The 60,211-nt window shown below is 38.8% G+C and overlaps 1 protein-coding gene across 5 annotated transcripts; it reads right to left on the bottom strand.

Moving 5' to 3' along the window:
• Positions 1 to 1,397: 1,397 nt before the first annotated feature.
• Positions 1,398 to 58,744, bottom strand: Atad1 (ATPase family AAA domain containing 1). Of its 5 annotated transcripts, none has more exons than XM_051200101.1 (11): positions 38,483 to 38,564; positions 36,115 to 36,208; positions 33,245 to 33,419; positions 26,026 to 26,124; positions 24,387 to 24,507; positions 20,089 to 20,289; positions 15,365 to 15,471; positions 12,980 to 13,069; positions 9,691 to 9,741; positions 5,221 to 5,354; positions 1,398 to 3,012 (listed from the first exon to the last, which is right to left on the bottom strand). In XM_051200101.1, exons 3-11 carry the CDS (start codon positions 33,404 to 33,406, stop codon positions 2,892 to 2,894), a joined length of 1,086 nt encoding a protein of 361 aa, XP_051056058.1. In that variant the 5' UTR covers positions 33,407 to 33,419; positions 36,115 to 36,208; positions 38,483 to 38,564; the 3' UTR covers positions 1,398 to 2,891. The 5 variants fall into 5 exon arrangements, with proteins under 5 accessions (XP_051056058.1, XP_051056060.1, XP_051056062.1 ...); XM_051200103.1 differs by lacking the exon at positions 38,483 to 38,564 and adding an exon at positions 38,204 to 38,451; XM_051200105.1 differs by lacking the exons at positions 36,115 to 36,208; positions 38,483 to 38,564 and adding an exon at positions 58,660 to 58,744.
• Positions 58,745 to 60,211: the final 1,467 nt, after the last annotated feature.

Raw genomic sequence — 60,211 nt, 5'->3', positions numbered from 1 at the left:
TTTTTGTTTGTTTGTTTTTGTTGGTTTTTTCACTCCTTTTTAATACTCCAACTTTAAGAAAGACTTAAAAAAAAACTGTAACTATACATCACCCAATTTATTTCATCCTGAAGAAAGCCATAAAAACTGTCCACAAATAACCCAATCACAGTAGGAAAAAGGCTCCTACCAATGTTTTTTGCACAAGCAACTGAGCCTCAAGTGCCTCAAGACACTCATCTTGCATGAAACCCACAAATTACAGGTGCTAAATAACACTAGTTTATTATGGTCCATGCAGAGTATTTAGATTACTCCAACCTAGCTCTTAATGAGCTAGGGTAGGAGTGGGATTCAACAGGAAAGAAATAGTAAACACTAAACTGACTCAAGCACTGAGTTTAAAATCCTAATTTTAAAAGGCATGAAAACAGCAGCAGACACCAAGACGTACTGCAAATCATCAAGCAGTGAAATTTCACAGAAACATCACATAGACAAGTCTTTTCATTTTAGTCCCTAGAGTGTAGGCCCAGAGATGACAGAAATGGCTTAGAGACTGAGACACACTTGTGTCAACAATATACCCACATTAGTGTGTAAATAATAACAACACCCATACCATGAGAGCTAACATCTGAGCAGTAACTATGCATGCAGGTCCTCAACTGACTGTCTCTGCTTTCATACTGTCTGACTCCCTCAAATAGGAGCCAGAGTTGCCTCATAGATAAGAAACAGAAATAAAGCACCCAGTCTTGGAGAGTACAGTTCATTAGTAGATCAAATACGTACAACCCCAAGCAAAGGGTTTTGTTTTGTTTTCTGAAACAGGGTTTCTCTAAGTAGACCTCGATTTATAGACCAGGCTGGCCTTGAAATCAAAGAAATCTGCCTGCCTCTGCCTCCCAGGTGCTGAGTTTAAAGGTGTGCACTGCCACCATGTCCAGTTCCAAAGCAAGTGTTTTAAAACCTAATACCCAACTACATATGTGAAATGTCTAAAGCAGAACGGAAATTACAAACTGTAAAAAGTTACTTAAATCATATGAAAATAGTTCCACTTACTTTGTGGCTCAGTATCATTTCCTGAGTCATGGCTGTTGGGATGACTGTATTTCTCTTCATCTGGGACTAAAACCACAACAAATTCACTACTACAATTGGATAATCTGAATTTAATAGATGAAAAGACAAGAAGTATGTACATCACTCATGTCTGAACATGCCATTACATTAAATTTAAATTACTGAAACTCATATTAAAACAGAATAATTTAATATTAAAATGTCTCCTGTAAAAGTGTGAAATCTCAACTGCAAAATAAAAACTGCCCAAGCACAAATTTTATAAACAATAACAAAAAGCCACAACTTAAAGTAACTGAAAAAGATCAAGGACTAAGTGGAAAACAGAATCAAAAGGAAGGACCTTTTATTGTAAATTATAAAAGAGCACATGTTTCTTGGTGTTTTGTATTAGCATTCATCTCACATTTCACAGTCTTGCGTGGCTTGCTTTTTATCAGCCTAAGCATTCTCCTGCAATCTACAACCACCAAAGCACAAAAGGAGGAAACAAGTCCAATAGGTCTTCTGAGACACATTACCAGAGAAAGTAACCCAATAACCCAAGAAGGTTTAGTTCTCAAAGAAATAAAACAAGTAATAAAAACAAGAGCATTTTTGCCATAATTTAATCTTTCCGATGATTCAGAGGCACCTAAAGATTGTGCTGTGGCCATTATCTTTTGCTCTGTTGTACGCTGAGGTGCCTGCAACAGAATTCTGGTTACTGAGGTCTGAAAACAGAAGAGTTTTATATGTGGTTCATATAGTATCAAGTGACTACAGATACAACACAGGAATTCTGACATGTATATTTGTACAATTTATACTATGCTGAAAAAAATTTAAATTTAAGTTACAAAATGAGTAGTTATTTTAACACATTTAGTAATGACTATTTATATAAACTATCATTTTGCCTGGGTGACCAAATGAAATTTGAACATAATTAAAGAACATGTAACTTTTAAACAACATTCAAGGAACACAGTTATAGAACTGTTACACTGAAAGTCATGTACACATATAAAGAGCACTGAGGTTTCTCAAGCCCACTGTTTTGAAAGGATTCAATCCATCTTAATGTAAATCAATGTAAAACTTAAAAGTGCCTACTTGGTGTCAGAGCATAATGAGGTGAAATCCATGCTGCCTACCAATCAACTACTCAGTGCTGATCACTGAGAAAACCAGGTTACTGGATTCTCCTGACAACCACTCTAATTGAGACACATGTATAATATTTCCATGTGGTTGATTCAATCAACTTCAGAGGAAATTTTCAACTTACATACAAGTGGCCAAAATAAGTGACAACTAGGAATGGCTGAATCCCTGTACCAGTCAGATCTTGCCTTAAATCTAATGTTGCTACAGATTATCTGGTGCTTTTGGACTCCATAGGTGGGATTTAAAAAACAAAAGCTCTATATTCAAACCTATCTACAGAATATCAAAGAAAAATGTAGATATGTACATTGATATACACTCATACATACACTCATACATACACTCACATTCACACGCACATGTCTAGAAACCAGCACCTAACCATATCCCACTTCTCACTAATTAACTCAACAAATCATTTATTACTTTTAAGACCAGCTTAGACTCTATAAGGCTATAACAGCATATGGCTAAAAATGTCAAACAAGCACCCCCACACAGGCTGGACTGAACTTCCTCCTCATGATTTCTGACAAGCAGTAATACCATTTACATGACAGACCGTAATAACTTAGGATCTGAGTATAAAACCACAAGCAGGATCTCTCTCACTGCTATAAGGATGAGAGTCCATCCCATATGAGATCACTGAACCATAAAAATGATCTTTACTTCTAATCTAAACAAACATGAGTCAAAACATTCTGAAATGCTGCGTCCTTTGATTTCTTCATCTTTTCAATTGCCCGATGCAGGTCCTGCTGCTGCACAGGCCGGATTTCATCTTCATCATGACTAAAATGACAAAACATTTCAAATTGCCAAATCATTTTAGAGTACACCTACCTAAAATATTTTACCAAATTAAAAAGATGCATGACTACAATTGTATTTGCTTTTGATTATATAAGAGTATACCAAGAATTTCTTTCCCATTCAAGATCTCAAAGAGAATGAGAACACATTAGACCCATTCTTCTAGAATACAAGAGTAAATGTATAGGACAGTAACAAGACATCGTTTTAATATTCTTATTTTATGTGTATAAGTGTTTGGCTGCACATGCATTTGTACAACAAATGCCTGGAGCCCTTGGAGGTTAGAAGAGGGCACTAGATTCCCTGGAACTAGAGTTAGACAGTAGCGAGCCACCATGCCAGGGCTAGGAATCCTTTTCCAAGAGCAGCCAGTGCCCTTACCCACTGAGCCATCTCTCCAGATTCCTTAAATGATATTGAAAAGTACTGAGGAGTAACAGGTAGCAAAGCAAGATGGCTGTGTAAAATCAATCACTTCCCACCAAGAATGTAAGAGCAACACATTTTCATTAAAGATTGGCAGCTATTCAAAGAAGCATAATTCCAACCAGAAATCAAGTTACTTTTGTGAATAAAACCAAAACCTAGCATTCCTAGGCATATATTCATGTACAAGTATAGCCTTTTACAAGATAGAAATAAAATTCAACATCTTTATTAAAGAACAACTAATTCAAGTCCCTTTTACTTTAATCCTGTTCAAAGAAACAGAAAACAAACAAACAAAAGACCCAACCAAACAATAGAAAACACAGTATATTCTGCTACTTGGGGAAAAACATTTCCAGAAAACAGGAAGGGTCGAGCCTAATAGCCAGATTTCACACTGACATTTTGTGGGCTTTCAAGAGTTTTGTCTTTTATCATTAGTGTAATTAACTTAAGCAAAGTTTATTATTCCTTTTCATTTTTTTCTGTTAGAAAAAAAGACCTTTGGAAGGTAGTGTTTTTCGTTTTTTTGGATGATGTTAAAACATTCCCAACTTGGTGAAAATACTGTAATTATATGGCAGCACATAAAGGGAATGCATCTCTAACACGGGGCAAGAGGGAGCAATATGGTAGGTAAGAGCCATGCTACTATCTGGCTGGGACTTCATACAGAAGTAAACATGAGCTGTTAGGGAAGCTTACTATGGCACCACATTGTAATTAGATGCCGAACACCACAGGCAAATGAGGGTCATTTGGTATGAAAACATCAGAGTAAGAGTCACACTCCTTTACCTCAAAGGTACACTGCTTTACTAAGAAGTTCTTTATCAGAGAGTTCACACTTTGAAAACAATCAGAGTAGTACTGTGTCAGGGGTAAGGCCTTTGGAACTCCTCACAGGAGTTAACTGAGGGTTAAATTATTTTTGCTGAAGTAAAGATGACAAAAATAATTTCTCAAACTCACCACACTTTAAACAGCTTTCAAGTAAAATTTACTGACCTGAGAAACAGTATGTTGGTAACTGCATTGTTGTCAAGCGAAGCCCAGCCCACAGCAGCTCCACACTCAGTATGTGTGAAGCTCTGGGATGAAAACACTCGTTTCCACACATAATTGAATTTTCAGATACGGAAACCATCTGTAAATTCTAGAGAACTCTGTTTTCCTGACAAGGAGGGCAAGCCTCAGTTTTTCTGACTCATTCTATTGTTCATCAAATGAAATTCAGCATCTTGCCGTTTAATTCTAGAATATCCCCCACAGCAATATCTCCATTTACAGAACTCCCCTTTAAAAAGGGGGCAGTCGTGGTTAAAAGATGGCTCAGAAGTAAAGTGCTTGCCGTGAAAGATGGAGCATGCATAGAATCCCAGAACTGGGAAAGTGGTAACAGAAGGATCCCGCAGTTTGCTGACCAGCCAGTCTAGCAGATTAAAGATGTCCTGGTTCAGTAAGACCCCTGTCACCTCAAAAACTAAGGTAGACAGCAATTCTAGAATACCTAGTATCATGGGAGAATGAGAGGGAGAGGGAACTGGGATCAATATGTAAAAATAAGAAAAAAAAAAAAAGATACCTAGTATCAACCTGTATACACACGTTCATATACATACGCAAACATATGTCCCACCCCCCAAAAAAGCAAACAAGAAGGGAATGAGTTGCTAATTCAATTATCTTTTTCTATAAGTAAGCTGGTACAAATATTTGTTTGACAAATACAAGAAATCAAGTCTAAATAGTTACCTTTCTTCTGATGTAGAGTTGACATATTCCCTTACACAGAGGAGGGCAGCATCTCGACACATTTCTTTTAGATCACTTCCTGAAAACCCATCAGTTTCTTGGGCAACTTCGAGAAGATCTACATGTCTATCCACCTTAAATAAACATGAAACATGCTTATAATAAATATATAGAATTAAGCAAAATACTTCAAATATTAACATACTTGATGTTATTATGTTATAATATTATTATTATTATAATAGCCAAGAGAAATAGAAAAGTAATATTAGTTTCACAAAAACTTAAAAATTCTAATTTTCAAAACAGAAACTAAATTTTTATTATTTGTCATTACTATTGGAACATGCACATGTGTCTTTACTGGAAATGTCTTTACACTAAGATTCCTCTGAAGTGCAACGCTTTAACATTCTGCTACCTCAGTACTACTTTATTTAGTGATTGGGTCTGTCCTTTCACCTAAGCTTACAATAACCTAATTAGCAGGTTTGTGGAATTTAAAGCACACTAACATGCAGACAAAGACGAGAAAATGAACAAGGAAATAATTTACTTGTGATTATCATCTACAATCTGAGGCCTCATTTCCATAAGCTCCTTATGGGTATCATTTTCATTTAATCCTGCAAGTAAGTTGAGTAACTTTCATACTCTATTAATAGTCTGGAGGCTGGGGAAGGGTAGACAGGCAGGGACCAACCCTATTTTCCTTCCTGCATACACAAGTGCCATCATGATTTTCTTCACGCCTGTAAAATGCCACCTTTATTAGTTAGTCAATTTCTAATTATGGAAGGTTATGTTTTAAGAATAGTAATTCTAAACAAGGACAAAAGACAAAGGAAGCTGGGTGCAGAGACACATGCCCTTTACTCATCACCTCAGCAAGCAGGAGGGGAACTGTAGGCTAACCTGGGTTACCTATGAAATGCCAGGTTAGCCAGCAGCCAGGGCTACAGAGAGTGTGTACCTTTCCCAAACAAACAAACAAATTTCAACAGGAGACATTAGGATACTAGTCATTAGAAGAGCTTGGATGTGCTTTTCCTTTTTATTTTTAATTTTATATAATAATTTGACAAATACTGGTGTAAGCTGTTCTTTGAAGGTCTGAAAGAATTCTGTGGTGAATCTATCTGGCCCTGGGCTTTTTGAGTTGGCAGATTTAAATTTTTTCTTTTACTTATTTAATTTTACAGGTATCCATATTTTGCCTGTATGTGCACCAGGTGTGTGCCTGGTGATTATGGAGGTCAGGAGGAGGCATAGGACCCCTGGGAACTGGAGTTAGGATGGTTGTGAGCTGTCATGTGGATGCTGGGAATGGAACCTCGGTCCTGTGCAACAGCAACAAGTGCTCTAACCACTGAGGCATCTCTCCAGCTGGGTCCTGTGCAAGAATGACAAGTGCTCTAAACACTGAGCCATCTCTCCAGCCGGGTCCTGTGCAAGAATGACAAGTGCTCTAACCACTGAGGCATCTCTCCAGCTGGGTCCTGTGCAAGAATGACAAGTGCTCTAAACACTGAGCAATCTCTCCAGCCGGGTCCTGTGCAAGAATGACAAGTGCTCTAACCACTGAGCCATCTCTCCAGCCGGGTCCTGTGCAAGAGTGACAACTGCTCTAAACACTGAGCCATCTCTCTGGCCCCTACTCAGGAAGATTTTTAATTACTTCTTCTTGCTCACTGCTTGTTATAGAGCTGTTTAAATATTCACTGCATCTTTATTTAAATTTAGTAATTCATATAAAATCCACCTATTTCTAGTAAATAGTTTTAAGACTATGCCTTCATGGTTTTCTCAATTTCTTCAGTATCTGTTGTATTGTCTTCTGTCTCACCTCTAACTTTAATAATTCAGGCCTTCTCTTCCCTCAACTATGTAAAACATTCCATGAATATATGTAGATTTCTCAGGAAAGGCTATCTAGCTTTTATCCCTAAATAGTTAATAATCATGGAGCTAAATTGATATGTTCTTTAAACTTTTATATAATATATATATATATATATATGTACGTATAAATGCTATAGAGTGGATAAGTGACAAATTCAAGTGATGCCGGGAGATGGGACCTAATGGGAGATATTTGGTTCAAAATAGAACTGCCATAAATGTATTAATATTACCTGTGAATAAGTTAGTACCAAATTTGCAAGTTTTGGATTTTTCTTTATTTTTTTATTTTTGCTTTCTTTTTGCTAACCTGCCCCTATGCTTTTCATGAAGTATCAACGTGACTAGAGACTGTCATCATATATTTGGACTTTACAAAATCCAGAATTGTGAACTAAATAACTCTATTATACTCTGTTATAGCAGCAGAATAGCCTAACATGAAATAAATTAGGATGCTGGAGAGATGGCTCAGTGGTTAAGCACTGATTTCTCAAGGGGGTCCAGGGTCCCATTTCCAGCAGACATGATAGCACCCCAACTGTCACTCATTCTGGGGAACCAAATTGTCTCTCCTGTCTTCCACAGGCACTGCATACATATGTTGCACTAAAATCATGCAGGCAGACCGGTCACACACATAAAATAAATACATCTTTAAAAAGAAAAAAAACAGAGGCCGGGTGTTGGTAGTGTATGCCTTTAGTCCCAACATTCAGGAGGCAGAGGCAGGCAGATCTCTGTGAGTTTGAGGCCATCCTGGTCTACAGAGCGAGTGCCGGGATGGCCCCAAAGCAATATAGAGAAACCCTGCCTCGAAAAAACAAACATAAAAAAGGAAGGAAGGAAAGAAGGAGGGAGGGAGGGAACAAAGAAAGAAGGACCTAATTAAAGCACTGCATGTAAGAAAAACAAGAAATTTATCAGATGAAGGATGTAAAACCAGAAAGAGCTTCACTGCTATTCATGAATGATTATTCATCAAAAATATTTTTTTTGTTCTTTAGTAAGGCAAACTGATTCCAAAATCCCCATAGGAAAAAAATAAAAACTTCTGTTGAAGGACAGAGAAGGTCTAACGATAAAAGATACTACAGCTGTCTTCAAGTGAAAACAACATGGAGCTGGCACAAAAGACCAAACAGTGTCCCTCACCCATTTCCACCAGGACAGATGAGCTGACCCTGGGGTCACAAGAGTGGGAGAACTAGCCCTGACCCTCACTGGCTGCAGCACATGAGAAAGCAGTGTCTGCTTGTCTGGCAGCACACTGGAGCTGACCCTGTTGTCCAGTTGCAGGTGAGCCAACCCTGAGGGCCCCCACCTCATAAGCCCCCGTAGCAAAAGGAGAGGGCCCTGCACATGACCTGCCTGGGCAAAACAGTAGATTGGCTGGCCCTGGTGATGTGCGTGTAGAGACCCAGAACTAAGGGCTCAAGAGCAGGAGAGCTGGCGCCTCTCTATGCTGTAGGCTGCTTTGGATGAGCTAGCCTGGGCAGTGCTGGAGAGCTCAACTGGGTAGTGACAATGAGCGAAAGCTATTGAGATAATCAACCAGCTACCACCCAAGCCCAGAACCAGGGCTATGAGTTGACCCTCCTCCTCAACACCCCCCCCCCAATTTATGAATTGTTGGAGCACATGAAGGATCTCTATGACCCAAGACAACAAAGGGATATTCAAGAGGAGCCCCGGTAGAGCCCATTATGGTGTGGCAGAAATCAGAGGTGTCAAGCCAGAACAATGACTCTTAGTAATAAACACTTGAAAGTAAAGATGAACAGACTAATGGATAAACTATGTTGCCTCAACAGGCCACACTACAGATTCCACTCAGAAGACATTAACACAGGGAAAATTCCTCAACAAGACTTAAACTGGAAAAAGTTTGCAACTCACATACACAAAAGACAAATCAACAGACAACCCTATCAGTCTTTATGAAAAATACTACAATTAAAAAAATGAGCAACATATATATATATGAAAAGAAAATCAAACTCTTAAAAATATACAGCAGTACACTTTATATCTTACTATGTAACCCTGGCTAGTCTTGAATGCACAGTTCTCCTGCTTCAGCCTCCTGAATGCTAAGACTGTAAGTGTGCACACCATACGTAGTGTTATTTCTTTTCATATCTAACTTCAATCTAAAAATATAGCAATAAGCCAGGCGGTGGTGGTGCATGCCTTTAACCCCAATACTTGGGAGGCAGAAGCTGGCAGATCTTACTGAGGTACAAGCCAGCCTGATCTACAAAGTGAGTTCCAGGACAACCAGGGCTGTTACAGGGAAACTGTCTCAAAAAATGAAAAGAAAAAAAAAAAAAAAAAAAAAAAAATAGAAATAAAAATACAACAAAAAAGAAAAAATAGAAAAGCCTCTTTAAAGCATATCTTACATAAGCATAAAATGGTGTGAAAAATCATAGTATTTTAATCTGTAAACATTGCTCTTTTAAAACTACTTCAAATATATCATATTTACCAAGTTACATTAACAGCACAGAATTTATAAGCAAAAGTGTATTTTAGGATGAGAATAAATAATACTTCTCTACTTACATTTTCATTTTTCAGGATGAGTTTCAAGATTGCTTCTCTTTGTTTTAGAGCCTAAAACCAAGAAATTTTCCAATTAGCATTAAAATAAAACTACCAGTCAACTAATTTTTGATTTTTCTTTGTAAATTATTGGATAATAACTGATAGGAAATGATAAGCTGATAAGAGGTTAAAGCAAGGTATTATACAGTAGCATCTATAGTTAGTCCAATGAATTCTGTTTCTTATTCATGTTGGGGAAATAATACACCTTAGTATTTATTAAGTTAAAAAAAAAAAAGGAATTTATTAGCTGGGCGGTGGTGCACACCTTTAATCCCAGCACTCAGGAGGCACAGGCAGGTGGATCTCTGTGAGTTCAAGGCCAGCCTGGTCTACAAGAGAGAGTTCCAGGACAGTTTCCAAAGCCACAGAGAAACCGTCTCTAAAAAGAAAAAAGGGGGGTGGTGGTGGGAGATTTATTAAAGCAACAATGTCTTTCCCATTTTTCTGACACAGGGTATGCGTGCCTGGAACTTACTATGTAGACCAGGCTGGACTCAAGCTTGCGGATCCCTCAAGTGCTGACATTACAGTCATGTAATCTATGTAATAGCTTTTCCTATACAGTCCTATAGGCTTCATTTTTCATTTCTTCATTAAATTCATGAAGGTTCACCATCATAAAACACCTTTTAGTCAATGTTTAATTAAAGCCTTTCTTTGTTTTAAAAATCAACGTTCAAAGTAACTGCCTCATGGCATTTCATACATGTGTCCTTTTCATTAATAACTGGAGGACATGATAATGTTGTCTTGGTTCCTCCACTTTAATAAAAACCCCTGTGCTCATTAATATTAGGAACTTTTTATGTAAAATGTTAATGATTTCCTTCAGGGATATATCATATTTTTACATCAGAGAACAGAAACTATATTAACTTATCTACAGAATTACATAAAGCTGGAACATGCCTCTAATACAAGCACTTATGAAGTCAAGGCCGGCCTGAGCTACATGGGAACCTATCTAAAAACAATAAATGAAATAAGGAATGCCTTATATAAATAATAATAAAGGAATACTTTAAATAAGAAAATAGATGGATCTTAAATTTGTCATGGCTAAATTCATTCCTATTAAAGATTTTGAACTCATTATAAAATCACTTGGTAAACAAAATTAAGCTCTGCTGTTACCATAATTTGTATGTTAAATGAAAGGTTAGTTTGGTGTGTTACGTGATCACCAACAACTGCTTTTTAGTTAATAAGTATTTTACGTGGAGAGGAATTTTAAGGTAAGCTTAATAATATTCTTTGACACTGAACTGAACACAAGAAAGAATTGCCTTCTTAGGTGTATTAACCAAAAAGGAGCAAAGACAAAATTCCAGTTTGTACATCAACAGTATACAAATCTCTAACAAACTTGATGAAACCGCTATAATTCATTTTGATAATGCATACCATGTTACATTAACAGTTTTAATAACTGTTACTTTCTGTGTTGTATCCTATTTTTATAAAATAGCCACATCAAAACCCTTAGCAAAAATTTCAATTTTTGTTTTTTTAAACTCTTTTTCTAAAACTCATTTATTTGGGGGAAAGTACAAGTGGAAGTCAGATGACAGCTTTTATAATTGTTTGCTCCTTCTCGCACATGGGCTCCCAAAACTGAGTCTGTAGGCATCCTGCAAGTCCTACAACTGAATTTCTGATACAGATTACTCAATCTGGCATTTCAGAGTCATATAAACAAATGTTCTTTAGTCTCATATCATGCTTGAAACTGTAGAATTCATAAGTAAATCACACAAAGTCCATTTAAACAGCCACAGTTTACCTTTCCCAACTTACACAAGTCACTTTCTTCAGTGTCTAAGTGAGCTGCAAGCCTGCTTCCACAATTTATCTTTGTTCACTGACAGGAAGGCTCTGCTTGTCTCCTTTACCTGTAACATTCCTACACCCTTAAGGCCCATCTGATCTGTGTAAATCCCATGAATCCACAGAATACTTACTTGGTTGTATCATTTCAGACTCTCACAGCTCTATATGCATATCTTAAAGTACATCTTACACTATTTACGTATGAGTCTGCTTCCCCTGCAACACACGCGTTCTCTGAGGACATGGCTACAGAGCCCACAACTTCAACTTCAGGAACCCATTTTCACTGCATCAATGGAATCTGATGATTTACAGAATATAAATGGGACAGATGATCTAGCCAAAGATTATAATGGAGTTTGATGAAAATTTCTAAGATTTTTGAATGGAGTTAGAATAGTTTCATAACCAAATCAGAAAGGAGTGACTACCTAAATTCTCCTAAGTGCCTATAAATATAATATGTTGCACATATGGAACACATCTTCTACCATGAGAACCTAGCATTTAAGATTAAAGCTGACTAAATTCACAATTATATGATTTTTCCACAGAAACTACAGGGTGTTAAGAGGTTATAACAACCTACTCTAAGGTACTAGAAAAAGGCAGTATGAAGAAAGGTGTAGGCCGGGCACTGGTAGTGCATGCCTTTAGTCCCAGCACTTGGGAGGCAGAGGCAGGTGGATCTCTGTGAGTTCAAGGCCAACCTGGTCTACAGAGCTAGTTCCAAGACAGTCTCCAAAACAACACAGAGAAACCCTGTCTCGAAAAACCACGGGGAGAGAGAGAGAGAGAGAGAGAGAGAGAGAGAGAGAGAGAGAGAGAGAGAGAGAGAGAGAGAGAGAGAGAGAGAGAGAAAGGCATAGTAGTTCACTCCTGTAAATCAGTACTTTGGGAAATGAGGCAAGAGGACTGCCATGTGCTTGAGGCCAGTGTGGGCTATGTGACCGGTTTCAAGTAGTGAAGATTGAATGCCATCTACACTTTACCTTAATTAGTTACAGCACAGCACAGTGGTTCTACAATCATTATCCATCAGAGGAAGCTCCAAGTGTTAATAATAAGTTCCAGTTGTTCTTTAAGATAGCTATTCAGAAAACAGTACTTTAACCTCTAGTTAACAAATTCTATTATGTTAATCCAAAACCTTAGTTTAGATTTTCTTCTGTATTTTCCTAAGGTAAACTGCTAAAGCATGCCAGCAACTTTGAGTTAATTATATTCTTGGGGAAAGAGCAAATGCACTGATCTTACTTTAAAAGGATCAGAAAGGGTACAGCCTACTAAAGTTTCTTATAACTCTTTTACATAAATAATACAAAGAAACAAAACAATCCTTAAAAATCACGGAAAAAAAGCCTGTTTAAAAAGCACCTATTTCCCTTTACAAAAGATAACTGAGACTACTTACAGGCTGGTTGATATGAAATCTTGTAGGCATTCTTCTCATTATAGCTGAGTCAAGGTCTTGAGGGCGATTGGTAGCTCCCATCACTATGACCTAAACATACAAAGACAAACAAGGCATTAAACTCTACCAAAAGTAATGTTCTCTGAGATCCTTATCATTAAGACTTGACAATAGCTTTTAAACTAATCTTTTTAAGAGAATTATCACTATAACCCAGCATTACTCAAATGTTTATAGGTAAAACTGAATTATAAATTTAAAAAAAAAAAAAAAATCAAACAACTGCATGTCTGGTGAATTTCTAGCATCTAAAACATGTACTCTTCAGTTAGAAGATCCATTACTGAAGAAGTGTGTTTTTAAAAAGCACTTGTATTTCATAAAATACATAAAATGGGTACCTACACCAAAGAATTACAAAAATGTTAAAATGATTTGTATATTACAAAATATGGTTGGCTATTAAATGGATACATCTTGGGAGTGAGTGGAAGAGGCACTCTAAGTCCTTTCATACTGTTATAAAAACCATTTCCCCATAAGTTTATGAGGATTCTGACAGCAGTTAATATATATCAATTGCTCTTTCTATGCTTCACAACAGTCTCACTGTACTACCAGCTCTGTGGGTGGTAAACTAATTTAAAAGCTTTATAGAATGTAACTTCAAACAAGAGCTGAGTGTAAAAGCAAACATCAAACTGCTGGGCAGGGACCTACAGGGACAACTCAGTAGTAGAATGCCTGCCTGTCTAATCGCATATGTGAGGCTCTGTGACCAATCCCCAGACCCTGATATAGACAAGGGAAGAAAACAAGGAGACTTAATATTAAAAACAAAAGGAAACATACACTGGTAGCCCTACTAACTTTTGAGGATACTTATAAAAGGATGTAGAAATGAAAAGACAATTTTAAAACCAACAGAAATAAAGACAAAGATTGTTTAAATCAAGAAAATTTCTCTTTTTCTTTTTTTCTTTTTGGAAACAGTGTATCATTATATAGCTCTGGCTATCCTGGAACTCACTGTGCAGACTGGCCTCAAACTCACAGAAATCTGCCTACATCCAATCTCCAGTGTTTGGATAAAAGGCACCACCACATCTGGTCACAGCACATCTGGTGAAAATTTCTTAACGGTATCAATAACCTAATGACAACATACACCTGCTACACAAAATTAATTATTATATAGGAATATATTTATTTATCTAGCAATATTTTATTTCTGCCTGACAGCTTTAGATTTCTCAAATAACTTAGAGTAAGTTAAAATATCCACCAATTTTATCTATTTATCTCCTTACATTTAATAATATTCAAAAAAAAAATCACAGAGCAAAATTGTTAATTAACCAAGTCTGCCACCTAGAGGGAGAAAAATGTAAGTACAAATAAATATTTAAGTTCCACACATGCAATTGTGTTCCAAACAAAACATGAATCCCCATATTCCTTTTTCTTGATTTCCTACAATTTATTTGATTAAAATAATTTTTAAAAAAGTTTAAGTTTACCAAATGTAAAAGAAGACTTAAAAGTGACTTAATGAGCTAATAAAGATTAAGAACCTTTAAACCTAAGCACTCAGGAGGCAGAGGCAGGCGGATCTCTGAGTTCGAGACCAGCCTAGTCTATAAGAGCTAGTTCCAGGACAGTCTCCAAAGCCTGGAGTATGTGTTTCTGAGTATAGTATAATACTGAGTGTATATAAGTACTTATAGCAGTGAATATGTCAAAAGTCAGTATATATATGGGGAAAATAAGGAGGCAAAATAAACTATTAGATTGGCTATAGTTATAAAATTTCCAGGTTTTGTGTGAAATGGGGTATCACGTAGCTCCAGTTGGACATAAACTTTCCCTCTTGGCTTAGCTAGGACTACATGTGTGGGCCACCATGCACTTGTCTCTGTCTTGATTAGTGGTGAGGAGTTCCTAGTCCTATAGCTACATTTGGGACTGAACACATGGTTTCACATGCACGTTTATCAGAAAAGACCCAAGTTAAGCTTGGCTTATGTAATAGAAACAAGGTTAAGACTACTCAAGAAGTATCATTTCTCTTCATTTTAATATACATACAGAGCATTATTTTTTGGTTATGACCACTGATGGAGCAGTGACAGAGGCAAACACCTATCATTGTGGACTATATGTACTCTGGGGTTCAGAGTCACACAGCAACAACAATACAGGGTGTGTGGGCTCCTCTAGTTATATAAACCTGATGGCAATCATTAATTAAGATGGGAAAATTTTATAAGAATCATGTTCTTTTGGATTGTCATCACTCAACACTAAATGTAAAAAGTGCAATACGCCCAGGAAATTCCCTACTGGTAACAAAATACCAGTTCAGGGAAGCCTGTGTTCAAATACCTGGCAGCTGTGGTCAGTGTCCAGCCCATCCCAGAGGCTCATGAACTGAGCTTTCATCATCGCTGTTGCTTCATGGTCAGAACTCGAACGGTTTCGTAGAAAGGAATCTAAAAAAAAAAAAAGGTCCTTAACCTTAGTAATGTTGTTTTTTTTTTAATCCATTGTATAATTTTAATTATTTAAAAAGCTGTCAACTTCATAAAACAAGAAAGAGGGCTGGGGATTATTTGTGGCATTTCAAGTATTATCCTGACAAAAACAATCCTGGTAAGTTATTGAGTAAATTAGAACACAATCAGTTCATAATCTTCCTATCCCAAAATTACATTCATATCAATATACAGAAGAGATTTTTTTTTTTTTAAGGTTCTAATATAAGAGGGTTGACAGGGGTTCTGGGAGAGTCTTGGGAGAGAGCCCAGGTGGATGGCCTACTTTTCTAGTTACCTGAACTCTGTATGTTCTTAATTATGGTATCATATACTCCCCCTACCCATACTCCCTCAGAAATAAACAAGAAAGAAATGCCTAAAATACTATTAAGGGAGAAAGTGTAAAATAAGATGTTTTAAATGTGCTAATATATGTGTGTGTGTGTGTGTGTGTGTGTGTATACATGACAAAAAGCCTTAAGTAAACAAAATGTATAACCTTTGCTTCTCAGGGATGCTTGGTTTTGAAACCAATTTAATACACCCTTTTAAATTATGATCTACCTTCAAATTATGAACATTTTATAAGAAGCTTTCTTTTTTCTTTTCTTGGATTTTTTAGAGACAGGGTTTTCTCTGTGTGGAACTCTTCTATAGAACAGGCTGGCTTCAAACTTAGAGATCTATCTGCCTGTCTCTACCTCCTGACTGCTGGGATCAAAGTCATGTGCCACCACGATTGGGTAAAATGAGTCCTTACAAGGAGGGAAAAAAAGAGGACAAGATGTTTCACACATGTAATCCTAGCACTCAAGAGGCCAAGACAAGAGAACTGACAGTTGGAGGCCAGTCTGTGCTGCACCGTGAGTTCTAGGTCAGCAAGGGATACAGAATAAAATCACCTCCAAGGGAGCTGGAGAAATGGCTCAGAGGTTAAAAGCACTGGCTCCTCTTCCAGAGATCCTGAGTTCAATGCCCAGCAACCACATGGTGGCTCACAACCATCTATGAGATCTGGTGCCCTCTTCTGGCATGCACTGTACGCATACATGCAGGCAGAACACTGTATAAATAATAAATAAATACATTTTAAAAAAAAATCACCTCCAAAAGCTAGAAGAAAGAAAAATAAATAAATGAAAATAAAATTTTAAAACACAGGAAGTTTCTTTCCAAACACAAAGAAAAAAAAATATTACATCCTAAAAAGGGGGGGAACCAATAGTAAAAGTATTATACTTTCTATTTCAAGTAAGTGCTCTGTTTAATAATATAATAAATCACTGGCATGACTAAATAACTATCAGGTCTTTGCCTTGAGCCAACAGTTCAAAATTTACCAAGTGCATATGAAAATGGCATAAGAAGTGTTACAATATATTAGGTCCAATATATTAAAGAAAAAGAAAAAATTTCCAAGAGAGCAAGGCATGGTAGTGTACACCTTTCAGCCCAGCACATGAGAGGCTAAGGCAACAGAATGATAACTTGCAAGGTCAGCCTGGGATCTCTACAGTGAGTTCCAGGACAGACTAAAATATAGAGATCCCATATCTTTGAGCCCATTTGAAAACTAAAACAACAACAAAAGTAATTCCAAAAACTACATATCACTGTTACATGATAGTCCTGCATACATATATTCTGGATGTTCTTAAAAAGTTCTAATTTTATATAAAGTTTCCTATTATAAGACTATGAATCAAACTAATGCTATACTGGATAAAGTCTAGTTAGTCACTTACTTTTTGAAGATAAACATTAAAAATGTACCTAATTTAACCTTTCTTAATTATCTTCACTAACAAGCATTGTTTACAAGGTAACTGTTTAAAATACTATAAAAATCCAACAATGTTCCATAAACACAGCTATACTGATAATTAGCAATCAATGTAAATAGACTACAAACTGTACGTTGCTTACAAAAGAAAAAAATTAAATAGCAATGATCTGGAATAGTAACAAGACAGAAAAAGACTGCAAATACTAACAAAAACACTGGCTAAACAAGGTATGATGGCTCACACCTGTAATCCTATCACTTCCTAAGCTAAAGCAGGAGGACTACTTGGTTGATTTCAGAGAGACCCTACATGAGAAGAGAACAAAAGGTAAGACATATATATGTTTCTAACACACACTCTTAAATAAACCCAGGTTAGCCTGAAACTTGCTATGTACCTGAAGATGAACTTGAACCTGATCGTCCTATCTCTACCTCTTTAGTACTAGGACCACAGGCATGTACCACCACAATCAACTTGGATAAAGTATTTTTTAAGGAAGTTAATGTGCATCTGACAAATCTTGCTTCAACAACAGGACAACCATATGTCAAATACACAAAGGCTGGGCTATAATCTTCTAGAAAAAGAGCATTTTCCTAGCATACTCAAGAACTGATGTCTTAGTCTTAAGCCCAAAACTAGTGATTAAACTTCTGACATTAATTTTATTAATTTTAGTGACATTAATGTACACACAACATCTCAAAGCATCATCTCTTTTAAAAAAAAAAAAATCTCGTTTATTGAATTTAGAAAGTTTTCTCTAGGGCTAGGGAAATGGCTCAGTGGTTAAGAGCACTGGCTGCTCTTGCAGAGTTCCAGAGTTCAATTCCCAGCACCCATATGGTGACTCACAACCATCCATAATTCGATATGGTGCCCTCTTCTGCCTGCAGGCAGAACACTGTATACATAATAAATAAATCTTGAAAACAATCTTTAAACAAAAAAAAAAAACAAACAAAAAAAAAGAAAGTTTGCCTCTACAAAAGCATACTGTTAAGAGAATGGAAAGAAAAGCAATAGAATGGGAAAAGTATCTGCAAAACATGCACCTGACAGACTTCTATTCAAATAAGCTAACAATTTCAATTTAAAAGGGGCAAGAGCTGAACACTTTGAACACTTGTCCCAAGAAGTTCTGTAGGTGGTTAACTCTGTGTGTCTGTGCATGTGTGTGAATAAGGCTGTTTTTTTTTTGTTTGTTTTGTTTTTTTGTTTTTTTGTTTTTAAAGCAGTCTCATTCTGTAGTCCAAGATGGCCTTGAATTCACACAAATCAAGTCTTGGCTTAAGTGTTAGATTTACTGATATCAGCCACTATGCCTTTTTTAAGATAAGCAAGTTCATAAATTGTTTCAGTAGAAGAAAAAAGGATAGCTTCAAATGTGTGGAAGGGAAAGGAAAATTCTAAGGGGGTAAGAGGTTATCTATCATACTAGTGAACAAAAAGGACAAAATAACATAGCAGAAATGAATGTTGACTACATCGGCTTTCATAATGAATGCAAACTAGAAATAAATGTTACTATATTAGTTTTCACAACAAGTGTAAATTAGACACTTTCCAGTTAAAGGAGAGTTGTGCCTTAAAGTTTAAAAATATCCAGCTATAAGCTCAGTTGAAACAGTAAACTGATGAGAACAAATACACAAAGCAAGTAAGTAATCAAAAATGTGTTAGAGACCTTCTCTCTTTATACATGTATATTTTTATTTAAAAAGATTTGTTCTTAAGAGTGACAAAGTGTGTGTGAATGAGAGACTACAGTGCCTGCAGATGCCAGTTCATCTGATCCCCAAGAATTAAAATTACATCCAAGGTGCCTGCTGGGAACCAAACCTGGGTCCTCTGAAAGAGGAGCAACCACAACCCCCCCCCCCACACACACACACACCCCAGTTTTATGAGACAGGTTTCTCTGTTAACAGCCCTGGCTGTCCTGGAAGTTGTTTTGTAGACCAAGCTGGCCTGGAACTTAATAGAGATCTAATTGTCTCTGGCTCCTGGGTACTGTTACTAGAGGTGGGTGACAGTACACCTGGCCTTCAACAACTCTTTAACAGCTAAGCCAACTCTCCAGTTTTTTTTTGTTTTTTTTTTTTTTTTTAACCAGTTTTAATTTGTTTTGTTTTCCAGTACTGGAAATTGAATACTTTGCATATGCTAGGTAAGCACTCTATCACTAAGTTAAATCCTTGAACCTTTCTGCTTTTATTTAGTCTACCATTTTACATAAAAGTGTATAATTTAGCAATAATAAGTTGCATGTAAAAACCCTAATAATTAAAAAATAAATGAGATTATTTTTAGGGGATAGTGGCAAAAGCCTTTAATCCCAGTACTTGGGAGGCAGAGGCAGGTGGATTACTGTGAGTTTGATGACATCGAGGACTATTACAGAGAAATCCTGTGGGACGAGAGGAGAGATTTTAATTTTTTTTAAAAAAAAAAACTTTAATCGATTTATGTGGGGTTTTTTGTTTGTTTTATGAGTATCTGTATGTGTATACGACACATTGTGGGGACCTAGGAAGGCCAGAAGAGGGTGTTGAATTCCCTGTATCTGGAGGTTAGACAGTTGTGAGCCACCTGACACAGGTGCTGGGAACCAAACTCAGGTGCTCTTAAAGGGCCATCTCTACAGCCCTCATAATAACATATTTTACCAAAAACAAAAATATTGATGAGCCACAAAATTTAGAGTTCACTAAAATTAAATCTGGTTCTCTACACAGCATCTTTAAAATTACTTAAGATGCTCACACAGGAAACAGCATACCTATTTCATCTATAAATATGATGGAAGGCTGCAGCTTTATAGCAAGGGAGAAAACAGCAGCAGCCAGTTTCTGAGATTCTCCATACCACTTATCAGTCAGTGTCGAAGGCTGAAGGTTAATAAATCGACAGCCTGCTTCTTTAGCTGTAGCTTTGGCAATTAATGTTTTCCCACAGCCTGGAGGTCCATACAGAAGAACACCTGGAAAATAACATTATTCCATTAATACCCTTACAAAATAAGATTTTTCTTTAGTTAACATGATAATAAATATAGCATTAATTTCATATACAATAAAATATTTTCAATAATCAATTCCTCTATTAATTCTTTCAATAGTAGAAAAGGTATTAAAAGGAAAGGATTGTGAGCCTGGAGAGGTGGTTCAGTGTTTAAGAGCAATGACCACTCTTCCAGAAGACCCAGGTTCAATCCCAGCACCCACATGGCAGCTCACAACTGTATAACTCTAGTTCCAGGGGATCTGACAGCTTCATACAGACATACATGCAGGCAAAACACCAATGCAAATAAAATAAAAATGAATTAAAAAAAAAAAAAGAATGGATTGTATGTAAGCTTAGTGTCAGCAAGGATAGGATTTGGAGATTACAGTATCATAGTACTCTTTCTCTCATGCAAAGGTCCAGGTAAAGATCCTAAAAACTATTAATTTGAAGTACAAACTCATAACCAATCTGTCATTGGCTGACCAATAAAACCATCCAAAATCATCCAATGTCTTCCACCTTTACAAGCTAAGAGAACACACAGCATCCTGACAATAACCTCCAGGTAACAGCAACCTCCAACAGACTGTGGCAAACCATTTCTGCCACTGATCACAGACTTAGGTCCTCATAAAAAGAACATGTCTTTTCCCAGGGAATCATCTTGTCTAAAAAGAAATTATCAGTTAGTTCCATTTTAATTTTCAAAGGATAAAAACAGTGCTATCCCCTATAATCACTTGAAAAACCAAAAAAGATTTGTTTTTTCAAGACAGATTTCTCTATGAAACTGTCCTGGAACTCACTCTGTAGACAAGGCTGGCCTTGAACTCACATAGATACAACTGCCTCTGCCTCCCTAGTGCTGGGACTAAAGGCATGCCTCTAAATACAACATAAGGTGGTTAATATTGTAACATATTAATAGATCCTAACAGGTTATGGTCTTAAACATTTTGGCAATCATTATTATTTCTCATTTAAAATGAAGTAGCACTTTCTGAATCATAACTAAAATTATGGTCCTAGCCATAAATTATCTATAGAGACTTGGAATTATAATCCAGTCTTAAAATTTTAATTTAAAGAAAATTTTAATTTAAAGATCAATTTTTCTCATACAATAATATTTTAGAAATGACAACATCTTTAGATGGTATATAATAGAATAAACTGAAAGTTTTTGGATATATCCGATATTGTCTCAAAACACAACAAAAGTAAAATTCAAAGCATGCAGGACAGTGGTGATGTATACCTTTTATCCCAGCACTTGAGGAGACAGAGGCAGGAGAATCACTGTGAGTTTAAGGCCAGCCTGGCCTACAAAGTTGAGTGCCAGGACAGCCAAGGTAGGAAAAAGAAGTTCAAAGCAAGAGAAAAACGTGGTAAATTTCACTTTCAAAAAATACTTTTAAATGAAAATTTTGGCTGGGCAATGGTTGTGTACACCGTTTTGTCAGCACTCAGTAGGCAGAAGCAGGTGTATCTCTGAGTTGAAGGCCAACTTACTTGGTCTACAGAATGAGTTCCAGAGCAGCCAGGGCTACACAAAAATCCTGTCTAACACACACACACACACATTTGAACTTGTTTCCACAAACTTAATAACCAAATTTTTTCCCTTCAAAATAATCCTGAAAGTTTTCCCTAAGTATAGATAGATTTTTTTCCCACTAGTTTTCATTTTTTAAGACTAAAGTTATAATATCCACCAACCCAAGTTTAATCATTTAAAACTAAACTTTCTAAAAAGCCTACTTTAAAATTTAAATCTCTAAGCTTTGTCATCAGTTACTGCTAATATTTTCAAGCAAACTTTTCTTTTTAAAGATCTTGCTACATGCATAGGTAGCTCAAGCTGGCCTCACACTCACCTTCCAGAGTGCTGAGGCTTCAGGCATGTACCATCATGTCTGGCTGTTCCTTGCAATTTTTAACTAAGTTATTTAGGTGCTTACAATGTCTATTGACACTGTTTGGATTTGTTTACATAAAACAATAAAGAATAGCAATGTAATATCATCTCATTTAAAGCTAAAAGACATTTAGGGTCACATTTTTAATGTGGAACAGATCTAACTAGCAAGCTTTTGTGTATATTAATTAAATCTCAGAGTTTTAGAACAAAGTGTTGATATAAACAAAAGCCCCCGTATTTTATACACTTTCAGCTACACCATCACTTCACAAATATACACAGTACTTAAGAATTTGACTTGCTTCATTTATCACTGAGTAGTTTATCTCTGTAGTGTAGCTGTATTAATTCTTAGCAGATGAAAGTTTTCCAATTATTTCTCATTACAGATTACAATTAGTATTCTTAACTATGCAACTACTAATGTCTAAGAATTAAATGTGTCATAAACCTGGTAGACAGCTATGACAAAGTGCATGTGAGAAGATGTGAACGTCTCGTTTCATGACCAGGGTCCTAAGTCTTACAGTAGCATTTGAGTACTATCATTGGAATTATCCATTACGTGTCTTATTCTCTGTTCCTGTATGGATGCCGTTTCACCAACACTCAAATGGTCTCCTCACATTAGCAATGAACCTCTCAATGCTATTCAATGTAGCACTTCTCTATTTGCTCAAGTGATCTCCACGATATTAGCATGTATGATGAGTAACAGTTCTGCAAGCTCCTATGAGACACTGCGCCAACTTTTCAGATTTCCTGAACTAATCTGATATTAGATGCAACTAATCAAAAAATGTTGTTTTATAAAAGCTTAAAAATTCGGGCCAGGAGGTGGTGGTACATGCCTTTAATCTCAGCACTAGGGAAACAGAGACAAGTGGATGTCTGTGAGTTCAAGACCAGCCTGGTCTACAGAGTGAGTGCCAGAATAGGCTCCAAAGCTACACAGAGAAACCCTGTCTCAAAAAACAAAAAGCAAAAAAAAAGTTTAAAAATCATATCCCCCTTTAAAGATTAATCTTTGTGCCTTTTCCCCCCAGATAGTCTCCTCTCTGATGTTGGGACTATAGGCACATGGTGACATCTAGCTATACTTACATAGGATCAACTAAGGCGGGCATTTTTTCATAAAGGCGCTGAATGGTTAAGTGTTCTAAGTAACTAAAAGGTATAGGTTAAAGAAACACAATTATAATCAAATCCACATTTGAGACACTCCCTTATTAGTGGCTAACTTAAATTTCTGCTTTCTTTGTGAGACTGTCTAGCTCTGTGGCCCAAGCTAGCCCTGAGGATAAATCCCTCCTGTCTCACCCCTCAAGTGCTGTGATAACGAGCATTAGTCATCATGCCCAACTCAACTTTTCTTTCTGAAAATTATCTTGTCACATTGTTTGAATTACCTTTAACAAGGCTTAAACATAACTAAGTTTTGCAAAAATAAGAAATAAGAGGGTTTGAAGATATAGTCAGAAGCATTCTCAACAGCATTAAGTGACACAATTCTCAAAGTAAAGCTACAAATGAAGAAGGTGCTTCAGAGCAGTACTTAATGTCAATATAAAGTCCAATATTTCCAGCTCATTCTTGAAAATATTTTAAGAAGCACTATCATCTAAAAAATAAAATCACTAGAACTGTGAACCAATAAAATGCTGGCTTTAATCTGGGCGTTGGTGGCGTATGCCAGCACTAGGGAGGGAGGCAGAGGCAGGCGGATCTTTGTGAGTTAAAGGCCAGCCTGGTCTACAGAGCAAGTTCCAGGACAGACTACAAAACAATACAGAGAAACCCTGTCTCAAAAAAACAACAAAAAATGCTGGTTTTGCTTGAACACAAAACCAAAAAAATTGTGATTTCTGGAGTATTTTTAGACTTAATTTCCCAAATTTCAATTTACTTACATGTAGTAGACAAGCATTTCAAATAAAGGGATTATACAGTTATATTGTAAGAAGTAGAATTCACCAAAATTTTAGAAGTAGAAGAATGAGTGAATATTTTAAAATTCGTTATAAAACAATTCACTACATCTCAGCATTCTACTAAGAATCTCATCTCATGGAAAAAAGTCCCTAAAGGCAAAAGTTTTCAGTTTTCTAGCCTCTTAATGCTTAGGCAAATACATACACTACTCATACCTTTTGGAGGCTGAAGAAGCCTGGAATTCTCAAACAAGTGCTTCTTTTTGATAGGTAAGATGACTGTGTCTTTCAGGTCTGTAATGACATCATCTAAACCTGCTATATCACTCCAAGTAACCTGGCAAAAGTTAAAGTCAACATGAATTTCACAACTTGTACACATGGGAATACAAACACCCTCCCAAAGGCAAACTATTTTACAATTTGATAATTACATGTAAATAAAACCTTTCATGGGGCTAACTAAATTAATAAACTCCATGACACTGAAGAAAAAAAAGAATTTAACAATTGCTTAATTACTGAAAACAAAACAAAACAAAAATAAAACACCAAAGGCTGGGAGCATTGTTCAGAAGAGATCTTGCCTAGCATACAAGGCCCAGTTGCAAGGTTCAATACCAGCAACAAGAAAACAAAAACCACACACATACAAAGTCTGTAAGGATTGAATAGGGTAAACTCATTCCACTCATGAAAATGAAACACACAAAAAAATATATATATTTGCACAAAAAAACTTGTCACTGGCTGCTAGAGAAGAATTCACTATGAATGTAATTACATCCATTGTAAAACACAATAGAAATTATAGAAATAAGATGTATACCCACCAAATAGAACTTGCAACTTTTATTCAAGAAAAGTACAAGTTTTAGCTGGGCCTTGGTGGTGAATACCTTTAACTCCAGCACTTGGGAAGCAGAGGCAGGAGGATCTCTGTGAGTTCGAGGCCAGCCTGGTCTATAGAGAGAGTTCCAGGACAGCCAAGGCTACACAGAGAAATCCTGTCTTCAAAATCAAACACAAAAAAGCAAAAACAAACAAAAGAACCCAGAAAAGTACAACTACTAAGCTGGAGAAGATGACAGGAAAAAAAATTCTTGCCATATAAGCATGAAAACAGGAGTTCAGATCCCTAAAATCCAATAGAGGCAGGTGGGCATAGAAGCCACCTATAATCCTAGCAGTTAGGACGCAGAGGCTTCTGGGAAAAAGCTGGCTAGCTAGACTCAGCCAGACCCATATGCTTTGGATCTAGCAAGGGCAAAGATTAAAGAAGTTTCATATACGACACACGTTTCACTTAGCCACTGCAACGTAGCAGGCTTGACAATATCTTTAGCAGGCTGATCCTTGCCTACTATCAGCAAACAGATTTGGGGAAATTTCCTATCATTCCTTGATTAAAAACAGCTCACTGCCCCCAAACTGCATTAACAATATGGTTTATGGAGAATACTACTTTTTTTCCTTGTTGGAATACAGAATTTTGATACACATATGGAAAAGGAGTCTACATGAACAGGCCCCAGTGAAAACACTGAATTATGTCTCCAGTGATTTTTCTGGTGGTGACATGGCACATGTAATCATAGCTTGATACAATAATGGGAAGCCCTCTCTGAAAAGTGTGCCTGGCTTTCTCTGGGCTCTGTTCTATTCCTTTTTTCTATTGCTGTCCTGTCTTGAGTCTAATTCATGCAATGAATCACATGTGTGCATGCAACATGCCAAGTCACTCTTGACACCTGTTAGAGACCCACTGAAATTAAACATGGTCTTCCAGATCTTTGACTCATACTGCTAAGCCAAAAAGCAAAAGTCAAAGTCAAGTAAGAATAAAAATACATACATGCATATTCAGAGGGTCTACTAGATGAGCAGCAATACTCATTTCATACTCTGAAAGCTTTACATTCTTCACACCAATTTGCTTCATCAGTTTTTCTGCCTAGAAAGAAGAAGAAAAAACCTTTGATTTTAGGTTTATTTAGATACTGACACTTCAAAACAGAAGGCATAATACTTTTCAAGGGATACCATAGGCCCCTTGTGAATTTTGGGTTAAAAAAAAAAATGAGGGGTCACTCTGCCAAAATCAAGAAAATTTAACCAGCTTTGAGAAATGAAAGCTGAGCATGCATGGTGGTAGGAAGACTCAGAACTTAGGAGGCTGAGGACTGAGTGAGAACTGGGCACAGTAATGTCTGTAATATTGTGGCTGAGGCAGAAGGGCTCTGCTACCAAGCAAGTTTGAGGTCATCCTGGGCTACATGACACCAGTCTCAAAAGGGGGGAGAGAGAGAGACAGACAGAGAGAGAGAGAGAGAGAGAGAGAGAGAGAGAGAGAGAGAGAGATTATGGTTAATAGTCACAGGTAAGCTGTCAACATAAAAAGCCCAGGGTGTTGGTGGCGCACACCCAGCAGGCAGATCCCTTGAGTTCAAGGCCAGCCTGGTCTACAGATTGAGTTGCAAGACAGGCTCCAAAGCAATACAGAGAAATCCTGTCTTGAAAAAACAAAAAATAAGTTCTTATTTCTAGCCTGTCCTACTTCCAATCCTTCTTACATACCACTGTAAAGTGAATCATCCTAAAAATACTGCATTGTACATTATCCAACAATTAATATATTTAACACAGTTAATGGTTTACTATTACCTATACATGTCTTTAATTGGTTAATAGTGTTATTTCTAGAGCTAGCCAGGAATATAGGGAAGAAAAGTAGGAAGGGAACACAGGAAAACCACAGCTCAAGCAAATCCCATCATGTTTTTCACTGTGATATTAGAAGCAAAATGCATAGCTACCTTTCAGTTAGTGATGGGCTTCTCAAATGCTCTGGCTTTTGCTTAGAGCCTCAATCCATTCACCAAAAAAGAAAGGGAATAAAGAAAAAAAGCAGAACTATGTCCCTGATTTTATAAAGCAGTCCTTACCTTCCTCTATAGGTCCCACTACAGTCAACTACATAAAATCTCCTTTCCAAACTAACTAGACTACTTAGAATTTCTTCTCTGGTCATGTCATTCTTACCTGCCTTATGACTCGGTTCATGTTCTTTCTATTTAACCTTTTCCTTTCCTATTCTTCCTAATTAACCTTTTCCTTTCCTATTCTTGTGACCAACGTTTCTCATGAAGTCATACTCAAATCACCTCAATCACTGGTGATCATTTCTCTAAGTCAGTATGTCTTCACTGCTCATCAAGCAACTAACATGAACTACTTACTACTACAACTGATATTACCAGGGACGAGTTTTTTTTGCTTTATGCTTTTATCTTCTTTCATACCATGTGTACAATGAAAACATGACACTTCACATAGCACTTATTTAGCACAATATATATATATATATAATATGTATAGTTTTCAATTAAATCTTGATTATAATAATCCATCCATATAGTATCTTCTACATGAGTATTTCAGGAGTTCACAGAAAAGAAAAAAGGACAAATCTTTATTTAAAAGCTATGGAACTGGAGAGATGGCTGAGCCATCAACAATGCCTACTGCTCATCCAGTGAACTTAAGATGGTACTCAGCACCCACACTTGTAGCTAACTGTCTATTGACTCCAGTTTAAAGGAATCTGCCACAGGCACCTATATTCGTGTGATAAACAAATAATCTTACTTACACAAATAAAAATAAATCTTAAAAAAAAAATACAATGAAATGAAAAGCCCTGTTACTAAAAAACACTAAAATGATAAGAAAATTTTTTTCCTAAATCCTAACCAAAGAATTAAACTGCTTTCCATGATTTAAGGGCGCCTGAGGGAAGAAGAGGTGTGAGGGATGGGGAAAGAGTTACACTGTTACATTCAGGAACAAAATCAAATTAGTTTCTTTTAAATGGCAACATAGAAGCCCAGTTTTAAATCTCAGCATTTGGAAGGAAGGCCAGCATGATTTACACAGTGAGTTCCAGGCCAACCAGTGCTACACATCTTGAATAATTCAAACAAAACCACCCCTATATTGTACCCAGAAGAAGGTCCTCACAAGAGCTCACCTATGCTGGCTCTTTAATTTCAAACTTCAAGTATTAAAAACTGTGAGAGCCAGGCACTGGTGGCCCATACCTTCAGTCCCAGCACTCGGGAGGCAGAGGCAGGCAGATCTCTGTGACCAGACTGATTTACAAGAGCGAGTTCCAGGACAGCCCCCAAAGCCACAGAGAAACCCTGCTTCAAAAAAGCAAAGAATAAAAAAATTAAAACTGTGAGAATAAAAAATTTCTGTTGTAGGCAAGCCCAAAACAAAAGAACCCTATATTGATCAAATTTCTCAGAGTGTTAAAACAATGGAAATAGGGTAATAATACAAACTAGACTTCTTGCCAAATATTTTATAATCAAATTCAGGCAGCAAATTTATAAATGTTCAAACTTTTTTCAGAGACATATTTACTGTATTTATGAAACTGTGGTTTTTACTTTTTATTAAGAATGATGTAGAATATGCAAAAATAGCTATTTGTTTATGTATGTTTCCCATGTCTGTCTATAGCATTTGAAAAAGCAAATGCCATCTCCTTTAATATAAATGTTCATTAAATGAACCAGAGTCACAACTCACAAAATAAATAAGAAGTCATGAGTATAAACATCTTAAAACTTTTAGATTTTACAGAAATCAACCTCATAAAGAACTAGGTATCAACCCAGTTTTTAAAAAAAAATGGTTGCTGGGTGGTGATGGCAAAAGCCTTTAATCCCAGCACTTGGAACACAGAGGCAAGAGGATCTCTTATGAGTTCGAGACCAGCCAGGTCTACAGATCAAGTTCCAGATAGACTCCAAAGCTACACAGATAAACCCTGTCTTGAAAAAACAACAAAAAAGAAAAACAAAAATGGTCGTCAAATCAACTTATTACCAGTAACATTTTTAAGCTAATGCCTAAGAATTCTGGGTGGTCTACCAAATATTAAGACTAACAGTTTATCAGTGTTTACAAATTTAAACATCATACAAAATAAAATGTATACTGTTGCCAAAAATAATTATTTGTGTTTGCTCTGCTAAAGATTTTTCATCTAGATTATTTCTATCATGTTCCTGATAAAAATGTTCTAATAAGGAAATATATATATATATAAAACAACAACTGTATTTTCATCTTAGGTAGCTCTAACCAAGCAAGTTAAAGACGTGTATGATTAAAAACTTTAAGACACTGAAGAAGATAAAAAGATCTCCAATAAAAATGACCATCCTCCAAAAATAATTGCAGATTTAATGCAATCCCCATCAAAATTCCAATACAATTCTCCACAGATACTAAAAGAACAATTTCCAGCTCCATATGAAAACACACAAAAACAGGATGGCTGGAAATATCCTGAACAATGAAAGAACTGCTGAAGTATCACCACCCCCACCTCAAATTGGACTTCAGAGCTATAGTATTAAAACCAGCACAGTACTGGCACGAAAACAGACACACTGATAAATGGAATCAAACTGAAGACCCAGACATAAATCCACATACCTATCTATGGATACCTGATTTTTTGTAAAGAAACTAGAAATACGCAATAGAAAAAAGACAGCATCTTTCACCAATGGTGCTGGTCAAACAATGTCTAAATGTAGAAGAATGCAAACAAATTTGTATTTATCACCCTGCACAAAACTCAACTCTAGATGGATTAAAGACCTCAATATAAAACCAGATACATGGGGCCAGAGAGATGGCTATTGATTAAGAACACTAGCTGGTTTTCCAGAAATCCTGAGTTCAATTACCAGCAACTAAAAGATTGCCACAACCATCTATGATGAGATCTGGTGCTGCCCTCTTCTGGTCTACAGGGATACATGCAGACAGAACACTCTACATAATAAATAACTTAAAAAAAAAAAAAGATATGCTGAACCTTGAACCTGATAGAAGACTTCTGCATTGCAAAGGACACCATCATTCAGACAATGCAGCAGCCTATAGAATGGGAAAAGGGTTTTATCAACTACATCCAATAGACTAATAGCTAAATGTATAAAGAATTTAAGAAACATCTGGGCATAGTGTCACCAGCCTTTAATGCCAGCAATTTGGGAGGAAGAGGCAGGAAGATCTCTGAGTTTAAGGCCACCTAGTCTACATAGCAAGTTCCAGGACAGTCAGGGCTACATAGTGAAACCATGTCTCGGAAAACAAACAAAACAAAAAAATAAACAAAGAAAAAGAAAAAGCCTACTATCAAACAAACAAGCCAGAGAGGGAAAAAAAAAAAAAAAAAAAAAAAAAAAAAAAAAAGAACCAAGCTATAGCAGAGTGATGGCTCAGAGCATTAACTGCTCTTGCAGAGGTACTGAGTTCAATTCCCAGCAACCACATGGTGGCTCACAACCATCTATAATGAGATCTGGTGCCTCTTCTGGCATGTAGGCAAACATGCAGACAGAACACTAAACATAATAAATAAATGTTTTTTAAAAAAGGAAAGAAATTGCTAGGTGGTGGTGGCACACACCTTTAATCCCAGCACTCAAGAGGCAGCTGGCTCTCTGAGTTCCTGCCAGTCTGGTTTACAAAGTGAGTTCCAGGACAATCAGAGAGAAAACCTGTCTCGAAAAAACAAAAAAATAAATAGAGAATAAATAATCCAATTTAAAAAGTGGGGTACAGACCTAAACAGAACTCCCAAAAGAGGAAACACTTAAATGTTCAAGGAAATGAAAACCAAAAATATTAAGATCAATAAAACAAGGGGTAACCTCATACTGGCAATAACATGGAAAAAAGGGAACACTCCTCTATTGCTGATTAGAGTACAAACTTTCACAGTCACTATGGGAATCCGTGCAATAGTTTCTCAGGAAAAGGGAAATCAATCTATCTCAAAACCCAGATATGCCCTTCTTGGGCATACATCCAAAGGATGCTCCATCTTCCCGCAGGGACAGTTGCTCAACCATGTTCACTGCTGCTGTATTCATAATAGCCAGAAACTGCAAACAACTTAGATATCCTTCAACAGAAGAATGGATGAAGAAAATGTAGTACATTTACACAAAGGATTACTACTCAGCCATTTAAAAAGGGAAGGAAGGATAGGAAGGGAGGGAGAGAGGGAGAGAGAGGGAGGGAAGGAAGGAGAGAGGGAGGGAAGGAAGGAGAGAGGGAGGGAAGGAAGGAGAGAGGGAGGGAGGGAGGAAGGGGAATCATGCAATTTTCAGGCAAATGGGTAGAGCTAAAAAAAAATCATCCTAAGTAAGATATCCCCAACCCAGAAAGATAAATATGATATATTAACTTATATATGGACATTAGCTCTTAAGTCAATGATAACAAGCTACAATCCATAGAACTACAGTTAGGTATAGAATAAAGGAATGGTGGAACAGATAGATATCCCTAAAAAGGGGAATATCGGCTAGAAAGTAATGGATAGATTTTGGAGTATCGGGGCTGGGAGGATCAAGAGGAGGTGAAGAGGGGAGGGAAGAAATACAGGGAAAATTAATAGCCATTTGAGGGATACTAGTAAAAACTAGTATAGAAGGTGATCTAAATAAAATTGCCAAATAATGGGGAAGACAAAGCTCCAACTAAACATCTTGTTACAAATTAAGCTTCCAATGCCAGGATTTGGTTACATCTAATGAAGTAGTTAGCCAAAGGGATCCCATGGGAATCCCTGTAGTCTGTTGCCAAGACTACAGATTGTTTTCTACAAACTGACAAAAAGGCTCCACTGCTGAAGATAACACTTACATGACTGACTCACTGAACATGGAGAGATCAGGCTAGTGATAGAGCCTGATCACCTCTAGATTCTAGCATCTCTGGTACAGGAAGGTACTAAGCATGCTACCAAATGAGGAACATAAACACCAACCCAGCCATAATGCCTGATCTACAATGGTACCCTGTGTGCAAGATATGCTGGGCCCTAAAGCTATGGCAATGGTGGCACAAAGGTTGTTTGAGTAACTGACCTGTATCTGATTTGACTTAAGGCCCATTCCACAAGACAGAACCCATACCCAACACTGCTTGAGGCTTGAGTGACCAAGAACATGAGACTTAGATAGCCCAGGGACCAGGGTAAAAACAAAACACTACTGTTATTTAAACAAACAAACATCTATCAGTAAAATGACTACTAACAGGCTGCTTTCCTCCTATACCAGATGGGAACTCCACAGCCAAACATTAAGCAGAGTGAGAGACCTTGAAATACTCAGCCCTAATGGGATGTCTCCATAAAATCCCTCCCGTCAGTGTTCAAGAAATGCTGTGGAAGACAGAAAGCACTTAGGAGCTAGAGGAGATGGAGGATACCAAGGAGACAAGCCCTCTAAATGCTGTTGACGCTTTAATACAGTTCCTCATGTGGTGGTGACCCCCAACCATAAAGTTATTTTCCTTGCTATTGCACAACTGTAATTGTGCTCTTGTTATGAATTGTAATGTAAGTATCGGATATGCAGGACATCTGATATGCAAACCCTGTGAAAGGGTCATTCAACCCTAACCCCACAGATTGAGAACTGCTGCTCTAAAACATCTCCATCACAACTCCTGAACTCAGAGACCAAGTCCTGAGTTTAGTGTTTTTTATGGGACTCCTGAGTGTATGAACAAGTAGATCTCTGACTCTTGTGTCATCTAGTTTGTTTTGTCCAATTTCGACGTGTGAGTTTTTGTGTTATATTATTGTATTTTATCATTATCCCTTAGAAGCCTGTTTGTTTTCTGGATCCAGATAGGAGAGGAAGTGGAGAGAAAATGGGAGGAGTAGAGAGGTGAAACTCAATTAGAATATATTCTGTGAGAAAAAAAAATCTATTTTCAATAATAAGAGAAGGAAAAACAACAAAGCAATGTCGACAAAAACAAAACAAGAACAACAAAAAAGACCCTATATTTTCGCTCATCATTTTTCTTCTGATGTTTATTTACAGAGTAAAAAAAAACTTTTAGGGTTGATATTGAAATGATGTATCAATGAATTTCCATATGAGTTTTGTATTTATAATCTTAGCTTGGGTAAAAAAGTTATCTGCTAGCATTGGAGACATGATCTTTATGCCCTGCAATCATACCTGTTTCTGAGCTTCTACTTTCTGCTTTCTGGTTGGGTCAATTGCATCTACCATCCATTTGATAGTGAAATATGTTACTGCACCAAATATTGTTAAACGGAAAATTAAACCAACAACTTCGTTCCGACTCAATGGGCGAGAAAAAGCTTCAGCATGGACCATCTTGACTGTTAACCTTAAAAAGAGAGAGAGAAAAAAAAGTCACTAGGAAATAAGAGTACTTGCTAAAACTGGGAAAGAAAGTAGATAAAGAAACTTCTGGTCAAAATAAAACATCGCTTATCGTTTAAGCATCTCATTTAAAGAAGAACCATCTTTTCTTTCTTTTTCTGTTTTGTTTTTGTTTTTTTGTCTTTTTTTTTTTTTTTTTTTTTTTTTGATGTTTTTGTTTTTTGAGACAGGATTTCTCTGTGTAGCTCTGGCTGTCCTGGAGCTCAGAGATCCAGCTAACTCTGCTTTCCAAATGAGGAGATTACCACTTTCCCACTGAGATTCTTAAATGTTAAGTAAACAAACACACTAAAGGCTTCCCTTAGAAACTGAAGTAGGTTAGATTCAGGTTTAGTTATAGGATGAACACTATTCTGTATAACAAATACCAAATAGTGTCTTTAAGACTGAAACCTAACTAAAAACTGACTCATTTGTCTCACATCCTTCCATTTCAAGTTTTTAAAAACCAGCTCAAATTTAAGTATGCAATTTTCTTGTTTTTGTTTTTTGTTATTTGAGATAAGAGATTTTTGTATATCCTCAGTTATCCTAGAACTAGATCTGCAGACCAGGCTGGCCTTAAACTCACATCACAGACAGAAATATGCAGTTTCTTAATTAATAAGTGCCATTAAATTCCTTGAACCATCCTTTTCTTCCAACAACAAAGTAAATATGAAGCTAGAGAACTTATAAAAATTTTGAACCATCTGGGGATTTAACCTAGCCAAGTGCAAAATCCTAGGTTTGGTCTTTAGCTTACACTATTTGCTGGGGGAAAAAAAATCACAAACTGTTGTTGGGTGACTGTACACTGTGAAGGTGTATTGTTGTAATTGGTGTGTTAAAAAGATAAATAGCCAATAGCTAGGCAAGAGAAACAAACATGACTTCCAGGAGAGAGCACTGGAGGAGCAGGAAAAAAAGAAGCAGAGGGAATCTGACATACAGAATTAAGGAGATGTAAAAAACCACGTAACAGAAGGTAGATTTATAGAAACAGATTAATTTAAGTTGTAAGAGCTAGTGGGACAAGTCTAAGCTAAAGGCTGAACTATCATAATAAAACCTCGATGTAGTTATTTGACCTGGCGGACAAGAAAGTCTGACTACAGCAAACTACACATCTGGCAAGAGATTAATACTCAGAATATATAAAGCATTTCAAAACTTAAAAACATACACATAACATCCAATTACTAAATGATAGTTTAACGAGTTAAATAGGCAGTTATCAAAGGAATGAATACAAATGGACAATAAATATTTGAGACTGTTCAACACTTTTAGCCACCAGGGAAATGCAAATTGAAACTGCCTTGATATCCCATCGTGCCTCAATCAGAATGGCTAACATCAATAAAACAAATGCTAGTGAGGATGTGGGAAAGCAGGAATCTTAGCTCTACAATACTAGTGGGTATAAATGTTGCTGCAACCACCACAGAAACCAGTATGAAGACTAACTATACCACATACCCAAAGAATTATAAGCATACCAGGAATTACTTGCACAATAATGCTTTTTGCTAAACTACTCACAATAGCCAAGATATACAACTAGCCTTGATGTCCATCAACAGATAAAAGGATAAAGTGTGGTACATAAAGGGATTTTAGTGAGCTAGAAAGAAGAAATTATCAGATTTTTAGGAAAGTTAATGAAAACTGGAGATCATTATGGTAAGTAAATAAGCAAGATCATTAAGACTATTATTGCATGTTCTCCCAGAAATCTAAATTTAAATTTTGGGCCAGTGATGATAGTGGTTGAGTTCCATGACAGCCAGAGCTGTTACACAGAGAAACCCTGTCTCAGAAACACACACACACACACACACACACACACACACACACACACACACACACACTTAAATATATACATGCATAAATAAAGGAAATGAAAGCACAAAGGGGACAATGAGAGGAAAGGAAAAGGTCTCAACCTTGGGTAGAGACCCCTTTGGAGGCTACATATCAGACAACCTACATAGCAGATATTTACATTACAATTCATAACATTAGCAAAATCAGTTATGAAGTAGCCACAAAGTAATTTTATGGTCACCACAACATAAACTGCATTAAAGAATCACAGTATCAGGAAGGTTGAGAACCACTAGTCTGAAGGGAAGGGTAAAGGGGAACAAGAAAGGACAATGGACTAACTACATGTGACATGAAAACCAGAGGAGATCTGGACATGGCTCATGCATGTATTCCCTGCACTTGTAAGGCTAAGACAGACTGCCAGGAGTAAGGGCATGTCTGGAGTACACAGACAGCCCAAGCTGTCTGAGTTGCAGGACAGCTTGGGTTACAGTGAGATCCTATCTCAACAAGCAATGTGTTAACATGAAAAGACCCATCACAGCCGGGCAGTGTGGAGTGTCTGAGAGGGAGAGACATGTCAATCTTTGTGAGTCTGAGGCCAACCTGGTCTACAAATCAAGTTCCAGGATGGCCAGAGCTATTACAGAAAAAACCCTTGTCTCGAAAAAGAAAAGAAAAAAAAAAAGGCCAATAACAAACAAAAGAACACAATCATGAACAGGGGAAAGGGAGGTGATAAGACTACTTTTAAACATGGTACATCTCTGAGCAACTACAACAATCAGGTTTACAACAGGAATTCACTCCAATGTCAAAGGCAGTACCTTCACAAAATAAGCTTAGCAGGAAAGATGTGACTATCACATTTTAGGAGATAGGATATCAGTGTCCAACAATGTCATTAAGCCTTGGCAAGTGCTGGGGGAAGGGGAGAAGAAAAAAAAATACACATACATATTAACTCATTTAGAAATAAACAAACCAGATCTAGACTGCTCAGTGGTAGGTGCCAAGTGGGTACTGCAAAGACTAATATCCATATATCCATGTTTCTTCTAGCTCTAACACTTTTGTTTGTTTTTGTTTTCTTTTTGAGACAGGATTTCTCTGTATTGCTTTGGAGCCTATCCTGGAACCAGACCAGGCTGGCCTCAAAATCAGAGATCCACCTGCCTCTGCCTTCCAAGTGCTCGGTTAGCACTTTTCTTACTACTGCTAAGTTGAAATGCTTCTCATTGGCTTTTTCTGGAATAGCTCTAGTATTTGTTTATAGCTGTGAAGTAGAGAAAACCTCCCAATTCTTTCAGCCATCCACTGTCAGATTTCTAAAGCATTTCCAACTCAAGTGTTCACACTTTTGTTAGGAGCCATTCATATCACAATAATTATTTAAACAAGCAACTGAAAGCCCTCATTTCGGATAAAGAAACTTTAGCCCAGGGTGCTAAATAGTTCATTCAATAAGAACTTACCAAACATCTACAAAAAAGTGCCTACTATATTTGATATATAACAATGGCTAATATAAAATTACTCAAAAATACTGTCCAGTTATATTAATTACTAAAGAAAAATGAAACTTAGCCACCAAATTATAACTGCCTCATGTAGCAATCACAGTATGGATTAGTATCCATAATATTATCCATTAGCATGGATTTCAAAAATAGGATACATAAGTCAGCTTCTCAAAGGACATGAAAATTTGACTTCCTTTGTCTTTATCCCAATAAAGCTGCAAACATAGTTGATAATAATCCTGTAAGTGGGGTAAAGGCCTTGTTAACTTAATCTGTGAAAAGTCATGACATTCCAATAAAGTTTTTGTTTTTTAAAAGTTTTAGTCAGAGCTGGATGCAGTGGCAAAAGCCTGGGAATCTCAGTACTCAGAGTATAAGGAAGATTTAAAGTTCAAGGCTAACCTGGGCTGTAGAGAGTCAAGATTAACCTACTACACAAAACATCCCTGCCTTAAAAAAAAAAAAAAAGTTTAAGTTGGTGTGTTGAAATTGCCATCTACTGGGCAGTCACTGAATTACAAAGGTAAATCAGGGCTATGGGCTGTTTCCAAAGGGACAGACACTTCCTTAAAGTCATCAATACAGTAACAATTTTTAACCCTATTAAAAAACAGAAAGAGACAATTCTTGCTATTCCAATATTAATGGTGATTCAAGGCAGATTCAGAACTACTGAGTGTCTACCTTCTTAAGTGACTTAAGAATCCTGAAACGAAACTGAAACATCCTGATGGTAGACAGTAAGTGGGAATGTTTAATACAGTAGATGAGACTGGTACACCATTCTCTCATTCACATGGCATTGATTCATCTACAAAATAAGACTACTACAGTTCCTTATCATTACAAAAAGCGTGTACAATAAAAGCTGCAAACACAGAGAATGCATTTACATGTTGCATAATCACCAATTTTTAGCAAAATATACACATTGCTATCTACAGCCAAGAAACGCCACAAAGCCGGTATGATTCATTATTATCTTTAGACAAATACCATTTTAAATCGTTTCATTTTAAGCTCCTAGTTTCAGTGTGGATACCGTATCTTTTGAGTAACTTACTACCGTTGATTATACTGCAACATTTCCTTTCTAAGTCACTGCAGTGGTCTACGAATGGTCTTGCAACTCAAAGTCCTAGTCCTGTCTCTATCAAGGCCCTTCAGACGTAGCCTGCGACAATGAACGACTGCCAGGCTCTGCGTAGAGGACAGGTCAGTATTAACATCAGCATCTTCTGTGAGAAAAGCATGGCCAACCCTGAAGAAACACCTCCTCCGCCTTTGCACAAAGAGGGCGGAGCAGGACCGGCACGAGCGGACCCGCTCCTTCCAGCCGCCTTCCCACTAGCCTGGTCGTGAGGTCGCCCTGAGCGCCCAATCCCCCAGCGACCGGGCCGCCTACGGGAGGTGTCCTTGCGTGCGGCCCCAGTCTCCCGCCAGCGCCCAGACCTGAGGGCTCGCGCCGGGCCGGGCCGGGCGCCAAGGAGAGGCCCCGGACGCCCTTGGAGGTTAATCCGCTGGATGCGGCTGGGCCGGGCCGGCGCTCACGTGTGACGGCAGAGGGGCAGGTGACTGTCGGGCTGGGCTCCCCAGGTGAGCGCCAGGCCCTCGGAGACCCGGAGGGACGGGGGACGCACCTGGCCCGGCCCCGCGGGAACCCGCTACTCACCCAGAGGCAGGACTAGAGGCGATAGGAGCCCTAGCCGGCCTCGCACAGGAAAGAAATGCCGCCTGGGAGAGAACGCTTCCGGCCGGAGCCCCGCCCCCTCCACGCGGAGCATGCGCGGTTCGTACCCGAGCGCTGCAGCACAAGCTCCAGGCGTGACGACGCAGCGGCCGGTGTTCTACTTTTCCCATCTTGTATCTTAGTGTCTGCTGTGCCCGTTCGTTCACATAGGTGGATAGGATGTACTTGACGCCCCCCCAAAGGCTCTGAGTTCAGCTTCAGAGACACATGAAATCCCTGCGCTTGACGCATGAAATCCCTGCGCTGCTCTGGAGCTGTGTGCAACCCCGACACGGGAGTCTTTTACAGAGAGCAGAGAGAGAGAGGCGCTTCCCTGGTTTGATAACTTCCACTACCCTCTGCAAGTCCCCATGCTGCTGCGCTGACGCGCATGGCCTCACCATCTGCCTTTCGGTTTCTAGGGTGAGCTCACCCTCCTCCCCGATCTCTGTACTGACACCTGGAGGTGGCGCCTGAGAATCCGCTGAACGCATGAGCAACCAGGCGGACCAGGGAGGTCTGGCAGTTGGGTCAGAATAGGGCATCTGGTGACAGGTTTTGCATGCTGATGACTTTTCTTTTACCCCTTCCTCTTGCAAAGGGATGGACGTGATACCAAGGCCCCAAGGAACGATAATCTGAAAACCAACCCCTTCTGACTGCATACACTACCGAGAAATGAAACAGTAGATACTGCCCTAAATAATAATAATAATAATAATAATAATAATAATAATAATAATAATAATAATAAAAGGAACATCACTTCAGACGAAGGAATAATAAGACAGACTTATGTTCCTGGAGGAGGCAGGTCGTGTCGCTCTGCTGAAAGGATTTTCTTTTATGGCTAAGGAATTCTGCAGCCAAGCTGGGCTTGGTGTCCCATGCCTGTTTTTCCAACACTAGGTGCCTAAGGAAGGAGGCATGCTTTGTAAAACCTTGGGCTGCGTAGCAACACCCTGCCTCCATCTGCAGAAACTTACTAAGTTAGCAAACAGTCTTACCAATAGCTGTGGGGAGACACAGGCCTGCAGTGCTGTCAGAGCCTGAGAAGTTACCTGTTAAAGGGCTGTGTTGGGAGCAGGGCAATAATGGTACACACCTTTATTTCCAGCACTAGGGAGTCAGAGCAGGAGAATCCCTTGAGTTCCAGGCCAGACTGGTCTAAAGAGAGTTCCAGGACAGCCAGGACTATATAAAGAAGCCCTGTCTTGGGGAGTGGACAGACTGCATTGGTTTCTTTAAAAGAACAGGATAGATGGAATGCATAGATATCAAAAGAGGGTTGTTTATGGTTTTTGTTTGGATGTTTGTTTGTTTTAGATTGGTTGACACAATACAGTCTGTGTGGCTGTCCTGATAGCTGCACATTCCTCAAGGCTGGATACCTTAGCAGTCCAGTCCCAACCTGACACCAAAAGCTTTAAGTATTCCTGGAGAGCCACCACTAACTAGTCTTTAGTCCATTGGAAGGATCTGGATCTGCTATTAGTGAAAGATGCCAGAGGCAGCAATATTAACAGTGGCAGTTGCACAAGCAGAGTAGATGAACTCACATCGACATTAGCAAGCAAGCTGGAAGTAAATCCCCAGGACTTCCTTATATTTAGGCCAATATCTGCACTTCTGTATTAAGATAGTCTGTCAATTAACATATTCAAGAGAATCTCTCACAAGTGTGCGCAGAGGCTTGTCTCCCGTGATTCTAGATCTTGCCAAGTTGACAGTATTAACTCTCACTATCATGGGTACCTTCCCTCAGATAGTTAGATCTCTGACTACATACACGACAACAACAGGGAAGGTGGTAAGTTATTAAGTAGAAATATGACATAATGCTTCTGGTTCAAGCATGGGGAGAGATTGGGGCTCATATGACAGTATACATGATCAAAATATATGTTGATGCTTATTTCCTTTCCCTGGGTCTGCTGGACCTGATGTCATTTAACAAATCATAAGGAAGTGTCTTGCATTTAGGCCTTAAGACATCAAATCACAGGCTTTTTACAAATCACACATGTTCCTCCCCCTGGAAGTCCATATATCAACTAGGTCTTGCAGAATAGGATGGAGTGAATACATAACTTTTCATCTCTGGATATCTCTATATAATCTATGGGAATACAAAATACAACATCTGGTCTACAATAGGTGTGCAATAAGGAATGCATACTGTATAATATTAATCAAGGAGGTTCTGGGCTTTCCTTTTTTATGTTATTTTTATGTGTGTATGCAAGCATGTGTATGCATTTATATATGAAGGTCAGAAGTTGATAGTGGGTGTCTTCTATTACATTTTATCTTTTTTTGTTTGCTTGCTTGCTTGCTTGTTTGAGCTAGGGTCTCTTACTGTACTTGGAACATGGAGTTCAATAGGCTAGCTAGCCAGAAATGCCTATAAACCCTGACTATACTTCTCCAGCATTAGAATTAAAGGCACACATAGATCACTAGGCCTGACTTTTTTCTTAAATAGTTTACTTTTTGAATTAAAATATAATCACATCACACCCCCCCCTTCCCTAGCCTCCCTTCAGCTCCTCCCATGGCTTTCTGCCTTAGCCTCTTTTTCTTCAACTGTTGATGTTTACATGTGTGTATACAACCTGTTCAGTTTATACCATGTTAGCATATATTTCAGGGCTGACCATTTGGTACTGGATAACCAATTGGTGGGGCTCCTTCCTAGAGAAGGCTACTTTTGTTGTTTTGTTTTTCGAGACAGAGTTTATCTGTATTGCTTTGGAGGCTGCCCTGGAACTTGATCTGTAGCCCAGGCCAACCTCGAACTCTCAGAGATCAGCCTGCCTCTGCCTCCCAAGTGCTGGGATTACTGGAGAAGGCTATTTCTCCCTTTCTCAGCATTCCTTAGTTGTCTGTAGTTTTTTTTTTTTTTTTTCCAAGGATTGGGGCCCCTGTGAGCTTTTCCCCTTCCATGTTGGCATGTCTATTGCTGTCATCCTTGTTTTGGCCTTGTTTAGGCAGCCATGTTGTTGAGAATTCGTGGATGTAGCATCCCTGTCATTTCTAGGGGGGGAAATATCTCACAGCACAGATCCTGTTCCTCTGGCTCTTACAGTCTTTCTGTCTCTTCTTCTTCAATATTCTCTGACTGTTAGGTCCAGAAGTTATGTTGTAGATGTATCAGTTGGGGCCAGGTAGTACATAATCACTTGTTCTCTGCACTTTGATGGGTTGTAGTTTTCTGAAATGTTCTCCATCTGCTACAAAGAGAATTTTCTTTCCTGGGGGTTGGAATTACACTTATTTGTGGGAATAAGTATTAATGTTTAGAATGAGTTAGGTATTATGCTGGTTTAGAAAAGGCCTTGTAGGTTCTCTTCCAGGACCCCTGAACTCACCAGCCCTGGATAATTTGCTAGGTTTCCAGTTCCAGGCATGATTTCCTTCTTGTTGATAGGGGCCTTAAGTCCAATTAATCTTGATTGGTTGCCACCAAGATATGAATGTCACTACTGTGTATACCCTCAGGGTGATCATGCATGCTAGTAATTTTTGTAGTTCATAGGCATCACAGCTGGGTACGACTATTTGTTGTTTCTTTCTCTACCTTGGAAGTTTGCATAACACTTTCTGGTATCATGAAAGCTAGTCCTCAGAGAAGAGACTTCCAGTTCAGTTCCAGCCTGGATCCTCTGAATGTCTGGGGTACATGGTGTCTTCAGCAATAGGAATTTAATTTTCAACCTCTAGGAGGCAACAAAGGGTAACAGAACATCCTATAATGTTTTAGGAGTCTGGAGGCTTCTTCCCTGGTATTGGGATTTTTGTTGGATATTCTATGGGTTTGGGTGAAGGAATTTTTTATTTAAACTTTGTGTGTGTGTACATATATATGCATATACTATATATGCATATATGTATATACATATATGTAGAGAGAGAGACATGTATTAAATATAATTTTAGATTTAAAAAATAGATGATTTTATGTGGCTCTTTCAGATGTGCTTGCTGTTATTTTATCTTCCTCTTTCTTTCTGTATTGACCTCCTTCCCTACTTAAAGCCCATCCCTCCCATGGTTCTTTTTACTTCACTGGCTTCTGCAGTTACTTCAGGTTATATACTCACACCTGAAAATTTGTAGTTAGGAGCCACAGATGAGAAGACCATCAGACATTTACCTGAAACTGAGTTACTTCATTCAATATGTTCTTACCTGCAGATTTTCTTTTTCTTACAGCTGAATAGTATTCCTTAGTGTGTTTGTACCACATTTATCCATACATCAGTTGAAGGCCATTTAGGTTGTTTCCATTTCCTATCTATTACAATGAACACAGTTGAGCAAGTATCTGTGGGACTGGATGTCAAGACTGTTGGGTGTATGCCAAGAGGTGGTTATAAATTGATCATATGGTAGATTTATTTTTAACTTTTTGAGGATCCTCCACATTTATTTCTAGAGTGGCTGGACCAGTTTGCAATATCACTAATAATAAATGAGGATTCCCTTTTCCTCATATCCTCTCTACAATTTGTTGTTAATTGTTTTGTTGATCTTTGACATTCTGGCTGGAGTAAGATGAAATCTCAAGGTTGTTTTAGTGTGCATTTTGCTAATTGCTAGAGATATGGACAGTTTGAAATATTTCTTAGCCACTTTTCTTCTTTCTTTTTTTTTGAGAACTCTGTTTAGACCTCAGCCTATCATTTGACTTTTTTTTTTTTTTAAGTTTCTCTGTGTAGCCCTGGCTGTCCTGAAACTCACTCAAAGTGAAAGATCCACCTACCTTTGCCTCCCAAGTGCTGGGATTAAAGGCATGTGTCCCAGAAATTATGTTGTATTTTCATTTTCATTGATTTCCAAGAAGATTTTTATTCCTTTCTTCATTTCTTCTTTGACCCACTCACCATTCAGAACTGTTTAATCTCCCCGAGTTTGTGAACTTAATAGAAATTTGTTTGCTGTTGATTTGAAGTTTTATTACAGTGTTCTCCATTATCCTTATATGAAATAAATTGATGTCTTTCTGAATCTGAAAAGACTTGTTTTGTACCCCAAGATGCAGTCTGTTTTAGAGTGGTTTCTATGGGCTTCAGAGTAGAATGTATATTCTTGGTGTTTGGGAAAATGTTCTATAGATAACTGTTAAGTCTGTTTGATATATGATATCATTTAATTCTGATGTTTCTATTTTTTGTCCACATGATCTGTTGATTGGAGAAAGTTGGGCTTTGAAATCACCTACTAGGTGTTTTGAATGAGAAAAGTCCCTGCAGGCTCATCTGTTTGAATGCTTGGTCACCAGGGAAGGACTAGGAGGTGTGGCCTTGTTAGAAGAATGTCACTGAGGGTAGGCTTTTCAGTTTAAAAACCCAACCAGATGGTGGTGGTGGCTGCACACATCTTTAATCCCAGCACTTAGGAGGCAGAGGCAGGTGGATGTCTATGAGTTCAAGGCCAGCCTGGTCCACAAAGCTACACAGAGAAACCCTGCCCCCCCCCCAAAAAAAAAAGCCCATGCCAGGTCCAGTCTCTCTGTATTTGCTGCCTGTGGGTCAGCGTGTGCCTCTTGGCTACTGCTTCTGCACCATGCTTGCCTGTATCCTGCCATGGTGATCATGGACTAACCCTCTCTATAAGAGTCCCTTTGATCAATAGTGTCTCTTCTATTAGAGGGATGGTGTTTATCTGAATCTTTAATTCTAATAGTACACTTATGAAATTGGGTGCACCAGAGTTTGGTGCATATATGCTTAGCACAACTGTCCCCTCTATTATAATGAACTGTCCTTTGTCTCATCTGACTAGTTTTAATTTGAAGTTCGTTTTATTATATAGGATGGCAATTCCTGTTTGCTTCCTGGTCCCTTTGCAGTACTCTTTACCATCCTGTAATCTTAAAGTGGTGCCTATCTTTAAAGCTGAGTTTCGTGTAGACAACACATAGATGGATTTTGCTTTCTTTTTTATTTTATTTTTTTTTTTTAATGCATGAGTGCTCTATCTGCATGTTTGCCTTTATGCCAGAAGAGGGCATCAGATCCCCTTACAGATGGTTGGAGCCACCACATGGTTGCCGGCAATTGAACTCAGGACCTTTAGATGGGCAGCCAGTGCTCTTAACCACTGAGGCATTTCTCCAGCCTGGATTTTGCTTCTTGACCCATTTAGCTAGCCTATGTTTTTTGATTGAAGAATTGGTGTCATTAATGGTGATATTTTGTTTGTGCTGTAACAAATAATGCTTGCCTGAAGAGCAGAATGCAGAGCTAGCCACACTAGTTAGCCATAGAAGCTAAGCAATGGTGGCCCTCACCTTTAATCCTAGCACTTGGGAGGTGAAAGCAGGAAGATCAAGGCCACACTGGCCTACATGAGATTTAACCAGTCTAAAAGAGAAACAGAGCTCACACCTTTGATCCCAGGTGGCTGAAACTGGTGGACCCTGGGTTAGGTGACAGTTAAGGATGGGTATTCTGGTCTAAGACTGGAGTTTAGGGGTAATGCCAGAGGGGCCACTCTGAGTAGGTCAGGGCACTGAATGCGGGCCCTGGACTAGATCTGGGAGCCGGGGAAGGTACATGCAAAGGAAAAGAGGACTGGGAGGACTCCGCCTTGTGTATCATGGTATAGCAGGTATAGGGCCTGACTAGGCAGAGAAGTTGGAAATGGCCTTGGTGGGAACCTGCAGGTTCTGGATGGCCTGTGCCTGACTTTTTACATGGGCGCTGGGCATCCAAACTCTGGACCTTATATTTATGTGACAGACACTTTGCCAACCAAGTTGTCTCCCTCACCCTCCCTCTTAAGAAAAAGAACCATTAGCCAGGCGTTGGTGGAGCACGCTTTTCATCCCAGCACTTGGGAGGCAGAGGTAGGTGGATCTCCGAGTTCGAGGCCAGCCTGGTCTACAGAGTGAGTGCCAGGACAGGCTCCAAAGCAACACAGAGAAACCCTGTCTCGAAAAACCGAAAAAAGAAAGAAAGAAAATAAAGAGAAAAGATCCATCTACGCAATTAATTTAGGAAGTGTAGTTTGCTTCTGCGTTTGTTGTGCCATTGTCTCTTGAAACAGTTGCTGCAGTGTCTCTCCCAGTGCTGCCGAAAGTTCTGGTTTTGGTTGTGCTTGTTGTCAATAGATGGGAGAGATTAGTTTGCTATGCAATAAAGATCAGCACTCAGGGCACTGGGCTGGAACAGAGAATATCTTAGGTGAGGTGTTCTCAGGTTTTAATGTGTGTAGATTCCCCTGAACAACTTGGCTAAATTAGAATTTTTGCCTCTCAGCCATAGAAAGTCCAACAGTTCCAAACTTTAGCTCAGGAACCTGCAATTTTAGTAAATGCCTGATATTCCTGTCATGTGGCGGTACATTGAGAAGACATCTATCTGACAGACAGGAAAAGTGTCCTCATCAGACACAGAACGTGTCAACTCCTTATGCTTGCTTTTCTTAGACTCCAGAACTATAAAAAAAAAAAATAGTTCTGTGTAAACCAGCCTGTCAGTAATCACACAGAAATGGTTCTCGGACAACTTTAACCATAGTTTGAGAAAGTAGGTCCCAGTGGATGAAAACTTTAGATGTATTTCTAACGGAATCTCTATCACTAGAGTCTCCAAAGGCCAATCTGTCAGTAAACCAGCTAGGATAAAGGAAATCAAAGCAAGCTGGATGTGGTGGCTCAGCCTGCAATGCCAGCAACTTGAGCATCTGAGACGTGAAGGTTGTCATGAATTGGAAAACTTTGAAGCCAGGCTGTACTACAATTTAATCTACACATGGGGGGGGGATTAAACCACCAAACCAAACCACCCTTTTGATAGTTTTCATGGTAAAATTTGCAGTAAAATCTCTTTGGAAGGAAGTGAAAGGATAAATAGAAGAAAGGGCAATAGTGGGCACTTTTCAGTGGGCCCTGCCAAGGCGTGCCACTAAGCAAGCACTCTGCATGCAACAGAGTTAATGCAGTTACTGGGGGAGGGGACGGTGAAAGAGTGAAGGGCCATGTTGGAGTGGGGACTTGGGAGAGGCAGACAGACAAGAGGAAGGAGAGAAGCAAGAGGAGAAAGAGGCAAGAGATGAGAGAGGTAAAGAGACAGAGAGCTGGCTGTGCCTGGAGGGCACTTTTAAAGGGTGCACATGACATACAGCTGGAGGTAGAAAGGCACCTGGTGACAGGTGATGACGTAACTGTTTTGGTGGCAGAAACTAACCTTACAACATCCAGAACTCTTTACCGAAGCAAACATGCCAAACCTGAGTCTGTTCATTGCTCACTGGGAAGTAATTCACCTGACAGTGACTTAGAAAGACCGGAACTTCAACACATCCATAAAGTCATATAGCAGTGACTCTGCCACCACAAGTTCTCACTTGGGAACCATGGTTCTTTTTAAACTATGAGAGTATAGGCAGGAGTCGTCTTAATTATTTTGACAAGGAAAAATGAAATAGCACGGGCAAATAATTGGAATGGAGAAAGAATGCGAAGCTGTCCCTTGGGCCACAGGGCACTGGGGCGGAGTGGGGCTAAATGCTTTCCCTCCAATGGGAATGAGAAGATGGATGCGGGCACACATACTGGAAAACTACACTCTCAAGCGCTGGAAAGGTGAATTGATAGATGAAGTCTGTGTAAAGCACAGAGTTAAAAGACAGCCGGAAAGTTGTTTGGTGTGATCCCACTTTCCCTGCTTTTGTGCTTTTAAAACATTGTACATGGTTTTTAAAATGTATAAACTATACAGAGAAGCCCTGTCTTGAAAAACAAAAAATAAATAAATAAATAAAATAAAATAAAATGATAAACTGACTAATATAATATCTCGTGTTAGCAGGAGAGTACTGAGCCACAATAACCTGGCATTTCTGCATAACCCTTTTGTCAACTAGAACTGCTATTTGCCTATTTTTCATTACAACTTCTACCCAAAACCACTTTTCTAGAATGTAGGCATTTATTTTAGATCTACAATATTTTGTTCATCTTTCATATATTTCTCAAGCTAAACTGTTCAAATGGTATATCTGTGGATAACAACTGCTTACAAAAACAAACAAAAAGTATCAAGCTGTCTAACCTTACTTTAGCCTCATTAGCAAGTTACAAGTCCTAGACAATAGAGTAACCGCCCTGGGATTCTTCTGAGACTGCCTTAAATGCCCTTCCAGGTGGTTTTGTCAATGGGGGAGGAGTTGAGAAGGATTGGATACGAATAACAAAGATGGGAATTCTTTAGAAACCACAGTTGAAATGTTCTCTCCTGTAACAACAGATTGATCGATGAGGCATAAAACAAGGCCAGATGCCGGGGTTCCAGGATACATTTGACTTCCTATCTTTTATAACCTGGAGCAGCTTTGGCTGTAAAGTAGGTCACTTGCTTGCTCTCGTCTACCTGATTCTAGGAAAATGCCCTTGGAAGCTTCGGAAAATACCATGTACCCTGTAGCTTGCATTTTAGAAATTAAGCTTACAAAAAACCCTAGCTCCCTCCCCCACACAAACCCTGCCTTTTCTCTATTCGGTGGTAGTACGGTTAACCTTGAAGCATGTGTGAAACAAATTTAAACGGACAAGAAGACTTGGAGATATTAGATGTTATAAATGGAAGTTCTTTCAATCTACGTCTATTCCGTTCATGTCTGTAGTTCAGCATGCTCACCATTAATATAGTATCAAGTCACAAAACTGTACATGGAATCTGCATTCTCCTGTCACATGTGAACTTTAAAAAAAGAAGGTCCCAGGGCATTGATGGGCTTTTAAAATGTTCTAGTTACTGTTTCTCAAATTTGGCATATCTAATTGGGCTTCTCAGGTTACAGTCCTGTGGACTTATCCTATGATGAGTCAAAATGGAAGGAAGGATAGTTCAGGGATAAGACAATAGTTGGGTTGTTTTACTGATCATATTGCTGACTCATCAGGATGGATCTGTCCATGGTAACTTTATAAGATAATAGTCATACCAGGGCCAGTCTTGATAGCTACAAAATTTAAGAACATAAGATTTGGACTGGAGAGATGGCTTAACAGTTAAGAGCACTGGATGTTCTTCCAGAGAACTGGGGTTCAGCACATGGCAGCTCACTACTGTCTATAACTCCAGTTCCAAGGGGTCTATCACCTTTGTACCGGTGCACAAGAAAAGTATATATATATATATTTTTTTAAAAACCATAAGATTTATAGCCCTAGGTTTGAACTTACACCAGGGTGTCTGTGGACTTATGCCCACAGGCCTCAATTTCCTACATTTAATTTGAGAACAGTACAGTACACATGCCATGGATTTGCACTGAGAATTAAATGATGCAACTCATATAAAATACAAAGTCAGGCTGGGCGTTGGTGAGACACCTTTAATCCCAGCACTCAGAAGGCAGTGACAGGTGGATTTCTGTGAGTTCAAGGCCAGCCTGATCTACAGAGTGAATTCCATGACAGGCTCCAAAGCAATACAGAGAAACCCTGTCTCAAAATAACAAAGATAAATAAATAAAATGCAAAGTCAATGCCCAGCATTTAGTGAGTGGCAAAAGTCCATGTTGGTGTTATATCACAGGTGATATTTTCATTATATGGTGAAGTTAGTATTTCCTTACTCTCAGAAGTTTCTAAGGAGAGTAACTTTATGCATCTCTTTTGACTTTACAAGAGGATGTGATCCCTTACACTTTTCAACTGTGGCATCCTGTCTGAAACTTCAACCTCTGATTTGTTCCTGTGACTATTAATTCACTCATTTCCAATTTCAATTATTCTTCTCTTCCCGAGTCTCACTCATCTATATACTGTTTATACTCATCTATATACTGTTTATAATGTTACACAAAAACCTATAAAGTTTTATCTCTATGACCCTAAGATAAGTTTAAAAATATTAAACTGGGTGTGGAAGCTCACAACTGTTTAACTCAGTGGGCTGAGGCAGGAGGATTTTCAGAAGTCTGAGGCCAGTCTGAGCTACATACTGAATTCTAGGCTAGCTTAGGCCACAGAGAGAGATTTGTCTCAAACAAACAAACTAACAAAAACCCCTAAAATTAATAAATTGAAAAGTTGATAAATCATGAGAATAACTGGATATTTCTCAGTCCTCTGTCAGCTCTGCTTATCAATAGCTTTTTATTGTCTCTACAGTCCTTGCTCTCACAGAGTTCTAAAGACACACACATAAGAATATGAAGTCTTCATTGAGCTGCTGATTTATCAGGGTTTTTTAAATTTTATTTATTTATTGTATTTCAAGACAGGGTTTCTCTGTGTAGCTTTGGAGCCTGTTCTGGAACTAGCTCTTATAGACCAGGCTGGTCTCAAACTCAGAGATCTGCCTGCCTCTGCCTCTCGAGTGCTGGGATTAAAGGCTTGAGCCACCATGCCCAGCATGGCATTTCATCTTTTTCTGACAATCACAGCCTACTTTTTACCTTCAGTTATAAGAACAGAATTGTTATTCATGTAAGACTTAATGCACTGAAGCTCAACACAATCACTAAAAATATTAGTTTGTGGATATGGCATAGACATCTATATTCATGTTCATGTCTGTTGGCACAGGTGTAAAAGCCCTCTGTCACTCTCCAACCGCATAGTTTTCGAGACGGGGTCTTTTCCCTGAGCCCAGAGTTCACTGATTGGCTAGCTTGGCTGACTCCATGAATCTCCTTGTCTCCAATCCCCTAGCACTGGGGTTGTAGGTGCTGGCTGCCTTTGCACAGGGTTTCTTTACTTGGGCTCTGGGGATTTGAACTTAGGGCCTCATGTTTGCCTTACAAGCACTTTACCAACTGATGGATATAGTCTCAAAATTTAAGATGCTTTCCTGGCTAGAGAAGGAGGGGGAGAGAGAAACAGACAGGCGGACGGGCACACACACACACACACACACACACACACACACACACACACGAGAGAGAGAGAGAGAGAGAGAGAGAGAGAGAGAGAGAGAGAGAGAGAGAGAGAGAGAGAGGAGAACTGATTGATTGATTCAAAGATGAATGTATTTCTTCCACAGGCAAAACCAAGGGCAAAACTGACTAATTTTAGGCGTTGAAAACCCTGCTGGGTCTTCTCCTTTCACCACGGGGAACCGGCAGCAACTCACTGGAAAGCCAAGCTTAAAATCCCCACCCCTCCCCCCGTCTATTGTCATTGTTTCTGAATCAGGAGAATAAAACAGAGGACTCAGGAAGAAAGAAAAGAAGCAAAGCCTGTGACTTGAGTTACAGAGCTGCAGGAAACCAACTATACTAAATTGGCGGGCCTGAAAGCCCCATTCAGCTCCAAAATAGCGCACCTGATAGCGTTTCACAAACCTTCCTACCTTCCTGCCTGCCGCTTGTTAAGTTTAAATACCAATCCAATGCCAGAGGCGTGCTCACACCCTTTTCTTTATGTCTCCTGAATTCTCGGGTTTATGAGGAGCCAGAAAAGGGGATGGAGGGTGGGTAAAGGAGGCTAAGAGGCTGACTCCTCTGCATTTTCTTCTCCGAGGTCCTTTGTAAAAAGCTCAAAAAAAAAAAAAAAAAAAAAAAAAAAAAGTAGTCTCAGCCGGCCAACAGCTGCTTTAGAACTCTGTCTAGGTGGACTTTGCCCACCTTCCTTTCAGACTCTTGAAAATAAAGAGGTCAGTCAGTTTCGCTAAATGGTATGTAAACGCGTAAAAGCATTCGGTACAATTATGGTGTTTTAGTTTGATGAATAATTCCCTCTTCTTCGGGTGAATAAATCAGGAATTAGAGCATTCGAACTCACACTCACAACCACCCCTCCCCCCAAATCTTGGCAAATGTGTGTGTGTGTTGTTGTGTTGGGAATCGAATCATTGTGCATTCAAGGTGAACACACTACACTGACCTACATGCCCAGCTCTTAATAAACTCCATTTTAGTAGATCCCAAATTCTGTTTCTGCCAAGCATATGTTGTGTAGATAAGAAATAAATGGTTTCCACTAAAACGAATAATCTTTGAAGTATGCAGCATAGACAGTATATACTTATATAATTCTCCAAATGCCAGTCATTGCCCACCTGTGTGTCTGACCTACCATCCTTTGTGCTATTTCCTAAAATCTTTGGAATATATTAACTTGAAGGCCACCAGATTTCACCAACCTAAAAGAAGAATGTCTAAAGCCTGTAGCAGACTCTGGCAGGGACACATACCCTTTTATCCCAGCACTCAGGAAGCAGAGGCAGACACTTCTCTGTGTGGTTGAGGCCAGCCTGGTCTATATCGCAAATTCAGGAAGGGCTATATAATGAGACCATTTCAAAATAGAAAGATTGGCACTGGCCATCTTTCCCCTTGAGAAAGATCCCCGTTCTGGAGATAGAGAAATGATTAGGCAAGACCTGGTTGTATATCTAGGAAGGTAAGTTTTTAATAAATCGTAGGTTCCTGGGGTTGAAAGAAATAGTAAATGTTGAATTTTCATGCAAAGTTAGTGTAGAGTTATAGCAAAAATGTGTGCTACAGGACTGAGGATTTAGCTCGGTGGTAGCACACTTGCCTAGCATGCATGAAGTTCCAAGTTCAGTCCCAGTCCCCTTAAAAAGATGTGGGCCTATGCATGTGCATGTTCTATGCAGTTAGAGAACATAGATCAAATCATAGCTTTCTCTACTAACTTTACATTTGGGGCAATTTACTTGACTTCTTTGTGCCTTCATTTTCTCATCTATAAAATGCATAACATAAATACATATTTATGTTATGGGTTTTGTGATGGGGTTGAGTTTAGTGTACATCAAGGAATTGGAACACACATAATAATCATTAGGAGGTCATTGTGATCATAATTATCCACCAAGCAGCCATGGACATTATCTCCACATTCTTGGTGATGTGGAATTCCCTTAGACCCCTAGCAGACCCCTGCTTGTTGAGAGGATGCTTCAGTATGGGTTCTTTTTACAGGTTGGAAATCTTTCCCCCTAGAACTTTACTCACTGCTCTGAGTCTTATTAGTGGAGTCACACAGATGAAGTCAGTACAGCTACATTGTAAATCCAGAAGGTGTTGTTCACTTAATGACTGGGGTTGTCAGTGTGAACACTATAGATTTAGCAACATGATTTAGGCTCCACCTAGCTTCCTTCTGTAAGCACTCAGTGCTTTCAGGCTTATTGGATTTGCTGTCAATTAGAGCATGTTTCTGTTCTTCACCAGAAATAGAGCAAAAGCTTGGCTTGCATGCTATACCTGTCACAGTTTTGAGACAGCTGTAAATGCAGAGCCTTTCAACTAAAGGTTTATCATAGTTATTGATACACTTGATAAAAAAAATCATTGTATGAATGTAATTTGGCCATTTAATTAATTATAATGTCGTGTAGGGGCCTGTATAAAGTACTATGACTGACAGAATACTTATCTAGCATTGGATATGTGCCAGCCAGCAGAGTAAATGCTTTATATATATTAACTAGCTTAATTCTTATAACAGTCATTCTCAGATAAGGAAATGAAAGCGATTATAGTCATCTTACTAAATAGTAGGTGTCTGTGCTAGTTTTCTTTCTGTTGCTGTGATAAACCCCATGACCAAAGACAGCTTGGGGAAGAAAAGGGTTTACTTCTCTTTCAAGTTACAGTCTATCATCGAGGCCGGAACTCAAGGCAAGAGCTTGGAGCAGCAACCTTGGAGAAACCATGCTTCCGAGCAAGCTTCTAGGCTAATGTTCAGCTGCCTTTCTCCAACAGCCCCAGCCCCACTCTTAGGGATGAGTTCTCCTACATCGACTGAGCAATCGGACAAAATCTCACAGATGTGCCTGGGGGCCAATCCAATAGAGACAGGTCTTCAGTTGAGGTACTCTCCTCCTGGATGTGTCAAGTAGACAACCACCCAAATTAGCCATCAGAGTATCAGTCAGGGACTTAAACCAGGCAGTCTCGGTCCAGAGCCTGCATTCTTACTCACTTGTCCTGGTCAAAACAATACATAGGCTATCACTGGCCCTTTAAAAGAAATATGATGAGTTACTGCTTTTGGCACCACAATAAGAACTATTATGAAAACACTATAGAAAGTATCCTTTTAAAATTATTTGTGTGTGAAAGACAGAGAGAGAAAGAAAGAGAGAGTGTGTATATTTAAGTGTGCTACAGAGTATGTGGACATCAGAAGACAACTTTATGGAGTGGTTTTCTTCTGCTACCTTAATGTGGGATCCAGGGATCAAACTCAGAGTGTCAGACTTGTGTGGCTCTTACGCCCTGAGCCATCTCATTAGCTTTCGAGTTGCCATGGAGAAGAGGAAGAAGATTATAAAATGTTGACTGGAAACAATATCCAACCCCTTTCACTAGGAGACAAGGGTTCTAAGTTTGATGCATTTTATATTTCACCTATGTAATAGTGAGAACTCAATGGCTTCCAATTTTGACATGTTTATATATATTTCTTCAGAAATTCTTGTCTACTATTACAACAGCCTCAGATGGTTGGTGAGATGGCTCAATAGATAGAGGCACTTCCACCAAATCCAAGGGCCTGCTTTTAATCCCTGGTGGAAGAAGAGAACTGATTCCCTAGTATGGTCTTTTGGCCACCTCAAAGAGCAGTGTGCATGGATGCCTTCCCCCTCAACACACACACAATAAATAAATGAAAATTAAACCTTTAAAATAAAACAGGGTCACATTTAATCTTTTAAATTAGCATACAGTAAAATAGTCTATGTATGTTTGTATAGCTCCATGTGTAGTGAGATATTCACCTTGTCTGCACCTGTGGCATAGACCACGCCCATTGGGAGGTGGAGACAGGGCCGGTCGTGACCTTCAGGAACTAAAGCTGAGAAAGGGCCTCAGAGAGCTCTCTGGCTTGCAGCATAGGGACAGGAGGATATCCAGAAGCATCCTTGGGACCAGGAACCTACTGGTGTTCATCTGTCTATGTTGTAAGTTATTTCTCCCTGAAAAAAACATCTATTCGGCCTATTTCTCCTGATCCTTATTAAACATCATTATCCATGAATTTTAATAAAAAAATAAATCCATAGAAACACCTCCTTAATCAGAATACAGATCACCCTGACTGCTCCTAAGACCTCCCTTAATTATCCTTCTTAATTATCCCCTCTCTTCTACTCCACATCTGGTCAATACCTGCTCTCTGAGCTCTGTCTCTGCTGTAGTATGGATTCTGAGGCTCTGATTTTCAGATTGCCTTTTTATAGACCAGAAAAAGAAAGGGTAGAACACTCACTCCCCTTACCCAGAACTCTGTCCAGAACATCCTGTTTCAGTTGTAATGGACTGAACGTTTGTGGTCCCTTAATATTCCTAAATTTAAACCATAACTCCCAGTGTACTGGCGTTTGGAGATGGGCCTCGGGGAGGTAGTTAGGATTATATGAGATACTGAGGATGAGGCCCTTGGGGGGGATGAGTTAGTTCCCTTTCAAGTGGAACAATCTCTCTGCTCTTTGCCTCACCTTCCTTTTATTTTTTTCTTCCTTCTCCTCTCATAGTCTCTTTTCTTCACAGAGAGGAAAGTGGCCCTTTGCAAGTCCTCGGTGGGAACCAAATCAGCTGGCATCTTTTTATTTGCCCCTGAACTTATCTCTGAGCTAGATCTGTCAGCTGTCATCTTGAAGTGAGGCAATTAAGCCGCTCACTTATCCTTTAACATTTTCCTATGGCATCTTGAACACATTAAGACAGTTGTCAGAATATTTCCAAAGAAACACATGGCACAATATATCATGTCTTTGTTCCCAATTCAGTTAGTACTTTTTCTTATAATTCAACCTGAAGATGACTTATTAATAGATCACATTTATTAAAGCCTAAACAGGAAAAGAGAGGAAGGAAGTGGGAAGGAAGGGAGGAAGGAAGAGAGGAAGGAAGAAGTAAAGCAACTCTTTCCAAACTAGACTGGCAGAGATCCAAATACTGTTTTGGTTGTGTCTGTCTGTCTGTCTGTAGAGGAAGGGCTAATTCCATATGTCCCAGATTGGCCTCCAGTTTGCTATGTGGCCCAGGTGACCTTGAATGTCTAATCTTCCTGTTCCTACCTCCTGAGAGCTGAGACTACCAGCATGCTCTGCTATACCTGGTTGTGTGTACCAAACCCACAGTTCCATGTATGACAGTCAAAATATCTGAGCTATATTGCCAGCTTCATTTTCTGTTTTCTTTCTAATTTTTATTCACTTTATTTACTTATTGTGAGTGTAAGTGTGTGCAGAGGGCATTTATGTGCTATGGCACATATGTGGAAGTCAACAGACAACTTACAGGAGTCAATTAATTCTCTCTTTCTAATATCAGAGCCCTTGGAATCAAACTCATGTTGTCAGCCTTGATGGAAAGTACCTGAACCCACTGAGCTATCTTCCCTACTCTATTCTCTTTTGAGACAGGGTCTCACTATATAGTCCTGCCTGATTGGTAATGTGTTACAAAGATCAGACTGGCCTTGGATTTTCTGCGGCCCTCCTACCTCTGCCTTCCCAGTGTTAGGGCTATCAGTATATGTCACCATGGCTCAATATCCATCTATCTAGACATACATCCATACACATATATATGTACACATACAAATACATATTTAGAGTGTGTGGTATATGTGTAATAGGGGAGTGTGCACATGCCACATTTTGTGTGTAGAGGTCAAAGGACAGCTTGTGGGAATTGGCTTTCTCCTTCCATCACGTAGATGAAACGTGGGTTGTCAGACTTGGCAGCAAGTGCCTTTACCTACTGAGCCATCTTGCCAGGCCTCAGACATATATTTTGATATGTCCATTTTGATTTCATTTACCACTTGATTGATCCAGCCCCCTTGGTTAATTTTCTCAGTATTTCACAGTAAATAAAATTCTGTGAGCTAGGTCCCATTGGGGTCCAATGTTTTTACTATCTATGTCTTTGAGAAACTTGAATCAGAGAGAAAATACAGTTAGAAGCCCACAGTCTGTTTCATTCATATATCACCCACTGAAATATGATAAATGAGGGTAGTCTTGAATACTTACAGTTGACATGAAGAGAATAGTTTTAAATAAGTTTATTATTTGGCACTGTTTGTCACAGGCTGGCCTAAAGTTCACTTTTTAGTCAAGAGTGACTATGAACTACTGTCTCAGCCTCCCCAAGTGCTGGGCTTACATGAATACACCACCAAGTCTACTTTATAACACAAGATTGTTGACCATGGTGAACTGGGAAGAAAGATAACAAACTGTACTGGAAGCATCATTTACTGGCAGGTGCAAGGGTTTGGGTTCAATCCCCAGCACAATGGCAACGGGATGCACCCTCCAAACCAGAGTGGGGAATAGTGTAGTTGTGCTGAAACCTCAATGTTGAACCTTATCCTCTCTGCTTTATATTTTTCTCTCCCTCACAGATTTTACAAGTGTGAGCTGGGATTGATCACCACAGTGGAATCTGAGGAAGTTTCTGATCTTCAAGGATAATGCCTTTCTTTCATCTGTCCTTTCCTGGAGACTGTACTTCCTTTCTTGCTCTGTAATGTCCCTCCAGGTCACACTTCACCTTTGCCACTATTGCCTAGAGGATACAAAGTAACTGCTGACTCACTTGGAAGCAGACAAGTCCTAGCAATAGACTAAGAGCACTAGTTACTGTAGGGTTTTCCATGTTATGTTTTATTATGCCTTTGCACTGTTGCAAGCTAATTGGGACAAAAGTGAAGTTAAACCTGTGACTTGGCAACTTCCATATTACAGATTTTTTTTTTTTTTTTTTTTTTTTTTGAGAAAGGGTTATCAGTATATCAGGGCATCAGGGTCAATGTGGCCTCAAACTTGGGGTGATCCTCCTGCCCCAGTATCCCCCAAACTGGGATTTTAGACATGTACCTCCATTCTCAGCTTCATCCAAAGGGAAATTAAAGAAGTAGAGATAATTTCATCAATACATTAGATTGAAAATGACCTCTTGAGTAAAAATAGACCTCCATATCTTATTATTTGCTAGAAGAAGCTATAAAATTTGGTTTATAATTAATAAATGCATGTGCCCCTTTCCCCACCTCAGGAAACAGTATCAGCTAAACCTGGCAATTGAGAATCCCTTTAGGAAATGAAAGAAGGAAATAATAATTAAGAAAACATCCCACACTGATTGTTTGGAGGAAAGATTATGTAACATCTCTTGATCGTGTAGATAGACATGGGGGATTATTTTATTTCAGGACAATATTTATCCAGCTGACAAATTCTATTTATATGTTTAAGTTTTGTATTTGAAAAGTATATAGGTTTTTTTCTGCCAGGTTGTGGTGGCACACACTTTTAATCCCAGTACTCAAGAGGTTGGGAGGTAGAGGCTGGTGGATCTCTGTGAGTTCAAGGCTAGCCTGATCTACAGAGTGAGTTCCAGGACAGCTAGAGCTACATAGAGAGACCCTGTCTCAAAAAAAAAAAAAAAAAAAAAAAAAAAAAATCAAACCATAACCAAAAAAACAACAAAAATTATCTGAGCATTGATCTGACATGTAAAAACTGGTAGGCATTAGGAAACATACACATACATTTACACAATTCAGGTTTTCATTAGGAAACTTTAGTAGCGATACAAACAGCTTCATTGAAGTGAAAATTAGAAAGTAGTATCTGGGGGTGGAGAGATGGCTCAGTGGTTAAGAACCCTAGATGCTGGTGGCTCACAACCACCTGTAACTCCAGTTCCAGGGTTACCTTCCCTCTTCTGACCTCCTCAGGCAGCAAGCAAACAGATATACATGCAGACAAAACATTCACTAACACTAATGCACAAAGTGATTTAGTGGAGGTCATTTCATATGGAGAGATACCTTGCCCAGCATAGACACATGGGTGGGGGTGGAGAGGTGTCCTGCCTCAACTAGACTTAGTAGACTTCCTAGGGGAGGCCTTACCCTCTCCGTGGAGCAGATGGAAGGAGGAAGGGAGGAAGGGGAGCTGGAAGGAAAGGAGGGAGAAGGAACTGGGATTGGAATGTAAAATATTAAATTAATAAAAACAGTACAAAAAAAAAGACACTAAATAAACTTGCATTGTGTGAAAAAATTCATATACACATAAAATAAATCAAATATTTTAAAAATTAGTAACTGTTAGAGATTAAACTAGACAGCGAGAATGAACTTTTGATTCTAAATGTCACTGTACCTTCTGAATGTGGCTGGTTGTTAGAGAGCCCACGCTGGTTTGCTTTTTGAACGTTTCAGCTGGGACTAGCATCCTTCTAGTTTGTGGGAGACATATACCAGGCACTAGCTAGTCCATAAGGGAGGTAACATTTGAAGCTCTCATTTAGAACTCTGAATAAGTGGGAAAATAGGTTGTGGGCATTCTTGCTCATGTCACAATGTTGGACATTATTGTGACTTAAGAGAAGGATCCAACGTGATTGGACTGTCCCTGAAATACCAACCTAGGATTCCAGAGGCAAAAGCAGCTCGCTTAAGCTCTTAACTGAGACACTGGTATGATGTAATACTATTTTAGTAACAGACACAATACTATCTTCAAATCTGGGCAGTGGTGGTACATGCCTTTCATCCCAGCACCCATGAGGCAGAGGCAGGCAGATCTCTGTGAATTTAGGTCTAAAGAGTGAGTTACAGGACAGACAGGACTACACAGAGAAGCCCTCCCTCAAAAACACAAACAAACAAACAAATAAAACCCCAAAACCAACCAACCAAATAAACAAAAATTATCCTCAAGATTATTTTATTTTGATAACTTACTTTTTATTTTTATTTCTCATCACCTATCATACATTAGTTGATATAGTAACTCATCATTCAGCAAGTATTGAAGTAGCTTAGCAATATCAGACCAGGGTATTAGGATGGCAGCAAAGAGTACATTTAAAATACAATACCTGCATTCAGTGACATATTCTATCATGTGCAAGATTTGCGTCTCCCTCTCTCCCTCTCTCCCTCCCTCTCCTTCTTTTTCCACAACCCTATGAGATGGGTACTATTATTACTCCACTTTTAGATGAGGATGCTGGAACACAGAGATTAAGTAACTGTCAAATCTCTCACAATTGGCAAGTGGTACTGCAAAATCCCAAAACAAACTCTGGCTGAAGAAATGGTGCTTTTAAACCTTCAAGCTAATTAGACCCCCAAGGAGCTTTCAGTCTGATTGTATGTCATACATAGTTCCATTTTCAGGGTGAGACTACAGGGAAAGTTGTCCTGGCTAGTTTTACAGCAACTCAACACAAGCTAGTGTCATTTGGGAAGAGGAAACCCGAGCTGAGGAAAATGCACCCATCAGACTGGCCTGTGGGCAAGCCCTGTGGGCAAGCCTGTGTGGCACTTTCTTGATTGAGGATTGATGTGGGAAGTCCCAGCTCACTGAAGGTGATGTCACTCAAGTGCTGGTGGTCCCAGGTGCTATTAGAAAGCAGGCTGAGCAGGCTGTAAGGAATAAGCCAATGAGCAGCACCTCTCCATGATCTGTGCTTCAGTTTCTATTTCCAAGTTCCTTTGTCCTTGCCTTGACTTCCCTTTCCTTATGGACTGTTATTGGGACAGCATGTAAGCTGAAACTCTTTCCTCTTTGAATTGCTTTTGGCCATTATGCTTATCATAGCAATAGAAAACCTAAGAGAAATGATGAGCAAAGAAGCAAAATATGACTCTGGTTAAGCAGTCCCTGTAAGCCAACACCAAGAGTACCTGACTTCGAACGCGTAATA

Source organism: Phodopus roborovskii, unplaced genomic scaffold (genome assembly GCF_943737965.1).
Source record: "Phodopus roborovskii unplaced genomic scaffold, PHOROB, whole genome shotgun sequence".
Taxonomy (NCBI): domain Eukaryota; kingdom Metazoa; phylum Chordata; class Mammalia; order Rodentia; family Cricetidae; genus Phodopus; species Phodopus roborovskii.
This window is presented reverse-complemented; position numbering and strand designations above follow the sequence as displayed.

Coding starts and splice junctions, on each gene's coding strand:
- Atad1 (XM_051200105.1), bottom strand. CDS start 33,406: ATGGTCCATGCTGAAGCTTTTTCTCGCCCATTGAGTCGGAACGAAGTT. Junction 9,742..12,979: donor GATTTCATATCAACCAGCCT/GTAAGTAGTCTC, acceptor TCTTGGTTTTAG/GCTCTAAAACAAAGAGAAGC. Junction 3,013..5,220: donor AACTCTACATCAGAAGAAAG/GTAACTATTTAG, acceptor TTGTCATTTTAG/TCATGATGAAGATGAAATCC.